At 34.3% G+C, this 72,089-nt stretch overlaps 1 protein-coding gene across 2 annotated transcripts; it reads left to right on the top strand.

Moving 5' to 3' along the window:
- The first annotated feature begins 26,736 nt into the window (after window positions 1-26,736).
- LOC134277989 (probable G-protein coupled receptor No18) lies at window positions 26,737-54,359 on the top strand. Of its 2 annotated transcripts, none has more exons than XM_062760293.1 (2): window positions 26,737-27,135; window positions 52,792-54,359. In XM_062760293.1, the coding sequence occupies exon 2, from the start codon at window positions 52,812-52,814 to the stop codon at window positions 54,057-54,059; it is 1,248 nt and encodes a 415-aa protein (XP_062616277.1). In that variant the 5' UTR covers window positions 26,737-27,135; window positions 52,792-52,811; the 3' UTR covers window positions 54,060-54,359. The 2 variants fall into 2 exon arrangements, with proteins under 2 accessions (XP_062616277.1, XP_062616278.1); XM_062760294.1 differs by lacking the exon at window positions 26,737-27,135 and adding an exon at window positions 41,275-41,384.
- Window positions 54,360-72,089: the final 17,730 nt, after the last annotated feature.

Below are 72,089 nucleotides of genomic sequence, written 5' to 3'. Positions count from 1 at the left end.
AAAATTAGGTAATTGGAAAGGCTACTATAGCAAACAACTCAAAAAGAAAAAAATGATAAGTCAAATTCTTAAATAGATTTATGGATTTGAAGAAGCTGCAGATCTGTAGCTGTGTGGTCTGAGAAAAACGGGTGGAAGGGCAGAGACTTTGCAAATAAATAAATTTCAGAACTGTCAGGGGTCCGATTTTCTGAATATATATCGATCACTGCTCATTCTGTATTTTGATACAGATACTGATTATACCCCACGCAACTAGTTGCGGGAGATATAATGTTTTTGACCCGTCCGTCAGTCAGTCAGTCAGTCAGTCCTCTTTTTTTGTCAGCGCAACTCCTCATAAACCGCTGCACAGAATTTCGTCAAACTTTACAGGTATTTAGGACACAATGTGTAGATGTGCATATTACCAGGAAATTCCGATTCCATTATTTTTTCCGGGAATTTCAGCACTTTTTAACTTAGGCATTTGGCCATACCTTGAATACAGAGATGAACAGTTTGTCAGCGCAACTTCTCATAAACCGCTGCACAGAATTTCGTCAAACTTTGCAGGTATTTAGGACACAATGTGTAAATATGCATATTACCAGGAAATTCCGATTCCATTATTTTTTCCGGGACTTTCTGCACTTTTTAACTTAGGCAATTTGGCCATACCTTGAATATAGAGATGAACAGTTTGTCAGCGTAACTCCTCATAAACCGCTACACAGAATTTCGTCAAACTTTGAAGGTATTTAGGACACAATATGTAGATATGCATATTACCAAGAAATTCTGATTCCATTACTTTTTCCGGGACTTTCCGCACTTTTTAACTTAGGCATTTGGCCATACCTTTTTTATAGATATGAACGGTTTGTCAGCGCAACTCCTCATAAACCGCTACACAGAATTTCGTCAAACTTTGCAGATATTTAGGACACAATATGTAGATGTGCATATTCCCAGGAAATTCCGATTCCGTTATTTTTTCCGGGACTTTCCGCACTAAATACTTAGGTTTTTGGCCATACCTTGAATATAGAGACGAACAGTTTGTCAGCGCAACTCCTCATAAACTGCTGCACAGAATTTCATTAAACTTTGCAGATATTTAGGACACAATATGTAGATGTGCATATTACCAGGAAATTCCGATTCCTTGATTTTTTCTGGGACTTTTTGCACTAAAAATTTAGGTTTTTGGTCATACCTTTTACATAGAGATGAAAAGTTTGTCAGCGCAACTCCTCATAAACCGCTGCACAGAATTTCGTTAAACTTTGCAGATATTTAGGACACAATATGTAGATATGCATATTACCAGGAAATTCCGATTCCTTTATTTTTTCCGGGACTTCCCGCACTAAAAACTTAGGTTTTTAACCATACCTTTTACATAGAGATGAACAGTTTGTCAGCGCAACTCCTCATAAACCACTGCACAGAATTTCGTTAAACTTTGCAGATATTTAGGACACAATATATAGATGTGCATATTACCAGGAAATTCCGATTCCCTTATTTTTCCGGGAATTTCCACACTTTCCAGCTTCGACTTTTTGGCCATATTTTGAATATACAGATGAACAGTTTGTCAGCACCACTCCTCTTAAACTGTTGTACATAGTTTCGTCAACCTATGCAGATATTTAGGACATATTCCATTATTTTATCCCAAAGAGTTTTGCTTATTATTCAAGAAAATTTCTCACCCCCCCCCACCCCCAACCACTTCAAATTAATGTTTGGATTTGTATAATGCCAAGAAATTTTGATTCCATTATTTATCTAGAAACTTATTCCACATTTAAATGTCCTCATATGCAAGACATTTTGATGTGAAGATTTTTTTGCAATTATTGCCTTTTTTGATCTATACTATGTATTTAAAGTGCAATAGCTGTGCCTTTCATTATGTGTTTCACCGTCAAGTTTTGGGGGAGCGTGGGGTATGTGAGCTAGCTCACTTTTTCTTTCATTACTTCCGTTTATTAATATTATGAACTACTACTTTCACGTGGCACACAAGTAAACAAGATAATCAAGTTTTATGAAATGTACATTATTGACTTTTCAAACAAGTAAATGTTCGAATAAGTATAAGTGATCATTTATGATCGTTGTAATAAATTATCAAAGACTGAATACAGAAGGTACCCTTGGGAGCAGAGCTTTTAATTAGAGAGAGAAAAAAGAAAAGAAAACACGTTTCATTATGCAGTTGTTATGAAAGTTATCCTATTGTTTCCATAAAAATGTTACAAAAAACTTTACAACTTTCAGATATATTCTTTTGAAAAAGCTTTTTATGTATCAGTTAACTTAATAAAAGGTATGCCTGAATCATCTTAATAGTACTAGTTTGGCAGGGAAAATCAAACTCTATCGGGAGATTCGCCGATGTTTTGCAGTCGGTAATTACCCTTAAACCCCTTTAGTCAACAATGAACCCGTCCGTCTTTAACCATCTATACTGTATAATTAGGTCAAATATTTATTTTCATGAGGGGTGCTGTATATTATAATTAATGCAAATCTTTCAACTTTCAAAATAAACTAACAGCTGCTATAAATGGAGAACGCAGGATTTACCGAATTCATAATGGCATGAAAAGGGACCAAATTCCTAGTTCTTTAAAGTTAGAATTTGTTTTAAATATTGTCAGTACTTTGTTAAAATTGTCGATAGGTAGCGCCTTATGGAAGTTTCCGGTGTCGAAAAAATTGCGTAATCTCGTCGGATACATGCCATAAAGCGATTAGCGGAAACGCTAACCGCTTAAAAATGGCAGTGTCAATGTTTCGCTCTGGAAAACCCAAAGTATGTGTCCGATCAAAAAGTAAAATAGGAGGTGCACAATGGCGTTATGTAGTAAAGAATCTGTGAAAGTTTCATCAAATTTCATTCAGTGGTATAAGAGGAGTTGGGGATAAGAGATGGGTACCCCAAAGCGTAACAGACGGACGGACGGACATACCGATTACCATATACCCTCCCGCTTTTCATGCGGGTGGTATAACAATTTCATGCATTAAATACGTTATTGATTGATTAATTGTATATTGTTTAACGTCCCTCTCCAGATTTTTTCACTCATATGGAGACGCCACCCCTTGCCGGTGGAGAGCTGCAAATTTTGTCTTATACTCGGCACTGAGGGCCATTGAGCAGGGAGGGATCCTTTTCGTGCCAGCATTTTTTAAGGTACATTTGCAACATAACATTAATTAATATATAATAATTAATATTAGAATATTAATTATGTTTCCCTTCAATTAACATGTTACATTTCTTAATATTAAAAATTCATCTAAAAAGTCTAGGTATTTTATATACTCAGTATACAAACCATCTGGAACAATCTCTGACCCACAGCTGTAATCATATTTATCCAGAATTCTGTGCACTGCTCTCATATCTCGGAGGGAGAGTTTACTCTTGGCGTATTTGCATCGAGGCTTATGGCATTCATAACACCTCTTGATGAGCCTGAGGTTCTGTGCAGCCAACACTGAATTCCTGATACTCTATAAAACCAAAATTCAATAAAAGAATAGATATTAAAATGCATTATTTTTTTTATAAATTCTCTGCACAAATTCTGTTTATTCACTCTATAAACTGTATCCTTTAATACATATTTGATTTACGTGTTTTATGATATTAAATGTTCAATAAAATCACCTGAATTAGTTCAGCAACAGCTGTAGCCTTGCAATTAAAAGCTGATGGCTTGTGCTTTTCTGATGTATCCTTACCAACTAGGTCTTCAAAATCTTGATAATGGTCTCTGTCATTTTCTTTGACCTCTGGATCTGGAATATCGAATATTTAACAGCCTGATCTGAAGTAGCTGAATGTACTTGAAAAGGTTGTCCTTTTTAGCATCAGCCATAAAAATGTGTCAAAACGTTACATATCAAGAAAGATTTTTGAAATCTAATGCAGGTATGTGTAAATGATTTTAAAATGATGTATAAAAATGTATTAATGTGGGGAGGTACATGTAACTCCCGAGTCAAATAGAATATTTATTTCATCATCGGGTAATGGGTCTGCCTCTTGTGGCTTGTTTCCCTTCCCTTTTTGTTTGGCTTTCAAAGCCTCAAAGCCTGTTTTGTTGCAGGCCTGCCTATCCTATTTATTGCGGAGGTGTAATCTGAATGCTCAGTTTGGTGGAATTCCAGGGACAAAGGTGTAATTCTTTACATCTACCTATTTTAATGTCTTGGAGCGAGTCTAAAAAAGCTTGTCTTGTACATTATACAATAAAAGCAGTAAAATGTATAGTTTCATATCATTTATTATCAATTCATGCTCACATAATTGATAATTATCAGTACTTTACCCCATTGACATACAGTACCAACCAGACCCAACCTGACACCCAAGCAGTCCGAGAAAGGGGACTGCATCAGGACCGCTATGGGACTGCTCTGGAACCGCTCTGGAACTGCTTTGTGTTAAGCTGGGTCTGGTTGGTATTGTATTATTGAAGATGCCAGGGAATCAGAGGGATTCTGAAGGGACAGACAGTGCAGAGTGTAAAATTCTAATCCACAGCATTAGAAAAATTTATTGCTTGAGGGATCTGTAGCAAGATCCTTTAATGTGATCGAGGTTTTTGTTTGTCTGTCTACAGATTCGGTAGATTTCAAGACCAGCAAATTTTCAAGGGTATCATCTCGATGGGAGGACCTCTGATCTTTTTATTTTTCCTTACACATGAAAATACTCTTTCACAGCGTGCACTGCTGTGGGGAATTGTTAAAATGCCTTGCATGAACTCTGACAATTCTTTAAACATTGTTGTCCCTTCAGAATCTCTCAGTTCCCCAATCTTTGTCCATGTCAAATCTACTCTATCAGCTTTACATTTAGTAATATCTGTTGACTGATACTCTGAAAACTGTTCAAAAATAAAATTCTTGGTGGATGTTACAAGACAGGGATATCTGTCCATAAAGAAATATACATCAGCAACTCTGGAGGACACTTGGAGGTCAACATCAGCAACTTCTGCTGCTAACAGTAGAGGATCATTCAGAGGAAGTTTTGCAATTAAATAATCACATAAAGTTTGAAAATACATCACAACATTATGATAAAACTCCTGTAATTTCTCAGATCGCAAATAGTTATTATCTTTTGCAGCTATAAAATTGAGGGCTTGTTCACCAATCTGACACCAGATCTGTCATTTTTTATGTTGTAACTCAGCTTATAGTTGACCTCTTCAACACTTTTTGAAATCATTGCAGATGGTTTAACAAACCTTTTAAATATATTTCTTATCAATTTGTGCAGCATTCTTCTGAGAAGATAAACTTTGGGCTCCTCAGTCTGAAGACCAAGAAGTATTTCATCAAATAGCTGAACAGTGTACGACAAGAAGAGTACATAAAGTTTATTAGTAGGTGACGAGACAAAACTGTATATGGCATTTATTTTCTTCTCTGCATATGAAGGTTCTTCTTTAGTTCCACTAGACCTCAGGTCTTTGGTTCCACTAGACTTCTGGTCTTGGGTTTCACTAGACTGTTGTTTCTTTTCTTGTGCTGGGGTTCCCAATGTTTTTGTATCTTTGGCTGATTTCTTCTCCTGTGGTTTTAGGGCTTGTTTTTGTTCTTTAAAATAGCTTTTAAGTATATCCCAGTTGTGCAAAAGTCTCTCAATACATCTTCCAATACTAAGCCACCTGGTGCAGACATGCTTCAAAAAAATTTTCTGGTCTACACAGCACATGTCTTGAAGGTCCTTAAAGGATAACTGTCTTTTTTCACTTTTGTTGACATCATCCACAGAAGGCAGCACTTTTGCAGCTCTCTTTGCTCCTATATGCACCAGATGAAGTGTACACCCTGCTAGATATATATGAGGCTGTTTTTCTTTAACAAAAGCAAATACCCCTTTTTTGTGTCCTGTCATAACGCTAGCATTATCACATCCAAGAGATAAACAGTTAGACCATGATAAGTTTCTCCTGGACAGTTCTTCATCCAACAAATTGAAGATATTTTCACTTGTGGCAGATCCTTTACATATTGTAACACTTAATAATTCTGAGTTGACCATGCCAGACCTTTGGCAATAAGTCCTTACAACAATTAAGCATTGAATTTATATTTTTGGATGTCTTCGGCCCTATAACACACCTGGCCGTGCCGACAAATTGAATAATGGAAAAGTCCTTCCTGGGGAGTAACGCAACTCACGGTCTGGCCTCTGTGTTTCAGGACACCTCCAACATAAGTTAAACCTGTGGCCTCAGAAGCTCCAATACTAATTTCTGTCGTTGGGGTCATATATATACTGAATTCTCAGAGGTTGCTGCTATCTGAATAATATCAGATGTCCGAGCTGAAAGAAAAGTAAAGCCAGACATTAAAGAAAGACAGAAACGTTATACTAAGTTCTGGAATATCAATTTATAAATGAAATGACTTCAATAGTACCTTACTCTAAGTAAATGATAAGTAACAAGTACATTAGCATATACAATGAACTTACCCAGACCAGTAGTTTCCAGTCAAAAATAATTTCACTACCATCCTTTGGAAAAGATATTGGAGTGAGATCGATGTCCTCAAGATCTAAATCTTCTTCAATGCCAATCTTTGACTGGTATGTATCACCTACAGACACAATGACACGTGTATGCAACAGAATATGGTACTAATTACAAATTAACATCATTGTATGTACCTTCTAATACAGACTGCGTGGAGTTTTTCATTGCCCTCAGAGACTTGAGTTCCAGTCGTCGCCTTTTGGAAGTAAATAAACTCTGACGAAGGCGCTGATTTTTCAATCTTTTCTCCATCTTTTGAGCATGCTTCAGCGTAAATTGTCCAGGGGATACAGAGCATTTCTTGTTCAACTGAATATAAAATGAAATCAAAATAAGTTTCACCAAAAAAATGATAGATACTCTAGTAATTTTACATCATGTTAAAATTTAGTTTTATTGGTAAAGATACATAAAAACAGAGTTTTTACTTGAGAAAATAAATTTATGAATCAGAATCAAAGTGACAGGCAATAAGTACACTGGAACTGAAAGGTAACAAAAATCAATAAAATGAAATGCAATAAAATTTATTAAGATAAGATAAAACACTGAGATAAATGTCATCATTCCTTTTTATGATTGTTATACAAAATGGAAATTTACTTAAAATTTTGTCCTGCAAGATTTCTTAACATGTATAATTGTCATTAACACTTCAATTTGAAAATATTATATTATTTTTAAAGTGATTTTTCATTTGTCAAATTCAACAAAAGGTTGATGAACATTGAAAGGCTTACAGTGTTTAATTACAAAAAAAAAAAAAACGGTTTTGTAAAGTCAACTGTAACTTGTCAACAAAATCAAATGACACTTTTCAACACTGCAACTTTAAATCACCTCTGCAATGCAGACCTGTTTACTCTTACGATTTCGCCGTATTTTACACGGATTTTTAGTACAAAATACGTCTCACGTTCTGATGTTATGAAAATACGGAAATACATTTGTTCTGAATTTCGCAGTAAAAGTGTTCGTTAATTTCGTTTTAATAATAAAATTGATTGATTGTACGTTGTTTAACGTTCATCTCGAGAATCTTTCACTCATATGGAGACGCCACCACTTCCCGGTGGAGTACTGCAAATGTTTCCTCTTCTTCATTGAGCGGGGAGGGATCTTTTTCGTGCCAGCACCTACTGTGTCCTTACTTCGCGACTCTAAAGCAGACGCTCTAACCACTCTGCCATGCCGGCGACTCAGTAATCAGAAAAACATATATATCTTAATTCAATAAACAAAAAAAAAGGAAATCTCACTGGTAAATGCCAAATCTCACGGAAAAATTTCATCAAAACTACTGAGAAACAACGATATGGGTAAACAGGTCTGGCAATGTAGTTATGACCATCATTTTTCTGACAACCGGTAGCTGAAAGTCTAGTCTTTAGACTTTCTGAGCCTCCATAAAACCTGTTATGATTTGCAATTTCCTGATCATGTTGAGTATACATAATTTCTAGTGTACAGATTTCTTATTAGCAGCACCACTTTATACTTTAAATTATTCAAAAAATCTCCAACATAAAATTTGACTTACAGTCGTTTTGGAGCTTTTGACGACACCATGTGATTAAAGTTTTCGTTGACCTGTGTTGAACCAAGAGATGCAAGCTCATCTGCCTGTGCAGCATATTTTAGGAATAGATTTTCTAAGGCATGTCTAAAATTTGGACAATTCAATGGTTTCCCAAAAGGTAAATTTCTTGGTTTGTAGTCCTTTTTTTCATTCTTGCACCATAAGCCACAACCATCATGTTCTCTTAAACAATAAAACACTTTAACATACTGAGACATTCAATAAATAAATTTCAGTTTTAAAATCATTATACAAATATACTGTACACAAATGCACATAATTTTTCCTTACCGTACAAGTGAGGGACTATATTCTGCAATCCATCAGCTATTTCTTTTGGCTTGCCCTCGTTTTGACTTACGCAATATATGAAACATTTCTCTATATGGTTGCGAACTTTCGTGTTCTTCAGGATCTTGTGATTGTTGCTCAGCTTAAACAATGCACTTGTGAACCCTTTTTTGGTGTGGTTTTTATCAGCCTGCTTGGATATGGTATTGTCAACTGTAGCTTTAAGCCGAGAAATAGTAGTGGAATCATTATCCATTACAAGCGTATCTACCTAAAACAATTTTTGAACATATTTTATGTCAGATTAATATCTTAAGAATCTTGTGGTAGCTTTATCTATAGCAACTTATATATATATATATATATATATATATATATATATATATATATATATATATATATATATATATATATATATATATATATATATATATATATATATATATATATATATATATGCAGTGCATAAATATATATGTACCTTTCCTCCATGATCTGTAATCATTTCAGCAAATAATTCACCCGGATACCACTCAAAAGTTCGTCACCCCGACGCAACTTTTGAACCGTTTCTAAGTACCTTTAAATTCATGCAAACTTTGTATCGTAAAATCACAAGAAAAAACAGAAAATGCGAGATTAAATAAAATTAGTCTTAATGGAAAAAATATCTATGAAAACTATGGTCATTTCCTATACATATAAACAGGAACCTATATACTCTAGGCGATCCCTGATATGAAAGTACAAATTTGATTCTGTAACCAGGATTTCCTCTGAATTCTGAAGTATTGTAGAATAACCCGAAGTTCTAATGTGATAAAAAAAATGTTTATTGTTTAACTGATAACTATGAAAAATATGTATAATTTTGTTTATGAACGTGATACTTTTTGGTTAATTTTTTTTCAGCGAGTAGACAGTTGGACTTGGGAAATGCTAGGATCATTCCATATCATGATTATGGTACCCACCGGTAGTAGCAGATGTCTGGGATATTAAACTTTACATTCAACTTGTCCAGGAAGCATGGATAATTTAGGATGAATATATACAATTATTAATTGATACCGAAAAGTTGATATCATGTATTTTAAAGATCTCTATAAATTTAAAATATAGTTGTGAATTTACTGTAGTAAATTCCTTTTTTTTCTTCCAATCTTTGCCAGTTTCATAATATTTCTTCTTTGCCATGTACAGACAGAACTCTGACTTTCAGAGACCATATTTGATAAGATCACTATTTTTTTTTTAATCTTTTATAAGTAATAAATTGTAAAGAATTGATAAAATTTCATTATTTATTCCTAGCTTACATGATTTTGAAAACATTTTATTAATAAGACTGTGTCGGCCATTTTGACTAGTGGTGGCCATATTGGATATTTTGCCGCCATGTTAGATATTTTTAAGCTGGCGTGGAAACAGAAATTTAGGGCTTGCATAGACCTTTCCGAAAATATATAGTTTGTCATACTTCCAAATAAAATTAGACTCTATCCTTAAAAAAATTACCTAGATTTAATGGATTTTTCTTAAATTCCTTTCATGTGCCATCATTTAGTAATCTTATATAGTTAAATTTTCTTACATAAAACAGCAGTACTCACAACTTGATAATTTCATAACTTCAGTTCTACTTGGAATTTTTTCACCAAGTAAAGTTTTTTATATTTCTTAATGTGTCAATGTTTGTGCTAGAATATATTTATTTGAATATATCTCATCGAAAATGTATACCTGAACCCCCTAGCGATTGTATAATGCTTGTTTCGTAGCGGTGTCGTCGGAGAGCTCCGACTTCTCAATGAAGTTGGCTCAAATTCACCCCCCCCCCTTTTCCGAACGCATAATATGAAATTTGCCACATACACATCCAATTCAGTAGGAGGAATTTTGAAGAATTTACGCTTTTCATTTTTTGAAAGAAGGAAAGTCTTGAACAAAATGATATCATAGAGTGTTTTTCTCAGCGTGTTTTTGCTTTCTTTATCTTGAATAAATTTTTCAATCTCTGCATTATCGTAGTGAACAAACCTTGTAACGTTTTCGGGAGCATTTGCCAAATTTTCCAAACCTTGTAACGTTTTCGGGAGCATTTGCCAAATTTTCCTTTGAAATGTCCTCATTGTTTTCCATTACCTCCTCTTCAAATAACGCGTTTATAACTTCTTACTGCTCACTTTCTGAAACTTCCGTAACCGGCACCGTGATTGATTTTGCGTTTTGCATGTTTTGATCACCTTCAAAATGTTCATTAGCATCTTTTTCTTCCTTACTACCATTTTCAAGGTCATGAATTTAGGTGAAATCTTTGCAATCAACGAAAAATATGCCGTATTTCTTTTCTTCTGTCCTTTTACCAAATTAGGCACCAAAGACTTCCATGCAGAAGATTACTACGTCATTATTTTACATCGCGATAACGAACGGGATTTAAATTTAAATATTTATAATGCATAATTTTATGTATTCATTTATTAAAATTTAACGTGTTTTTTAATTTACTTATTCCTAATATTGAACGTAACAAATATTGATTTCTTAAAATTTGCATAGAAATACATAGGAAAAATCTTGAAGAATCTTCTTCTCCAGAACCACTGGGCCAGGAAAGATGAAACTCGTGTGAAAGCATCCTCAAGTAGTGTAGATTCAAGTTTCTTCAAATCATGACCCCCTGGGGTAGGGTGGGGCCACAGTGGCTGATCAAAGTTTACCTAGGAATATATAGGAATTTAAAAAAAAAAATCTTCTCCTGAACCATTAGATCAGGAAAAATGAAACTCATGTGAAAGCATCATCATGTAGTGTAGATTGAAGTTTGTTCACATCATGACCCCCGGGGGTAGGGCGGGGCTACAATGGCTGATCAAAGTTTTACATAGAATTATATAGGAAAAATCTTGAAAAATCTTCTTCTCCAGAACCATTGGGCCAGGAAAAATAAAACTCATGTGGAAGCATCCTCAAGTAGTGTAAATTCAAGTTTGTTCACTTCATGACCCCCGGGGGTAGGGTGGGGCCAAAATGGCGGATCAAAGTTTTACATAGAAATATAAATAGGAAAAATCTTGAAAAATTTTCTTCTCCAGAACCATTGGGCCAGGAAAGATGAAACTCGTGTGGAAGTATCCTCAGGTAGTGTAGATTAAGGTTTGTCCAAATCATGACCCCCGGGGGTAGGGCGGAACCACAATAGCCGATCAAAGTTTTACATAGGAATACATAGGAAAAATCATTTTCAAATCATCTTCTAAAGATCAGCAAACCTATGATTGGTGATATTAATATGGAAACATCCTCAGTTAGAGTTAATTTAAGTTTGTTTATATCATGACCCCTAGGGGTAAGGTGTGGCCATAATGGGCAATCAAATCTTTACATAGAAATATATAGGAAAAATCCTTGAAACTCTTCTTCTCAAGTATGGCAAAATTAAACATGTATGTTTTATTGATAAAGTGACATTCTCAAGTAAAAAAAAATCAAATCCCTTCTCCTCCGACAAGTAAACTTTTCAATACTGAGCTGATTTATGTTTTTTAACTAGCCCATGTGCTCAGGTGAGCGGTGTGGCCCATGGGTCTCTTGTTATGTGAATATGAGCATGGAGTTTGTAGATAATAGTGTATTATTTATTGCTTAATTAGATAAAGGGGGTAGATTTTATTTGTACATTATGGTCTCAGAATATGCCGTGAATCATGTAATTGTTTGTTGTTTTTTGTTCTTGTTTATAGATTTACCATTGTGTTGGTCCACATTTTTTCTGTTATATGCGTATGTATTTTGATTATTATTTACCTGACAAGGTTATGTTCTTAAATTGTTTAATATTTCTTGTGAATTAATATAAGAATTTACTTACAGGAGTTTCAGTGATGTTATTAAGTAATCCACTCAGTATTTATTGACATGACATCTACTGTAAGTGCATGTAGGCCGCCATTGTATGACATCATCAAATAGTTTACTTGGCGCAATAATTTGTAGTTGTGATAATGTAAAGCTAGTACAAACAGTTTCCTATTTAATTATAGTTGAATTATATTTTTTATAACTTGAAGTATATACCGGCATTTTAAAGATACCTGTAGGTTTAAATTTGATTCCTCTATTTATGATTGTTGTCATTTGGCACTATTTATTTTTGCTCAAGAATATTACTTAATCACTGACGTCTTCTATAGTTACACCACGAGATAGTTTTTTTGTATCATATTGTTTCATCATTGATTTATATAGTAAGTAATGCATTCATTCTATTGTACATAGAAAATACTGTAAATGTATCATATTTAGCGTGTACGATATTTAGCGGAAAATGATTTTAAACAAGTTAGCGTAAATCTGATTTAGCGCATTTCTTGATATTCTTTTTCATGTATCATTGTTTAAGATATTTAGCGATGTACTTGAATTAGCGGAAGTATCTTTCCGCCAAAATCGTTAAAAAGAATACACCACCAAATGTAATACGTTTACAGTATATAGTTAATAGGATAATTTGGTAATATATAATTGCTTTTAATTGTTAAAATCATAATAATTTATGCCTGTCAGGATTGTCAGGAAATTGAAGCATTTTGATTGGTTAGTTTCTAGATGCTGAAGCTCTATAAGAAAGCCAACTTCTCAGTTTTGTCAGATAGTTGATTGGTTAGTTTGTAGATGCTGAAGCTCTATCAGAAAGCCAACTTCTCAGTTTTGTCAGATAGCGCCACTGAGCACTTGCCCATTTCTCAACTTATTGGGTATGATGAATTCTGCATACCAAGATAATAATTTTTATAAAGACAAGTTCTAATTATTATTGAGCATTAATATTGTTTTCATAACTTGGCAACCCAGAATCCTGACATTTTATAAATTCCTGACATTTCCTAACACTCAGAATTCCTGACATCCAGAATTCCTGACACTCAGATTTCCCGACACTCATAGTTCCTGACAAGTGAAATACTGACGATCTCTTATAATGTACATTATTGTTTATCTCCACATTTTTTACACCTGATACAGCACTCTTTGTTATATGAGTTATTTAAGAAATAAGGTATCATTTTTAAACATCTATGGGGATATAAATACGGGTTGGTCACGAGATCAAATTCCATCAAGCCCGAATGGGTATTTTACGGAAAATTTGACTAACTAAGTGCATATCCCCATGATGAGTTTAAAAATGATACCTTATTACTTATATTTACATTTGTGATCGACAATAGCTGTCGATCACTAAGCTGAATTTTTAATTGCAACACGTTTCCATACATTTTACGTACAAAGTTCCATCAAATCTAAAACGTTTTAATGATAATGAAGCTCAAGTACAAGCGTATCAACAAAGAAATTAAAATTTACTGAAGAGTTTATAACTATTAAACTGTTTTATGCCCCAAACGGCGATTTGGAAGAAACTGTTAAAACGTATGCGAATTGGGGTGCGCAATGTTACAGTTGTTATGCGCCCTTTCACTTTTGAAAATTAAACACGCAGTTGTTGAAGACGGATTTCGAAAGATATTCTGTGGACATTACTGAGTTAAGGGAAGACGGAGGTGAAAGGAACATGTAGACCAGAGCTAGGGACGACAGGATTAGGCAAGTCATTCACTGACACAACACAAGAAGCAGATGAATATCCTGCGGACATCGCAGAGGATGTAGCGGTAGAATTACAGGAGGGTAAGGGACAATTTTGACTGGGATTTTGACCGAGATTTGTAATTGTCGACAAACATGAGCTCACTAGACGCTTCTGTTGATTTGATAAATTCCTGTTGTAGGTTTTCAAGGACACCTCGCTCCGATGCCCCGACATAAACATATTTGGCGTGCTTGGAAAACGGCATCACTCATGGCTGTGATGGCTGTGGCACGGAGGCAGTGTGGTGTGTAGGTCCTCAAGCATTTTGATGATTTACATATATCGGCCATTTATCCTGTGAATGACCTTTTGCTAAAGGTTTAGCAGTGTACCACACATCTTTCTGTCCAGGAAGAGAGAGAGAGAGAGCATCCTTTTAGCAAGTATTGAAGAAGTATGTAGCATTTTTATCTGTTTTGCTCATCAGCAGTTGAAGCATTTTAATTGGACACAATTCATTCTCTGGAATCTCATACATTCTTTTGTCAGAAGGAGCATCACGACTTCCAATGCCTCCCTGGAAATTTTTGTTGTTGTGTTTCGTGTCTGATGGTAGCATATTCCAGGCAATTTTCATCTTTTGCGAAATGGAATGAGTCCTTGAGGATCTCGTGAAATTCTAAGCCACGGGAAATGAAATGAATGGAGAGATTGTACCACACACATTGTCGGAGAACAACAGGGGAGGATGGAGCACATTTGAAATAGGTAGAGATTCTCTGTAAATCCTCAGTGTGGATTACTTCTTTGTGGTTTGTGACCCTTGATGCCCCAGTTTTTGTCATGCATTTCATCATCCTATCAAGAGTGTGATTGGCAGCTTTAAATTCTTTATCTCTTACAAAATCAGTTGACCTACCCAAATCCTGCAGGTGCCTATTTACCGCAGATCGAAGGCTTTTCAAAGAATTTTTGTGGGAAGTTTCCGCTTGTGTGTCAGTAAGTTCTACGGACTTTTTTTTATTCTTTGGGATTTGCCTCGCAATAAAACTTTCTTAATCTGTTTGCTAGGAACTCTGCAGTGACTGTCAAGAAGTCAAGATGTTCGCCAAAGGCTTCCAAGTGCCAATCTAAAAATTAATTGGAACTATTTCTTGCAGTGTTTGAATTTTTTTTATTACATATATAAATATTTCTATATGCTTTCATTTATTTGTTTTTCTTAAAGAATTTTCCTCAAATTTTTGCATGCTGTTTGACTGAGATTTTATAATAATTTTAACTTTTTTTTCTGCATACCCCCAAGCTGATATATCTTTTATTTTGGACACAGACGCCAGTCATTGTGCAGTGGGTGCAGTCCTGTCTCAGAAAATTGATGACAAAGAACATGTGATAGTCTGTATGAACAAAGCCCTGAACAAACATGAAATGTCATATTGTGTGACCAGAAAAGAGTTGTTAGCTGTAGTAAAAGGATTAAAGAATTTTCATTCATATCTCTTTGGACAAGAAGTGATCCTCAGGACAATGCAGCTGTTAGCTGGATGAAGTGCTTAAAGAACCCAACAGGCCAGGTCCCAAGATTGTTGCAGGTTTTAGAAACTTACAATTTGAAGATAACTTATCGACTGGGTTATCAAGACAGAAATCCATGTAAACCATGCAAGAGACAAGAAGAAAATAAGCAGAAATGCGATGACTCAGGTGAGGAACAAACACATCCTAATAGTTCAAAGGATGAGGAAAATCCCATTTGTGGCTCTCCACACCTAAACTTATAAAAAGGTGTCACTAGACAGCACCTTCAATCAACAGAAGGGTTCCGAGATAATCAGCTGACATTCCTTGAGTAATCCTTGGATGAAATACGAATTCAGCAGCTCGCGGATCCTGATATTTGCCTACTGCTCTCGAAACTGGAAGAAGGTTAAGCAAGACCAGCTTGGAAAAAAGTATCACCAGGTAACTCTCATTTAAAGACCTTTTTGTCTCAGTGGAATCGCCTACGTATTCTTGGCGGAGTGTTGTATAGGACATGGGAGAAAGACGATGTTTATGATCAATGTATGCAGCTTATAGTACCAAGAGCTGAGAGAAAACCTTTTGAAATACATTCATGATCTTCCTTCCCCTGCACACTTAGGGATTGACAGGACATTTGAAAGATTAAAAAATGGATTCTACTGGCCTTGAATGAAAGAGTATGTTAAGAATTTCTGCAAGTCATGCCATCAATGTTCAGCAAAGAAGCCATCCAAGAAGCGGAATCAAGCACCAATGGGAACTTACATTGTAGGAGAACCTTTTGAGAGAATAGAGATTGACATTTTTGGGCCACTTCCGACCTCCAACTCTGGTAATAGATACATTCTTACACTGTGTGACTGTTTCACAAAGTGGACGGAGGCCCTCCTAATACCTGACCAGACGGCAGCCACAATTTGGATGTCCTTTCCAAATACACTCAGACAGAGGAAGCAACTTTGAATCTGAAGTATTTCAAAATGTATGTAAACTCTTTCACATAGATAAGACGAGAACTACTGCCCTCCGTCCTCAATCCAATGGAAATATTGAAAGGTTCCACAGAACACTTGCATCTATGTTAACCATGTATTGTGAGAAAGACCAAAGGAGATGGGATGATTATTTACCCTTAGTTATGATGTCCTTGGGTCCTCGGTACATGCCAGCACCACTCAAACTCCAAATAAAATGACACTCGGTAGAGAAGCAGTGATGCATTTACAAGCAGCCATTTGAAAACCATATACAAATGAATGTTGGGAGAATGAAGAAGGCTATATACAGAACCTTAAGAGCAAAATGCAGTCAACCCATGAACTGGCAAGAAAACATTTAAAGCAAAGATCTCAGTACCAGAAGAGAACGTACGATCTCCATGCAAAGAAGCGTAAACTCAAGGTGGAACAAAATGTTTGGATCCATGAGCCGACCAGAACCAAGGGGGTTTGTAGTAAACTGACTTCACCTTGGAGGGATCCATTTGTTGTGACCAAATCTATAGATGATCTTACATACAAGGTTAAAAGAAGTCGGTCTCAAACACCCAAGGTGTACCATATTGATCGTCTGGCCTTATATCATGGCAGAAATGTACCAGGGTGGATGGGGCAGATTTGTAGACAGCACGGATGTTCTGCAGACACAACAAGCAGCTGTTTATAGAATGTGAGAAGTACTGAAGAGGAGACTTAAATAACTAGAAGAAATCTAAGCGCTTAGTGATGATGATGATGATGATGTACAGTGTAGTTGGGAAGACTGGCCTTATCACCCAGGGTTTCTAAATGTGAATTCCTTATTATAATTTTTTTCTGCTTCATCGTATTGTCGATGCAGTTAGATAGGAAAGTTCCTGATGTAGGAAGGGGATGTCCTACGATGAGTTAACCAGATGTCAAGTGTTGAAAATTGTTGTGTTTGTTGCTACATACTATGGTGATGCCCCCCCCTCCCTTCTGCCATTGAGTATACATGTACTTAGATCCATCATGTCCATAGTTATCCCCCTTCATGAAAATTCATATTATACTCTGACTGAAGACGCTAACCCGACAGACACAGATTCCTGGTTGCCAAGTAAAGACTTATCCATGTGGCATAATTTACCAATTCAAATTCCAGAATGGTTTTCCAGCTAAGAATATCCTGTTGGAAATGTAACGAGGTTTTCGCCACCCTGAGGAGTAGAAAGAACCACCTGTCTAGCAAGAACACGGATGCATGCGCGTGGTGTGTCCCTTCTGCCCAAAGGAAAGGTTGTTCAAAAGATCTACGCCAGAGCATAGGGATAATGCCGACGAACTAAAAGATAATTTCTTCTCGGAGAATAATGGGTTTTGGCTTTCTATTTATCGAAGAGATTACCGCAGACTATAACTCCAAATCTTGCCAGAGCACCATCAGCCATTAAAACCAGAGAGTTAGAAAAATGGATTCGGATGTAAGAGGTCGAGGTATACTTAGAGCGTGATGTTAACCGTACGTAGTTCTTACTTGTAGGAGTAGGGAAATCTGTATACATGTATAGAGTATTTATTTTTAACATCACATTTTTATAGAATTTAATCCGTTCGATAGGGCTTGAAATGATGCCCTGTGTCAAGGATTACAATCCCCCTTGGCACGTTTGAATTCATGCAAAGAATAATTTCTCAGGATATCGAAAATGAGTAAGCTCTCTAGGGGTCGCCAGAGAAACCAACTGCCTTTCAAACACCGATCAAAGAAACTTAAGATATCAATCCCTAATAGCAACAGCTTCTATGAAATTGAATACATAACAAATGTGAAGGTGTTGAATACTCGGTATATATAGGAGTGGGAAGTGTCCTAATTTATGACCTGTAATTTTGGTAAGAGTTACTGTAAACGTGGTTATATTGACGAGTTGAAAAATTGACGATTTTTTGTTTACGAAAACTTGACTAGTGTTAATTTTGACCAAGAGTTATAAATTTTGGTAAGAGTTATTTTAATTTATGTCATCAAATGCTGCTATTTCTAATTAAAAAAAATCTGGTCATTTAAAAAATACTTTATACAAAATATGTTTTTGAAATTACGTAAAATATGTGTCTGATCCCCTAAAAGTTTTTTGACTATTTAATCAAGAGTTATAAATCTTTGAAGTCATTCAAAGGCAGCGTTGATCATTGCTGACAAACTAGGTCAAGCACGGCGTGATAATTGCTCTAGTTTTAAGTTACGCATGCAGCATATGATACACTAGTTTAGATTCAATGGTTTTTAAAGATGTGATTATATATCACTATGTTTTCATATCTAATTACAAAAGAAATTAACAGTAACTTTGATCTAGATCGATTTAATAGGGGAAAGCCGAGAAATTTAAGCGGTAAAGTTGTACAATGGTCAATGTCTGTTGTGACGCTAAATACATGATGTGAAGGTTGACGAGTGTAAATTTTGACGAGAAAAGGAAAATCGTCAATATAGTCAAAATTAGCACAGCGTCAAAATTTCCACGTTTACAGTATTTCCCGCTATTTCTAATAAATAAAAAAAAGTCAATTGAAAAAAAAAATCTGGTTAAAAAATGTTTTCGATTGTCGTCCTTTTTCTTATATTTATTTGCATCGTTCCACCACATTATTTAATGATATTCCTTTTATTTGAATTTTTATTTAAAAAACAAAAAACTCTTCCCCAAAGACTTCAATGCAATCTTTGTTAATTAACTACTGATTAGTTAATGAAATTGTTTAATCTTTCTAGCGGGCAGTCATTTTCTTCTATAAAATGCTTTCATTTGATATCAGAGCATTATGAACTTGAGCGACATTTAAGGGTTGAGAATTTGGTCCTATTAGGGGGGAAATCCTTAATCTAAACCGCCGAAATATGGCTAAAATATTGCCGACTTGGAGGAAAAAATAAACAATTTTCTATGAAAAATGATGCACTACGAAGCGGCCCATGGACCATATTTATCAACTGAGTACCACGAGTTTCTGACGGTGTGCTCCAAACCGAAACTGCAACTCTGCATGGAATTTATAATTATGAATAAAGTTAACAGCTTAATAAGGTCTGTATTAACAATACATGTATTTTATGTTAATATTCTTAACTGAAGTGACAGCGGATATTTCCGTTTGACCAATCATGACAGGAGCACACGTTGGAATGACCCGGCCACAGGAGATGCTAAATCTTCCAAGGCACCTGAAATTGGGTTTCAGGGAATATGGATAACATTGCATTATTTAAAAAAAATAGTGATAACTTACATTGATGAATTTAATTTGTTTTCTGCCTTTTGTTGGTACAATACAAAATAAAGAATGTTTGACAGGAGAAACAAACAAGGTAATCTATCGTCTGGTTCTTTGTCAAGATTTACAGTTAAGTGAGTAGCGAGTTACCCCTCGTGTCAGTGATAAATAAATGAGTTGTGGCGATCAAACATACACAATCGAGAGGACTAATGACAACAAGAGAACGCGGGATGACAGTTAGAATCGTGCTGATATAAAATCAATCTCCTGCCCAATACCGCCAGGTTGACAACGCATCGATCTCCCATAATCCGGTCTTTTCAAAGAATAAAAAAGACGCTTACTCTCTGTTGTCCTTTGAAATTCGATATCGGAGAAACGCAAGGAAAAAGAGAAATTGTGGCTTTGTATGTGTAAATATTAGTACAGATTCTTATATCAAACACTTAATAAATCTTGGATTTAATTGTTTTCCAACAATCAAGCTTTCATCTTTTCTGTCTCAGTGGTATCTTTTTCTCATCCCTTAGTTTTCCTTCTTGTTCATATTTAGAGATTCTCCTTATAAGCCCTTAAATGACGAATTCTATCATAAAAAAAATATATGCACATATATATTAATCCATAATAAAACTGCAGATTTTGTTTTTGCGTTCAATTTTCTTCCTTTTTTTGTCTTTCTTTCCATCACCCGAATAAACCTAAACAAACGTCTCTTATAAGATTCAGTTTAAAAGAAAACCCAATAACAAATAGAAATCAAAGTACTCAGAAGTACAGAGAGCCGGGCTCATTTACAGAGTAGAATGGATTTCTTACATAAATCACGTTTATATTCTGATGAAATTTTTTTTTAAAACTAACAATATAAATGATAAGACACTGACAGTGAGTTTTTCAATCCTAATACCACGGTCCGATTTTGTCAGAATCAGAATTAATCTGGTACCGCAGCTGAATGTAAACAACAAACAGGCCAGTTTGGTTCCCTCTCCTGCTTTACCTCGTATGTGTAGAGAACTACGGTAACACTGATTATCAAAAATCCTTACGCTAATGAACTATGTTCTTTGACTTATGAAGTTTTCAAAGTCATTACTACTAATGTTTACTTTATATAGATAAAACTTCGTTTTATTTTTGTTGCTTTATTTAGCGTTTGTATTATCTCAAAAGCGGTTGAGAGTAAGAACTATATTTTTGCACGTAACTTTTAAATGGCGACTATGTGGTCAACATCCTGCCTTGAACAGGATCACATAAGCCGGCAATTGCTCTTTGAGCAATAAGCCCGGCTAAAAACTGAAATGACGTGGCTATATTTGATCTTTTTTATTTGGTTGGTTTGTTTTCTTTTTCCCCGAAAATGTGAATCTACTTTAGATCAATTTCATAAAAACGATTGACAATAAATATGCTGTACAATATTTTATGTTTATGAAACTCTTTTTTTCAGTGCAAAGGACTATATGCGCTATATTGCATAACTTTGCTTCCACAAGAGTCATATTTTGAAAATTTCTTGAAATGTGCTGAATTGTAAATATTTAATGAGAAAGCTAAATATACAACAAGTATAGTTTCAAAGCAGGATATTGACAATTTTTGTTTTTATGACGTCACAAACTATTCAGATTTTGTGTTATTTTTCAGGAAGAGGAAATCATGGACAAAATTTGCCCATTTTTAGAGGGTAGGTCTGCTCCAGAAAGATCTATTTAATATTTTCTTGATATTATCATTCTACACATTATATCAAAATTTGAGCTGGAGCAGACCTGCGCTCGGTGACTTTTACTCTTTTGAAATTCGACGTAATAAACACCTTCTGTACATGTAGAAATCATGAAAATTATAAATTTACCTTTTATTAATTAAACGTCATGGCTTTTGAAAATATTCTTTGAAGTCTGGAGATATCCCCCTGTTTTTGAACATAATTATATATTTCTCCGTCTAAGTTTGATTTTGGGGGCAAATGTTGGTCATTAGTAAATATAATCCTTTCCATGATGTGTTGTATGAAATGATATTTTTTTTACTTTATTAAAAAAAGTTATAGTCTATTTATAAAGTCTCTTCCATCCTTCTCTCCGTGTCCCTGGGGATACGTATCAATCTCTTCCGCAACTCCTTACCCATTATATAAAATTTATTGAGGCTTTCAAAGAATCTTCATGTCATAATGCGATAGTGCATTTTCTTTTATTTGGACTAAAATTTTGGATTTCCTTTAGAATATATAAAATAAACATTGCTAGTTTTCCTACACATATTGTTATGGGTCAGAATAACCCTAAATGACAGCAAAGATCAATAACAAAATTTAAACTTAACAATAATTTATTTACAGTAATATATAATAAGTATATGAAACATAAAGTACAAACTTAGCGAGAATCTAAAAATACATACATCAGAGTGTCCGTTGCTGCACACAATGTCCCAGTGAAAATATATATCCCAGTTATATCTCAATAGTGCTTATACGACAAAGTATATCTATGCATCGAATTGAAAGGGTATTTATACAGTAATATAAATCTAGAATATTCTAGAAATTGTTAAAACATGATATTACTGGAACAATCTGGACATACACAAAATTTAAGAATGTTCTAGATAAAATGACCAAACATGTTGACCACTCTGGAATGTTCAAGAAACTTAATGTTACTAATTATATACATAATGAAACAATACACATCTCACAACAATATAACGTAAGGGGTACCCTTCTTTTTTCCGCATTTTTTTTCGATTTCTACCATTGAAAAAATTTTATGAGATTTCCCAACAATCCTATTGCGTAGGCAATTGGTGAACCTTTTTTTATTTTTCAACAACCAACCAGTATGATAAACGTGATGATTTAACTTTTCAATCGTCAACTTCCCTTACTTAGGCAGCAATATACCTTTATCACCTGCATACGGGTTTTTATATTTCAGTTGATTTGATACGCAAGAGCATGCTCTATGTATGAACAATTTCTAAAGCGAAGTAAATTATTGACAAACAAGTTGATGAAACAAGAATTTCAGCAGTCTCGATTAAAGTCATCATTTCGTAAGCTCTATGGTCGATACAATTACTCTGTCATCAAATACAGTTATCATCGAGTCGAATGCTGACTGACGTTTTTCATACTAATTGTCAGTCCATTATTTGAACACTTAATTGGCGACGGATTTTTCCGTTATTTCCCAATCATGACAAGGAGCACACGGTGGGTGTGATCGAGCAGCAGGGGATGCTCACTCATCCATGGCGTCTGATCCCACCTCTGATGTTTTGGAGGTGTATGTTTGCTCTGCTCCTATTTTGTATTGTTTTATGGATTTTTTATCTTTAATGTTCGTTAACTCTGAATATGTTTCATTTGATTGAAAAGATATACTGAGTATGGGCTTTCCCATAAAAAAAACTCTGGACTTTCTCGTTAAACTCTGTTTTTTATCCGCAGAACGAGGACTTGTGTCATAAAAGAAAAACGTGTATAAAACTACTTGGTCTACGATTTAAAAAGCATATTAGAGATTTTAGCTTTTATTTTTATATCATAAAACCCTCAATTTTTTCTGAAATACCGCCCTGGAAGTTGATTAAACCAAGTGTTGATATATCTCTAACTGAATTTAAGAAATCAGAAACAAATCCTCTTATTTTTAAACAAAAATTAGCCGAAATAAAACATTCTAATGGTCCTACAGTCGAGATCTATACAGATGGTTCGAAAGACAAGGATACGGTTGCTTCAGCTGCAGTAATTGATTATAGTATATTCTCAACACGTCTTCCAAATGAAGCAACAATATTTACTGCGGAAGCGAAAGCCATACAACTTGCATTTGAATATATAAAATCTTCCAGTGACAACATATTTACTATATTTTCGGGCTCTCTTTCTTGCTTACAATCCATTAAAAACAAAAAGAATCTTGATCAGTCTTATATTTTAGATATATTAATACAGTATAATCATTTCACTCAACAGGGTAAAACACTTAATTTTTGTTGGATTCCGAGCCACATCGACATCCCTGGAAACACTAAGGCTGACAGTGCAGCAAAAACAGCACTTCAACATGAAATTACTTTATTTAAAATTCCTTACACCGATTTGAAATACCTCGTTAAAATTTATGTCGATTCTCTTTGGCAAATTTATTGGAATTTTTGTGATGAAAGTAAGCTTTATGCTATTGAAAACAAAGTTAACAAATCATGTGACTTCGGTCTGATACGTCAAGACGAAGTAATTATATCAAGAATACGTATTGGTCACTCTAAAATTACACATGAATGCTTACTAAATCGGAAATTTCAACCGAAATGTATATCCTGTGACTGTCCGATAACTATAAATCATATTTTATTAGAATGTTCTGATTTTTCGCCAATTCGAAGTAGACTTTTTGGTAATGCAAAAACGATACATGACCTTTTTACAAATGTTAATGTACATGCAATTTTGGAATATTTATATGAAACTGATTTTTACAATAAAATATAGAAATGATTAGAGCAATTTTATGAGATATATTTAGATGATTTTATTTTTAACAGTTTACATATTTTTAAATTTTAAGTTCGTCGGATGGGACTTTAAATCTGAAGGATAACAACCACCTTGGCACGCAAATTTTCTCTGGAGTTCGATAAAGAGTAGGCTCATTGGGGGCCGCCAGAGAAACCAAAAACTTTCAAAAACCGGTTAATACTTGCCCGCCGAAACATGGCTGAAATATTGCCGACTTGGCGTTAAACAATGTAAAATCAATCAATCAATCAAATGAGAGTGGAATATATCTTTTTTATGAGGTTAGTGGTTCGCATGTATAATTAAGGGTATCATTGTGATGCTGGTATAATTTTATGTTTTTATTTTTATGATGTAAAGTGACATTCAAGAAAGAGTCACGAAATTAGAAAAAAGTTTTATCGTGTTATAAAATGGAGTTGTAATATGAAACCAGTATTGTTTGTGACAGACGAAATGATGACATGGTGAATATCTGGTAGCAATTCGTTGAATTACAGGGAACAGTTCGTATATTACATGTGCTTAAAGTTACACAATAATTGATTAATAGAAAACAATACCTTTGCGTCCTATTTGGCACTTAAACCAGTGATTTTCTGATATTTCCAATGGTTTATTACGATATATTTCTCGTTCTATTTCAGGTAGTTGTTAGGCTCCTTGTTAATTTCCTAATGCTTTTATTCAAGGACTGTACAATGTGGTGTATTATGCAATTTTTAGCTGTACAAGTATCCTAGAAACACAAAAGAGGCTTGCATAATATTGATGAGAGTCCACATATTAATTCATTATTCCATCTAGTGCTTTCGGGCTTTAACGGTTATTGTTGAAGCTTTGTTAGCAGAGTAATTACAGAGAATCGTTATCTAAGTACATATATCAATGAACAAAAGGTGAAATTTACTCGATTATAGTAACTGTAGTCTTTGTAAATGACGGGGATATTGAGAAAAAAACAATTTTTTAAAAATAAATTTTAGATTAACCTCTTTCTTAGATTGACAGGTAGTTTTTCTTTATTTTTACTCGTTTATTAAGCTTGTCCTTCTTTCTGAAGTAATATCTTTTTATGTGTAAGTATCTGTTTGAATTTCATTAAGCATGAAATATTAAATAACAAGAATATAATTTAAGGACGCCCTAAAAAACATTTATCTTTTATTATAGCTTCTAAATCAACTTTGCTTTGTAACGAATTATAGTGAAAATATGTAAATTATTTTTTGTTTCAAATTATTCGGCAATTTTTTAAATATAATTAAAAACAACTGAATTTCTCATTTAAAAATCATTCCTTTACATGCATATATACCAGGAACTAAAGAAAATTCATTGAGCCTCCTTGAGTTAACAGTTTTCCAGAAAGCTGACACATTCCATATCAAAAAAAATCTTCAACAAGTTTGAGAGTAGATTTTATTTGATAAAATGAAATTTGTGGGTAAAGACAACATGAATACTCTCTCTTAGAAAAAACAATCAAATATTTGTTTTCATGCAGATTTTAGAAAATTCCTTCGTTTTGTCAAATTCCTCTTCGGGTTTTTAATTTGACGAAGATACCACCAACGATTTTCTCTGATGCTTTTCCTTTTTAACGTTAAATATTTTATCTCTGTTAATATCATAGAAAACTATACCGGCTTTTACTGTTATCATTTCAAAAGACCTGTACTTGAGATCTAATTCACATTTAGAATAAATATGCGTATCCAGTTTGTCTGATGTCGAGTGCTTTTGAGATGATATTAGACGTCAGTAGAAGATTAACTTAATATCTTGTTCGCATTAAGTGAAATTAATATCAAAATCCAAGTTTATAGGAAGACTCAAATGCAAAAAGCTTCTTGTGTATTTGTTGGAAGAGAGTCTATTTTTTTAAAGATTCATTTAATGTGAAATCTATTCATATAGCATGTAAATTAATTTCTCCTTTAAACTTGGTGTTAATTTTTCCAACAGTGGTTAATTTGATTTGTCCATATACATATATATATATATAAAATAACGTCTTTTACTTATATTTATTCGCTATTAACAACGAATACATTCCACGACATATACGTGTTTAATTTTATAGAAATTGACCGAGAAAAATATTAATAAGAATTAAGTAGGTGTTAATCCTTGTGGGTTGAGATTTCTATGTACGTTTCAAAATCGTCATCAGATTCTTCATTCAATTCCTCATAAGCAATTCGTCAATAACACAATAAAACTTTGCATATTAAATACGCTCTGTTTGCAATTGTTTCTAATTTATTTGAAATCGATTTACATGTAAAAGTGGAGTACAACTGCAGTATCTTCCTGCTATCGACCATAGGGCGGTACTTAAATAGCGCTCAGCGGCCGTTCTTCTACAATAGGGTGACAAGTGCCACCACCCTCCGTGCCGTTATTGTTAATTTGTGAGGAAGCAAACTTAGAGAAAAACACTGAAGAAGGATCAGTGGGATAGCTAAGCGAACATTTGATTTATGTTGGAAAGGTTTCCAGAAATTTTGTCATACGTTCAATTTATCCCGTTTATACTCGTGGACGGAGACGTGAACTTCTGCAGGGAGTTAATGTCGATAGATGTATCGAGTAGTTAGTGAGATGTGTGTTTCTTATCCGATCTAATGACCACCACATTATCATATTGCTGGCACGGCGTACAGGGTGATATACACTTTGTCTAGTCAGATGCAGTGTTTGAACAACATTCTCAAGATTTTATCATTCACAAGTACTTCATCATAGGCCCTCCATCATACAAGTTTACTGAAGACATCTGCTACTTTCAACAGGTAAGTTAACGTGATTTCACTATTTTTAATTATAAGGGTTGCAACAATACATCCGAAATTTCTTTAGAAAATATATTTCACTGTCATCATTACAAACCGATTTAAATCTATTAAGCTGTTAGTTGTATTTTGCAATTTTTTTCTCTAACGTTTTATTCAGGTAGGAGATAATTAATTTCAATCTGGTAGGTTTGTGTAAATGCCTCTTCAAATATTTCTATTTATCACATTTTATAACTACAAATTCAGGACGTTATATGGAATATACTTTGTTTTTTTTTATATATGTAATGAAATTCATATTACGTTCCTTTAATACCGTTATATAAGTTCATGATAGTATTAGATAAATGTGAGTGAGAATATATTAATTGAAGAAAGTTAAATATCGAAAGGAGTGGAAAAGGGTCGTCAATCAAAACAAACAGTGCATTGCTTGTAGGCAGGGTTAATATCCACATAATAAACCAATAATCAGCATCGATCAAAAGAACTTTGTAATTATCACGAAGTACTTTACCAATAATGTTTCCTGTCACCAAAGTCCACATTCAAAGCCCCCATGTCTAAATTTCAAATAATAAAAAGATATGCGCTCCAAGCAAGGTATAGGAAACGCTTTGAACAGTGGAACTATCTCATAATGTTGGAATATGAAAAATTTCCGTAGTTCAGTTGTGTGTAAAAAAAAAAAAAAACGAACAAAACAGGGATTTACCTAGGAAACGATGTGCTTAGTGAACGGGATAAGCAATAGGTTTGAGGTAAATCTTACAAAAAGTTTACTTTGTGGTGATTTAAATCAAGCAAATCTTATTTTACAAATGATAAAAGCCTCCTTACTATCATTGTCTAATTACATGTACTTTGGTGCGTTCAAGAATTAGCGGATATGAAGCATCAAAAGCTTCAATGTACACGCACAATCTTAAATGATATGGATTCATAACCCCGATTTATGATATTCACACGGATCGTACAAATAAAAAAATAACTTAAGAATCCATACGTCATCAAAAAGGATAATTACATACCAATGTCGTGTCCATTTGGTATGTCTTATTGGTCTCACCTTCCTACTTTCTAATACATACACTTAAAAAAAAGATAAACACAGGAAAATACGCTTTTAGCGAATATTAATAATACAAAGAGATTTACAGAGATAGATCTGCATTCCCCGCGATTTTAACGCATTGTAAACCACGGATAGAACAATTTAGGTTTAACTGTTCGTCCTTGGCACTTTGCTATAAGCGTGTTTTACTTTGTGTTAATTCCGATGAAGAGCGCTAGCAGGCCAGGGCTAACTTTAAACAGAGCTAAGAATACCAGCTGTGTTGCACGTCCTAAATGGCTCATATATTGCTCCTGATCAATTTTTCATTAATGGTCACTTCGGTGTAACAAAGGAGAAGTAAAGAAAAACATACAATACGTATCACTTCCTCCACTTTCTTAAAAACATTCAGAGCTTTTGCCCTTACGCAAAAAAATCGGGAATGTTTCATTAACCCTCGTTAAGCTACTTTAAGCTATTATTAGTAGAGTTTGTTCGTTTCTCCTACGAAAATTTTGGATAGTATTCAATAAGTGTACATCCGTCTATACTGCTGATGTATGACTGAATTCCAGATACAAGAGAACAGCTTATGTAATAGAGTAAAAGGGGCTCTGGCTCACACCAGACAAAAGCTCTGTTCAGTGCGACTGCCTTGTCGTAAGTTAACCACTTCACAAAACAATTGCAAAACATCGAATCGATCACCAAAGTGTTTAATTCTTTTAAATACCCTCTCCCCCCAATAAAAAGCCCCAAAAAGGAAAAGAAAAAAATTTGAAACTAAATACATAACATGTACTTTTTTTTCCATTTCTTTGTATTGTTAAAATACCTTTTTGTGCATTCTTAATACTTTAATTTTCAGTGTGATTGATTAAAATAAATTCTTAAGGGAAAAAGGCATTTCGCTAGTATCATCATTAAATTATTTTTTAAGACTTAAGCAAAAAATATGTCCAAATAACTAATAATGAAAATCTGAATGCTGACAAAAAAGACTTTCAAATTGCACGTGCTGATTTCATGGATCTTTGTCAAGTGATAATGCTGATGATGTAACCAAAAAAATGTAAAGTGCAAAAAAAGTGACATTTGCAGATGTGATTTATTCAAAACAAAGTTCACTTACCCTTAAAACCTTTGGCATTTAATTTTTTTTTTTTTTTTAGATATTGTAACCCGGAAACTGAATACGTTTTGTTTTTATGTCCTTTGCGCATCCATCGTCTGGAGAAGTTGGTGCAAATTCAAATAAAATCATAATTTAATGAATGTGTGAGAAAGAAAAAAAAAACAAACAAAAAGAAACAAACTGAAAGCAAATAACAACTAATAAATCTAAGTATTAAGCGATTTCTACAATTGTTTTTTCTTCAGTTTCATCTTTTTTTATGAATAAAGATCCATTGCAGCAATGACAAAATTATAACGTCTCAATCCCCATAATCAACTTCTATAATAACAGTATTTTATCAGAAATACTTAACAGTAGTACTTCAAGATACATGATTTAGAAAGTAAAGATAATTAAGAATACATGAACAATAATGGCTTAATTTATGAAAAAACCGTTAAACTGTGTATTTGGTTGTGCAAAAATCGAATGGATTAAGTCGTCTTTAGCTTTGCAATGTTAACACTAATAAAAGATTTTTGATCAAGTTTAATAAACATATGTTTAAAAAGAAGGAATTTAGCATTTCATTGACCACATGACTTAGCAATATATTTAAAATAATGTGATAATCAAGTGATCATGAAGCACGAAAAGGCAAGAAAAATAAAAATAACAAAAAAAAAAAAAAAAATGAAGTCCATAAGTTCATTATACAAATTTTAAAATCTCTAGGCATGGAATTAGGTGTCATGGGAAAGTAAATATCCCCTGTCGACCGGACGTCGTACCCGCTGCGTGCTCCTTGTCATGATCGGACAAAAGAAAAATTCGGTTAATATTTAAGTTTGAAAAAACATGATATTTCAATATTTAAGTGTATACACTTACTACTTTGAAATAAACTAGTTTCACAATTTGGTTTGACATGAATTTTTAAGACCGTCTGCAAAGAAATAATTTTACATCTACATCTTCCCCTAAAACACAGAAATTCTTAATACAATCAGATGTTGTTTACATGTAAATATTGCTTTACCTCGTTAATATATGCACTACCTACAGTGCTATCAAGAGACAACGACGACTTTGTAGACATGGCGAAGATGACATATAAAGTGGAATTTTTAAAAAGCAACCTTTTCAACAAATTTTGGGCTGGCTCTTTCAAAATGCAACTTGTATATTACCGCAAAAATATATGTAAGTAGAAGATATCTTGAAAATCTATTCAGTCACAAAATATAGCTGAAGATAATCTACATTATTAGACCCAATGTATATAATCAGAAGTCATCTCCGCGCACTGTTTGATAGAAAGCCGTAGTCAGCTGGAAAAAAACGAGACATCATTAAGTATTTAGCGGAGAAATTAAAGCCCTGGAAAGTAATTACTTGAGATTGGAGGATATGCTGTGACTTAGTTAGAGACGACAACGCCAAAACTCTGAGAAAGCTCAAACTGAGTGGCATCTGATTTCCAGGTAAATTAGAGAGAAGTCCTACGAAGACTGATTAAAGTGCTTTAATACAATTTGTCCCCCCTTTTTTAATATCGGAAATATCCAAGCGAATGACAAATAAAGATGTAAACCTCGGCATTGCTATATTGGAGTTTTTTTTTTATCCGGGATCCGTAATTCTGCTGAAAACTTTCCGGTTCTTTGTAATCTAGAGGTTCAACAAGTTAATCTTTCATGGAAGTAAATCCCCAGCAGTATTTAGCTATAGATATCGGAATTATGCTCATTGAATTCGGTTTCATACAAATAAAATATCGAAAGCAATTGGATCAGAAGTTTTGCATTAAATTATTCTATTAAATCTCAGTTCGTGTAAAATATGAATTAGAAAATCACGGATTCTTCTGTAAATCAATTTAGAATTAGCTTATATAAACATCATTGTTTCTTTCTGGTGTACATCAAAGGAAATATATTATAATGACAGATGACAATACTTTCCCCATTACTAAATAAATGTTGCAAACCAAGGATATTTTATTAAATATAACAAAGATAGCACAGCAGTAAGCGAATTAACCAATACAACTAAAGCACACTCCACAAAGAGCCAAGGTAACTGATGATGATTGATTTATAACCAAGTATAAGAGAATAAACATAGATTATATTATTAGATAGAGTATAAAATCAATCCATGCTGGTTCCTCGGTATCTTGTTTCATGGATAACCGAACTGGAAAATTGAAGTAAATTCTATATACATCGCAATGAAACGTCGAGCGTTTTACCTTAAAGTTCATTGGCGCAACAGTACAAAACAAGTATTGTCTCAAAGTATATCTTCTTGTAATATCAGTCGTCATGGAAACAGACTTAAACACACTTTGCTAGCTTTTTTCTGTTTTTATTTTATTTGTTTACTGATTGGGGAATGTCTTTAGCAGACATCGCGTTCATTTAAGTCGTCTTATGGACACTTTCAATCCTAAGATATAACGTGATTTAGATGCTCGCATTCTGTTATCTGAAATGAAATCAATTCTAATCACAAAAGTCTTAATCTGCTCAAATGCCACTCGAAAGCTGATCACGATAAACAAAACACGCTATGTCCTTTGAGTTTCATCTGTTTTTGTACTCATTGGTAAGATTTTACGACATACTTTTCCAATTCTTTTTTCCAATATTTTTAAGACAGATGGCTACTGCTGCCTCAACCTGGATACAATTAATAGGTAGTCAAATATTCTTGTCTCGGAATTGGCTTAAAATACTGGGAGTATATAAAAATACTGATTTTTAAAGTAAAAGAATTTTGCAATACTTGATGTCCGAGATGCATATCTACCCGCGTCTTAACAATTCAGGTACATGCATTTATTGGAATATCGAGTCCTAGCTATTCTTTTGCCGATAAAATGACATAGTATGTGAAGTTAAAGCAAATATGTAATCATTTCAACCAACAGTTCTGTTGAAACGGGGTTATCATTGAAAGGGGTAAAAACCAAAACAATCATATTGCATTAAAAATCTAAGGTCGCCTTTCGGAAAAAAAATACGAAGGCATGCGCTTGTCAAAGATATTTTTTCTCATCTATTAATATCAATTTGAGGCTCGACGCGTAACAGATTCGAGCAACTTGTAAAAACTCAATATTTACTGTACATATTAATTTACAAATCCTCTGTCTTGCTGTATTGGATTTCAGACACTTGGAGAAGTGTCGCCAGCTATTTCCTTCACGCCTGGAACTGTATGAAATGTGTCCTCCTCCGGGAAATTAGGAATTTACTACGGTGTCCACATTCTACAGGCAAACATTTTCTTCTATAGTATAGGCATATTTTGACAAAAAGGACAATAATTTGGTGGTAGGGCAAACCAGTCCATGTCAGATCATTTAAGCTCTACTGGTCAATGACTGGAAGAGCTTATGCGATAGTTAGGTGTCCGTCTGTAAACAATTTTTCAAAATGCTACTCCTCCTACAGTTTCAATCTGATTTCAATATTACTTGGCGCACATGTTGACTATACAAGATACATAATATTCTGTATGTCGGTGTTTGATTTCTATGAACGGTGTTGCCATGGTTACTAAAAATCATAAATTCCTTTTAAATATTTTCAAATGCTACTCCGGACTACAGTTTTAAACTGATTTCAATATAACTTGGCACACAAGTAGATTACACTAAGCTACAAAATTTTTTATATCGGTTTTATATTTCGATGAATGATGTTGCCATGGTTACTACAAATAGAAATCACATTAAAATATTTTTAAAAAGCTACTCCTCCTACAATTTTGATCTGATTTAAGGAATCACTGTCTAGTTAGTAGAGTATGCCAGGACATCAACGATAGTTGTGAACGTGGGATAATTTTTAAATATCAGGCGACAGTTGTAAACGTGGGATACTTTATTTGTATTTCTGAATAAGGGTTGGGATTTGAGTGTCTCTTGATCACTTGTATAGTGCATAAGAATCCCCCCCCCCTCCCCCGGCAAATAAGCCTCTCAATATGCGTGAAAATTTCTCGGAAAGGGCATTAATCTCCATGATTGGAAGGAAAAGAGAAAGTGAGTGATATTACATGTAAGAGTTTCAACTTAAGATTGAGTTGTAAATTGCAGTTTACTTATTAAGAGTCATTTTATATGGTGCGTCAGTCTCTTACTATCCCTCCTCCGTGATGTCTTCACCTTGACCACGCATTAACAGTTAAAGCACTAATGTTGTCACGAAAGAGTTTAATGAATCAATCCATGTTATTTCTCCAGGATATCGATATATAATGGTATTCTCTTTAAGTTCATGAACTTAATTAATTTTACAGCAGGCAACTTTTACTCATAGTTCCATTTCTAATATGGACATTCTTTAAAACCATACAGCTGACTGACGTTTTTCATACTAATTGTTGGTCCATTATTTACACACGGATTTGACGACTGATTTTTAGCTCTACTGGTGAGAGACCAGAAGAGCTTAGGCGATAAATTCACAATTTTGGTCCGTCTGTCTGTCTGTCTGTCTGTAAACAATTTTTCAAAATGCTACTCCTCCTACAGTTTTGGTTTATTTCAATATAACTTGGCACACAAGTAGACTACACTAAGATACATAATTTTGTGCATCGGTTTTTGATTTCGATGAACGGTGTTGCCATGGTTACTAAAATTAGAAATTTCTTTGAAATTGTTTCAAAATGCTACTCCTCCTACAGTTTTGGTCTGATTTCAATATAACTTGGCACAAAAGTAGACTACACTAAGATACATAATTCTGTGCATCGGTTTTTGATTTCGATGAACGGTGTTGCCATGGTTACTAAAAATAGAAATTTCTTTGAAATTCTTTCAAAATGCTACTCCTCCTACAGTTTTGGTCCAATTTCAATATTACTTGGCACACAAGTAGACTACACTAAAATACATAATTCTGTGCTTCGGTTTTTGATTTCGATGAACGGTGTTGCCGTGGTTACTAAAAATAGAAATTTCTTTGAAATTGTTTCAAAATGCTACTCCTCCTACAGATTTGGTCCAGATTTCAGTATAACTTGGCACACAAAACAGACTACACTAAGTACATAATTCTGTGCATCGGTTTTTGATTTCGATAAACGGTGTTGCCGTGGTTTTTAAAAATAGAAATTTCTGTGAAATTCTTTCAAAATGCTACTCCTCCTACAGTTTTGGTCTGATTTTGATATAACTTGGCAAACAAGTAGACTACACTAAGATACATATTTTTGATTTCAATGAACGGTGTTGCCATTGTTACTAAAAATAGAAATTTTGCTGAAATTCTTTCAAAATGACATAGTTTTGTGATTTCAGTTAAAGCACACAATGTAATCATTTCAACCAACATAATTCTGTGCATTGGTTTTTATTTTGAAAGTGGTAAGGACCATTTTTCATTTATTGCTTGATTTAAAATCTCAAGGTCCCAACTGCTACTTTTCTCTTCCTTTGTTTTAAAAAATAGAGCTACAGTCTCGACAGAGACTTCTGGTTCTTTCTTTTTTTTGATCATGACAAGAAGCACACGGCGGGTGTGACCGGTCCGGCAGGGATCATGACAAGGAGCTCAAAGCGGGTGTGACTGGTCGGTAGAGGATTCTCACTTCTCCATGGCACCTGATCCCACCTTTGTTTTTGAGGTCCGTCTTTGCTCTGGTCCTTTTGTACTGTTTTATGGACTTGATCTTGTGTTGCCATACTTGATTTTTAATCTATATATAACAAGACTAAAAAAAAACCAGAAGTCTCTGTCGAGACTGTAGCTCTACTGGTTTGTTCTTATAATAAAGAAAGAGAAAAGTAGCAGTTGGGACATAAAACTTTACAATATCAATAAACAGAATAAAGACAAAAACCGATACACAGAATTATGTATCTTATTGTAGTCTACTTGTGTGCCAAAAGTTATATTGAAATCAGACCAAAAATGTAGGAGGAATAGCATTTTGAATGATTTTCAGAGAAATATCTATTTTTAGTAACCACGGCAACACTGTTCATGAAAACCAGAAGTCTCTGTCGAGACTGAAGCTCTACTGGTTTGTACTTATAATAAAGAAAGAGAAAAGTAGCAGTTGGGATATAAAACTTTACAAAAGCAATAAATAGAATAATGACAAATAACGATACACAGAATTATGTATCTCGGTGTAGTCTAGTTGTGTGCCAAGTTATTTTGAAATCAGACCAAAACTGTACGAGGAGTAGCATTTTGAATGTTTTTCACAGATATAACTTTTAGCACACAACACCGTTCTTTAAAATCAAAAACCAATAAAAAAAATTTTTTATATCGTGTTTATATTGTGTGCCAAGTTATATTGAAATCAAACCAAAACTGTAGGAAATCACATTAAAATTTTCACAAAAAATCTATTTTTAGTAATAACCGCAACATCCTCCTAAATCAAAAACAGATATATAAAATTATGTATCTTTGTGTAGTCTACTTGTATGCCAAGGTATATTGAAATCAGATTAAAATTGTAGGAGGAGTAGCATTTTGAATGATTTTCACAAATTTTTCCTATTTTTAGTAACAACGGCAACACCGTTCATCAAAATCAAAAACTGATACACAGAATTATGCACCTTAATGTAGTCTACTTGTGTGCCAAGTTATATTTAAATCTGACCAAAACTGTGCGAGGAGTAGCATTTTGAATTGTTTAAGCCTCTCACAGATGCGTGAAAATTTCTATCGCATAAGGGCATTAATCTCCACGATTGGAGCTAATCAAAAACCAATATATAGAATTATGTATCTTAGTGTAGTCTACTTGGCACACAAGTTATATTGAAATCAGACCAAAACTGCACGAGGAGTAGCATTTTGAATGTTATTTACAGAAATTTCTATTTTCAGTAAGAACTGCAACACCCTTTATTGAAATCAAAAACCGATCCACAGAATTATGTACCTTAGTGTAGTCTACTTGTGTGCCAAGTTATATTGAAATCAGACCAAAACTGTAGGAGGAGTAGCATTTTCAATGCTTTTCACAAAAAATTCTATTTTTAGTTACCACAGCCGTTCATTGAAATCAAAAACCGATAAACAGAATTATATATAATGGTTCTCTTGTTCATGAAGTTATATTGAAATTTGTAGGAGGAGTAGCATTTTGAATGACTTTCAGAGAAATTTCTATTTTTAGTAACAAGTGCAACACCCTTCATTGAAATCAAAAACCGATAAATAGAATTATGTATCTTAGTGTAGTCTACTTGTGTGCCATTATATTGAAATCACGGAAACTGTAAGAGGAGTAGCATTTTTCAAAGAAATTTCTATTTTAAGTAACCATGGCAACACCGTTCATCGAAATCAAAAACCGATACACAGAATTATGTATCTTAGTGTAATCTACTTGTGTGCCAAGTTATATTGAAATCAGACCAAAACTGCAAGAGGAGTAGCATTTTGAATGTCTTTTACAGAAATTTCTATTTTTAGAAACAACAGCAACACCGTTCATCAAAATCAAAAACCGATACAAAGAGTTATGTATCTTTGTGTTGTCTACTTGTGTGCCAAGTTATATTGAAATCAGACCAAAACTGTAGGACGAGTAGCGTTTTGAAAAATTGTTTACAGACGGACAGACAGACAGACGGACGGACGACGGACGCATCACTATCGTATAAGCTCTTCTGGTCTCTGACCAGTAGAGCTAAAACAAGCGCATTTTAGTCAATTATGCGTTACGTCGCCTCTTTCTTTACTCCTGAAAGAAATTATGATAGCAGTGAAAAGGTTCTGTATAACATTGATGTTATTCAGATATGAATACTTTAAAACTCTAAGGAACTTGAAAAATTCAAATGTCCACATGACGGAAAAATCAATAGCATCACACTGTGTGACTTTTTAACACTGTATACTTCAATTCCTCATGAAAATTCAATTCCTCATGAAAAATTAAAGTCTTCTTTTAGACATAAAAACTGCTTTTTCATTAAATGTAGTATTATAGATTTACATAGCTTGTCATTTGCTTTTGTTAAAAAATCATTCTGATTCTACACACAATATCTATTTTTTAAAAACGTGTCTAACATGCTTGACATGAAATTTTAAAAAGCCCGATATATAAATTTTAAGGCATTAAGTTTCGTAGTCAACATGTCAAAAAATTATTTTTACAAGCTTATATGTGTAGTATAATATCAAAACATTTACAGTTTATAAACATATCATTGATTAATAGATAGAAAGTATCACTTGATAACAAATATTTTAAAAAAGATATTTATTGAGAAAAATTGTATTAGAAAATGTGCATATTTATAGAAAAATGCACCTGCTTAATTCTGTTCTTTTTGTGAAAACAAACATTGTAGAAATAATATATGTTTATCATTGAAGGGCAAGTTGGACTTGTGTGCTCAAGGCTGTTATTAAAAGCATGACATGTATAAAGACGACCCCTAGTAGCATTCCATTTGCAATGTACTTTCACAAAAAATTCATTTTTAGTAAACAGCAAAACAACTTTCCATATCCAAATCAAAAACCCTTCGTTGATAAACATATTTTGTTTCTGCAATGATGGTTTTCATTGAAATCACTGAATTAATTAGGTGTATTTTTTTGAAAATATATGCATTTTCAAGAGAAATTTTCTCTATTTTTAGTTTTTTATCAAGTGATACTTTCATCTCTTGAAATCAAAAATTTATAAACTGTTAAAGTATTAACTTTATACATCATATAGTTTTGGGGCTATTGTAAAAATAAATTTTAGAACATGTTGACCTTTGACGAAACCTTAAAGACAAACGAGCAATAATTCTTAACACGATAATCTTTTCTATCGCCTACTTCCTTTATCTATAAACGTGGAGCAATGTATCACAATCAACCTGCATATGTAGTTTATGTCTCTGAGCTTCTTATTAAAGCAAGGCAAACATTTCAAAAATCAGTTGATGACAGAAGGACGTCATCAGACTTGTTTGTGGCTGAGATTTCACAAAATTCTATTGGTCACACAAAGCATCCGTTACCGAATGCGATCAATCATTAAGGTAAAAGTGGTATTTTAACACAACTTGGTAGGTTCCTTTTATCACGCTGAATTGTCTACAGATTTTTGCTTAATCTAACCATGACAAATTCAACACGGTATGTATAACCGGTCGTAAGGAGATGCTTTCTCAATGGCACTTGATTCCACCTTGTATTTTGTAACGATCCTTTTTTGCTCTGCTTACGATTTACACTTGGAATGGACTTTTGAGCTTGATATACTAGTAAACATATTCTGTTTTCATATTTCATCAATAGCACTTGAATACACACTGTGTGAAGAGCTTTTTAACACTCCGTCCGTCTGTCTGTCTGTTTGTCTGTCTGTAAACAATTTTTCAAAATGCTACTCCTCCTACAGTTTTGATCTGATTTCAATATAACTTGGCATTAAGTAGACTACACTAAGATACATAATTCTGTGTATCGGATTTTGATTTCGACGAACGGTGTTGGCGTTGTTACTAAAAATAGAAATTTCTGTGAAATTTGTTCAAAAAAAAGTTTTGGTCCGATTTCAATATAACTTGGCACACAAGTAGACTACACTAAGATACATAATTCTGTGTATCGGTTTTTGATTTCGAAGAACGGTGTTGGCGTTGTTACAAAAAAATTTTCTGTGAAAGTCATTGAAGCCTCCTACAGTTTTGGTCTGATTTCAATATAACTTTACACAAGTATTAAAGATACATAATTCTGTGTATCAATGATTCTTAACACGGTGTTCTTGTTACTAAAAATAGACATTTCTGTGAAAGTCTTTCAAAATGCTACTCCTCCTACAGTTTTGGTCTGATTTCAATATAACTTGGCACACAAGTAGACTACACTAAGATACATAATTCTGTGTATCGGTTTTTGATTAAAGCAAGGTGTTGGCATTTCAAAAATCAAATTTCTGTGAAAGTCATTCAAAATGCTACTCCTTCTACAGTTTTGGTCTGATTTCAATATAACTTGGCACACAAGTAGACTACACTAAGATACATAATTCTGTATATCGGTTTTTGATTTCGACGAATGGTGTTGGCGTTGTTACTAAAAATAGAAATTTCTGTGAAAGTCTTTCAAAATGCTACTCCTCCTACAGTTTTGGTCTGATTTCAATATAACTTGGCACACAAGTAGACTACACTAAGGTACATAATTCTTTTTATCCGTTTTTGACTTCAATGAACATTATTACCTTGGTTAATAAAGTAAATTTTTTTACTCTCAAAATGCTACTTCAAATACAGTTTTAGTCTGATTATAATATAATGTGGCATGCAAGTAGACTACACTAAGAACATAAAGAAACTTATTCAAGGATCATTATTCTCTTTTTTGCTAGTGTAAAGTTTCAATTCCCAACTGCTTAAGTACTTTCCTTTTCCTTTGCTATAAGTACAAACCAGTAGAGCTTCGGTCTCGACAGAGACTTCTGGTTGCATTTGTGGCGCAGTACTTAGAGCGTCTGCTTTTGAGTCGCGAAGTAAGAAGTCAAATCTAACGGCGCGCATTCGAATTCCACCGTGGGACGTGGAGACCGGTCCTTCGGATGAAACCGTGTAAACTGAGGTCGCAGTAGGTGCTGGCACGAAAAAGATCCCTCACTGCTCAATGGTCCTGACTGCCGAGTATAGGACAAAATTTGTAGCTCTCCACCGGCAAGTTGCGGCGTTCCGTTTGAGTGAAAAAGTCGAGAGAGGAACGTTAAACAACATGCAATCAACTGATCTTTTGCATTTGAAACGATTATCGTGCTAAAATAAGTAGCTAACCATTACTTTACCGATGACCCAAGTTTATTTTCGATTGAGGAAACTTTTATTTCATATTGAACCAGTATAAAAATATATTCATTTGAACGGTAATATAACGCGGACATTAACAATACATTCATTATTTGTATATTTTTTCTGTTGTAAATTTTATTTTACTTAATTGCATGTACTCCTGCTTTAATTTGAAGTTTCTTAGTTTGAAAATTATCAATATAATTTTTTAACGAAGGAAAGGTCTGACAAATAATTGAAAAGAATTGCAAGAAACCCCTTTTTAGCTTTACACATGTTCTACGATCGTGTGTAATGAATTCGTTTGAAATTACAACCTTTTGTTGGGTTTTATTTGTCTGTAGTTTAATACCATTTGTTAGATTTCTTTTGTACTATATATTACAATTGACTAAGGAGTACTCTGTCTGATCAATACCTAGGGCTAACGGCGGGTGGCCCTAATAGCCGGGTGTAATTTTTTTCAAGGCACCCGATCCCAACTTTGATATTTTCTTAGGTCCATGGATTTTCCCTTTGCATGTTTCGTTAAATGTTTATTGGATTTATGAGATTGATAAATGTTGTTATTTACCATTTAACAACGTCAAAGCCATTAATGAGTTTCAATATGCTGTATGAAAACACGTCACGCTTTCATAGTTTCTGAAAAAATAGCTTGTGATTATGCGCATTTATAGTATTAAGTGTATTCTAATCCAAATAAATTGTATGTTGTTGTCACATAATAAAGAAATACATATTGCCAAAGTTTTTAGCTCAAACAAACCTTGGGCAAAATGTAATTTAGCAAAAGTGTCTTTTTAAGAATATCACTAAATGGTATTTTCCTTTCCTAATTGAACTAAATGAAACAGTTCCATTAGTTAATTAAACAATGGATCGCATGGACGCCATATTGTCGATATGTTGGACTAGGATATTGACATGCTTGTATATCAAAATTCCGATATTCAATTTGAGAAAAGGAACCTAGAACGGTAAAATGTAAAGGAACGTGATACTGGGAGAGTTGCTTGTATTAAGAAGAGAAACAATATTGGTAAATCCATTCTGTCTCAAATGATACCAGAGACTTCGATGAGTGCATATGGAACAAAATCTCGATCATCCTTTTCTACCTGACATTGACTGAGTATGATTTTGAGAAATGACTTCGCGTTTATGTGAAGTTCTTTCTACGTTGTTGAATTATTAATTTCATTCTTGGATCTTGAGGCATGCTGAATGTAAATGACTGTATAATATCTCCCCAGGTAAGAAAAACAGCCGCTAAATCATACAATCCAGAAATCAAACCATTTATTCATAAAAAAAATCGTTTCTTCGTCCTGTTCACGGATATAATATTGTTTTTGTAGCTGATAAACGTTTCATACTTCTTAAGAAATAACATATTTTAACAGGAGGACTTAATTAAAGACCATATGCATATTGCCAGCAAATTGTTGTGGGGAATTATGTAATCAAATAAGATTATTGGTGCAATTCTTTCCAAATTCTGTTACATTTCATACTTGATATCAATCTTCATTTATCTGCTTTATTCCATTTTCATTGATATTGAATACTTTATTGTACAGGAGAGCTAGTTATTCGTGGCAATTGCATGAATTTTTTTAGTTTGGTTATATAGATTGGTTCGATTAATGAATTTTCTTAAATAGTGTATATATTAAATAATTTCAATAATTAACAATGCGGCAAACTTAAAACTCATTTGACAAGGTGACCATTCTGCATTTTTGGTCAGTGTTTTGATTAATTACAAATGTGCATTTTATGTAGTCATATAGACATTACCCCTTCTCATCCTTTTATTATTGAGGTAGGGTTTATCCTTTAATGTTGTGGATTCTTAGAAAAATGTTGATTACTTGATCCTGGTAATGTACAATAAAGGTCAAATAGTGATTTCAGTCAGAGTTTTTCGACAATTTTTTTTTAGTGTGAAAACTTGTAAAAATCATATGCTTCAATCACGCTGATGCGACGACAATCGTAGTTTGTGTAAATTCAATATCATTTTAATTCAATGTCCTTGGGGCTATAATGTGAGGCTGAATCAGGACGAGAGTTTTAAGCGAGGATATACTACCATTAATCAATTTAAATAATATGAAGGAGATAAAGAGGTCACCTTTATCATACATGTACATGTATTTCAATCCAAACGTCCTACTTCAGTGTATTGTAGAGTTGTGATGAGTTGTTAGGTAAAGAATTCATGCTTACGTCGCCGTTTCAAATCCCACGACGGGATATTACCTTCATCATCCTTCGATTAGACTGAATTAATCGAGGTCTCATGTCGCACAAGATATAGATTCCTTACTGTTGAATTGCATTAAGTGCTGAATGCAGATTTTAAGCTGCCACCTACATGTACAAATGTGAAAGATTCTAGATCTTGAATAAATAATTTATATAATACTTATACTTTTTGTGTTTCAGAATCTGTGTTACGTTTTTTTTTCTTTCAGATTTGACTCCTGTCCCCTATACATTCAGCATTTGTTTTAAACGTTGCCTATGCCTTTTGATTGGATAGAGCTACATGTCTGACTTTCATATTTCACATCTGTTCTTCTTTGGGCACCATGGGGATCCGGGTTAGAATAGGTCCTCAGTACCCCCTTGCTTGTCGTAAAAGGCGACTAAATGGGGCGGTCCTTCGGATGAGGCCGTATAAACCGAGGCCCCGTGTCACAGCAGGTGTGGCACGATAAAGATCCCTCCCTGCTCAAAGGCCGTAAGTGCCGAGCATAGGCCTAAATTTGCAGCCCTTCACCGGCAATGGTGACGTCTCCATATCAGTGAAATATTCTGGAGAGGGACGTTAAACAGTATACAATCAATCAATCTTTGGGCACCACTATATTTCACCTTTTGACATTGACGGTTTCCCCACTTTCGCACAAATTTACTAAATATTTATCTTTGTCATGATTTTTCACAATTGGTGTTATTGTTTTCATATTTCACATTTGTATTCATTGCGACAAGACCTTTCACGAGTATAGATATTTTTGACATGATCTTGGATTACCCATCCTTGGCCTCGATTTTGAACAAATGGTACTACGGCTTTAATATCACAGAAGTGTTTTCCATGTTAATTGTCTTTCCAAGATATGTCAACATCGCCTCCGTGTTGCTGTATGCGTCTGCTGTACTTGTAAGATCGAGTTGATCCTTGCTTCGCGGGTTCGAATCTACTGCGAGGCGTGGAGACAATTTCTTTTGTTAAACTGTATAAATAGATACGTGTTTGTATGAAAAAGATCCCAATGGCGGAATGGCTTTGAGTGCCGAGCATAGTGGTGGCGTCTCCTTATGAGTGCTTATTTCTCGAAAGAGAATAAACAACAAAGATAAATACCAAGAATTTTAACCTTGGAGCGTGATCTACTTGTGAAAAAATTTGATCTTGGTAACGGTTATTACTTTTGAACAGACAGTGCTAAAACTATTATTTCACATGCGTATTTCTTATGACAAAATTTTCCCCAGTATATCATTAACCTTGACCTTGGTTTGCCTCCTTTTAAAATATTTTAACGCTGGTCATAACTTTTGAATAATTGGTGTCTTAGCTTTCATTCTCACAGGTTTATTCATCAATACATATACTTCCTTCGGGTAACAACATATATGATCCCTTGGAGTTAGACTTGCAACTGAGAAACTTGAATTTTTGCTATAAGCTGCAAGTGTTTCAAGAACACAATCCTCATGCATGAAAAGTTTTTTTTCTCGCGATAAATTTTATCCAAGTTATTTAAATAATGTCATGTTTGTTATGAACTGCTTAATAAGTTTCCTTTTCCTTTTTTAGGTCACCTGAGTCACTCAGGTGACCTATTGCTATCCGTTTTCGTCTGTCGTCGTGCGTTGTGTGTCGTGCGCCGTGTGTTAACATTTGAACATTTTCAGCTTCTTCTCTGAAACCACTGAAACAATTTCAACCAAATTTGGTATTAGGACGGGGCTGTATTGATTATATGGTGAAAATGCATTAATTCTTTGAAAATCTACTTCTCTGCTCCTACGTATTAAATAAACTAACTTAGTATATAGTTATGATGAGCAATAGTGCCTTTTCCAAATTTGTGAATTTCATGGCCCCTGTGTTCGGGGGTTTTGCCATTTGGTGCAAGGGGGGGGGGGCTCTATTGATTATATAGTGAAAATACATTAATTCTTTGAAAATCTTATCCTTTGCTCCTGGGTTTTATGCTAATTATCCAAGTATATATATTTATGATGAAAAAGGTGCATCTAGCAAAATGGTTAATTTCATGCCCCCTGAGTCAGGGGTATCGGGGGATGGGGAGGTAAAATTTTGAAATGTGTGGCCCCATTGTCAGTGGTTCCTTTGGGGTGGGATGCACAGCTGGTTATAAAGTGGAAGTGATTTTCTCTTTGTTACTCTGCTCTACTTCTGGGTGTTTAGTAAATAGAGTAAGCATGCTAAGTTCATAATTATGATAAGCAATGGTGCCTCTTTCAATATTGTGAATTTCATGGCCTCTGGTTTAAAACACGAACCAAATTCAATTGTTGGAAAGTTCTGTCCTAATTCTCACGATTCATGCGATGCCTGAGAGAAAATCAGGGTTCTAATTTGCTTGCAATGCGGCTGGTGTTGTGTTTCCAAGGCTGAAAAAAGATTGACACAGGGGATATATATATATATATATATATATATATATATATATATATATATATATATATATATATATATATATATATATATATATCATACTGTTCATTATTATCCCAGATCTAGAAATTAAATTAAAGAGAACTAAGTACATGAAAAAATGTATAACCTCTATAAACATCCGTTTAGAGTGTGCACACGTATAAATGAAAACCACTCTTTGATTACCTTTCAAACAGAGAACTACTTTACCAAAATCGAAATCAGAAGATGATGTGCTGTTGTTTACAGAGACTATCCTTTTACCCAGAAACTTCTGAGATAAAATACAAATACACTTAAATGTCAACAATATAAATAAAACATGATTTTTTCAAGTGTAAATTCCCTAGAAAATTAACAAAATACATACATAAAATAAAAATGAAATAAATGTTATAATTTACAAGTAACACTCAAAGAAAAAATACTTTGATATCAATAGTAAAATTTTCATTAACTTTAAGAAAATATCTTGTACTCTATATAAATTAGTATTGTAAACTATTAAACATAATAATAAAAACCATAAGAAAGATGCAAAGAGAGAAGAAAAAAATAAAGAGCAAAGATTGAAAAAAATGTGAAACTCGAACTCACGATCACCATGTCTACAATCCAGCTGTCATACATGTACCACTACGCCCCGAATTCATTGAAATCAACGGATACATTTAAGACAGATTGATGAATCTTAAAATAATATGAGAAGAAAAATTAAATACGTATTTTCAACATTTTCAATATGAAGACCACCTTTAACCAGAATTATCGAAATGTAATGGAGTTCAGTCATATCCAAATGAAATTATTCAGAGTGGTACACACAGTTTGTCATTGTTCAGGGGGATGCTTCAATATTTAATATATATTCCATATAATCGGAATGATTTTTATATCTTTCATGTGAGAGCTCTATATTTAATATCATTTTTGTGTGATTAGGTTTAAGGCATAATATTAACTAACACTGTATGAAAAATTTTGGTTAAACAATGTATTTAAAAATTCACTTCTAGAGTAGGCGAAAATGTCTATCAAATGCGCTATGGCTCTTTGCCTGATCTAAAAAAAAAATGGTTACACATGAAAAGATTTATTCTTTTATTTACACTCAGATGGTTTATACTGGTCTAAAATGGGAGAGTTTATACACGAGTGTCTGTCTTTCTCTCTGTTATTTTCAAACTATTTCTACCACCACAGTTTTGATTCCCTTTAAAATAAAACAAAACATACTCTGATGGATGTTTGGTTATCAGATTTTGAAATCGATATACATTTTCCGTTATTTGAACTAAAAAAAAATTGAAAACACTCCTAAGTTTTAAAAAAATATTTCTGTCAATGTTGCACCATTAAATAAATGTTCCAAGTCTGGATGTACTTTTTCAAGATTTACAGCAGAAAATCGATTTGAAAGCGCTATTTTATAAATACATGTAGCATAATTACACACGTATCATGTTATTATGTTCCCCAAACGAAGTTGGGGAACATATTGTTTTTACTCTGTTTCTTCTTATTATTATTATTATTATTTTTCTTCTTCTTCTTCTTCCTGGAACTTTTTTGTCCGGGAATGATCTTGTAAACTGTTCGTCCGATGTATATTTTTATTAGTACATGTTATGTAGATTTGTGGATCAAGGTCATTTTCCGCAGCTTGCAAGAGCGTGCACGTGCAACACGTGAAATGACCAATATAGTAGATATAGCCACAACTGTTCTATTTTTAGATGAAATGCTTTGAAACTCATAATGTGAGGATATATTAGTAGTATAGACATGACGACATGGTGAAAATACAAGATCTCACGCGCATGCACGTGCACTTCGCTCTGATTGGCTGCAACTTTTATTCCTTTGAAACTTTGAACATAGCCATGCATTAGGATATCCTACAACATGAAATAAAGCAATATCATAAAACACTGCATGCACGTGCGCTGCAATCTGATTGGCTGAAACTTTAAACAGCTATTTCAACCAAACAGGATGGGATTTGGAACATAATATATAATGGACTTCTACAAGTAGGTATGGTCACCATGCACATGCATACACATGCGTGTACATGTGCTGCAATCTGATTGGCTGAAAGTTTAAACAGCTATAACTCCCTTAGTTTTCAAAACGGGGTGGAATTTAGAACATAGATAGATGTAATGGACTTCTACAACATATGGTCACCATGCTCATGTATACACGTGCGTGCACGTGAAATTAAAATCAAACATACACTTGAATGAGCGTATTTTTAAAATAATTTTGGATTAAATACAATATTCAGTGTATTAAAAATATATAAAGATGATATGGTCATGACAAATGCATTTACATGTGCACGCGTGCAATGCTAAAGTTTAAATGATTTTTGTACAATTCTTTTTAAATGTTGTTAAAATCTCCATAGAGTTTGTCTTATTTAATGAAGCTTACCCCCAAAAGGTAGTTGGTTATCACTAGTTTCAGTTGATTTGAACGAAAGCTAAGATATATTAACTGCTCATCGCAGATGGCAATGTCCGTTAATTTCGAACCTAGACAAATACAAAATCGAATCGAAGTACAGTAGTTGAACTGAACATTTCAAAACTGCTACCGTAACAAACCTAAGTAATCATTTAAATATGTGATTTTATTATATGTTAAAACTGTCAAAATCCTGTGATAGGACAGTAATAAGGCTACATTCAAAAATGTATATATATATATATATATATATATATATATATATATATATATATATATATATATATATATATATATATATAACAATACTTTATACCATAATTCATCATACAAAATTTACTAAATCTGCCAGAACTTTATTATATATTATAATTTACAATATACTTATTTATATAAATTATGAGCCATTTCATATAAAATTTACTTAATTTGCCCGAACGCAAAATGTTGTAGTTATATAATATAATAAAAATTATTTCAGAAAGAAGATGGGCGTATTTGGCAAGTGATCTGCATGAATTATTTGTACGAAACACTTATGGTTTGAATGTCCATGATTTGGTTGGCTGAACATAGCTGGTCAGATTTTACGAACACAACCATAGAATTTTTTAATTTAGTTTGAAAGACTGTCAGATTGTAAACATTTATGACCGTTTTCCCTAGGATGTACAATAACAAAGTAATGTTTCCCAGAAAAAAAAATCTATAAAGATTAAAGACATGGATGATAAGTGTACATTTACATCATAGAATAGAAGATTGGAATTCAGAACCAAATGGTTTGAGAACCAAATTGAACCAAAATTTAATCTGATTAAAATTTTCATTTTTAAATGAAACTGACAACATAAATGGTTGTTTGCATGAAAAAAAATTAACGCCCCATGCGAGGCTCGAACCAAAAACTTTTCACTCCAAGTGCACTGAATACAGGTAGCCCATATTACTGAGCTATCACCGCTACACACTTTGGTTGATTTTTAAAGGAAACCACACTTAAACAGTTGGAATTTTTTGGGAAAAGTTCATATTTATGGTCTCTGGGTCTTCTCTCCACTTTTTACAAATGTATATTTGTTTCTTTAAATTAAAATGCACACAAATATCGTTTCAAAAGTATGGAGAGAAGATCCAGACATAGAAAATTTTTAGAAAAACGTGTTTAAAAATGTCCCTTTTTGTACCTAATGTCTGATCTAGCCAATTTTCACGTTATTTTTTAGCAAATCAAAATTCACTTTCGGGAAAATATTTTCGTTTTCTATTGCACAGGAACCCGATAAATAAAAAAATGTTAAAATTTCATGTGACATCACATGTGGATAGAATTGTCCCTTTTTAAGTACGCCCAGATTTCTGCCGAATTCCAATCAAAAGCGCCCTTGTTCTTTATAATACAAGATACATCTTGAAAGTATCTCGAGAAAAAACAGTCATAAACTATTAGAATTCATTGGATTTTACTCGGCACTTAGGGCCGTTAAGCCTGAGGGATCTAAATCATGCCAACGCCTGCCGTGCCACGGGAATTCGGTTTTTAAATCTCGTCCGAAGGACCCGCTACTTTCACTTCCAAGTGCCGAGCGCATGGCATAGGGACTGTTGCCATCCATTTTTTTTAATCGACTTAGGTCAGTCGCGATCGAGATTCGAACTCCCGATCGCTCCACTATCTGAGCTACCGTGATCAGTGCGACTGTGTGGTTAAGTATGGCTCAAATTCTTTTTAAACCCCCCAGCCCAATATTTTGGGGGAAAATTAAATATGATCGTAAACAGAGAGAAAAAAGGAAAAACATGTCAATACCTCTAGAATAAGTAAAGCACAAACCTAAAGATTTTTTGCGAGCTAGATTGATACTGTTCGTGTCTCAGCAAATATGCGAAAAATTATTCAAGCATCTGAAGTTCGTAATGATTGAACATATTTTTAAATGTATGTATACAACAGTCATTTCCAGGCAAATATAACTTCTAGCCCCCGTGTGTATCTTCTACTAACGAAAAGCACTTATCAGTAAGTTCATATTGATATCTAAAGTTTAGATAATGGAGAATCCATGAAAAAAAATCGATTCTTAATTTTCACTGCCGATATGCAAGGGAAGGGAAAGCTTTGAAAAGTCTTCAAAAGTAATTTCCTTATTGAATTACTTTGCATTCAGATAAACTCAATATTTTACAATAACAACATCAAAACGGATGTATTTAATACTCGAAAGTAATGAATCTAATGAATAGACATGAAAACTTTTCGAGAAAGCCTAATCTCGCTGTGAGTGACAGGCATGATCAAGACAAACGGCAATGACAACGAAAAAACAAGTATGAAGAGATGATTAAAAATAGTTGACAGGTAGAGAAAAGTTCTTGTAAGGAACGACATAAAATGGAAAATAAATAATCTCATTACAACTGAGATGTCTAATCAGAGGTGTTGTAAAAAATAAATGTCTGATGCCCTTAATTATACTTTCCCCAGTCCAAGGAAAGAACACAATCGTCAAATCGATATCATTCTAAAGAGCTAATTAGGTGGTGTTATAGTGGACACCAGACATGGAGGAAACTAACAAAGCTTTTAGGCATTTTGTGAATTTTAATCTGGAGGGTAAAGTACATGTAACAAATGAAATTAAGAAAAACAATACTTTTTTAAACGCAAATAAAAGAGAATGTTCAAGGAAAAGCTGATGAGAAGCATATAAATGGGCATCAATTTAATATGAAAAATTAGGAGACTACTCTTTTTTAAAATCTGTTCACATAATTCAACAAGAAAAAATGTGTTACGCAGTGGTAAGCATGTTTGCTCTAGATGGAAATTGTAAATAATTCCTATGTCGCGCGTTCGAATCGTACTGCAAGACGTTGAAACGAGACTGTACATTGTATAAATCAAGGTTCTGTGTCAAAATTCCAACTCGGCAAGTGGTGGCGTCTCAGCATGAGTTAAAAACTCTTAAATGAACATTAAAAAAAATTCCTTAACCAGAGAAATACAGTTCAGAAATGTAGTTCTTCCTAAACAGTAGATCACCAGCAAATTATACCTCATCCCGCCAACAATGTTTGTTTAACGTTCCTATCTTCAGGTTTAAGGGCCATTGAACAGTAAGGGATTTTTTAGGAGCCAGCACCTAATACGACACAAGACCTCAGCTTACAGAGTCCATAAGCGTCGGAACCGGGGGGGGGGCATAGGCGTCGGAACCGGGGGGGGGGGGGGGGGGGCTAGGGGGGCTTAGCCCCCCACTTGCAAATATATACATAATATAGGCATTGAAAATTGGGGTTGACCTTTTTTGTTAGTTTAGTCCCCACCCCCTTTCAATTTGCTTCCGACGCCTATGGAGTTTCAATGTCCCGCTGTTGATTTGAATCCGCAATTTGAGGATCAGCTTCTTACATGTAGTCCGCGACTCTAGAGCAGACGCTCTAACCACTGCGCCACCTGGGCGACCGTCTACAATAATAAATAGTAAAAGTGAGATTAATAAGAAATGACACTGCTGCATGCCCCATATCTCGACCAGTCCAACATTCACAGAGCGGTCAAATATTTATTTCTTGTCCATAAATTGAAATTTCGGAAAAATCAAATTTTTTTTGTGAAGATTTATATACATTGGCGTCAGAGGCAAATTGAAAGGGGGGGGAGTAAGTGTGAGAATTTTTTTTAGACCTTCTAACAAAAAAAAAAAAAAAAAAAAAAAAAAAAAATTGACAAGCAAAAAAAGAAGTGAAAGGGGGGGGGGGGGTTAACTTCTTTCAGTACTAAATTCTTTTTCCAAACGCTACCACTTTTCCCATTTTTAGCTCACATGAGCCGAAGGCACAAGTGAGCTTTTCTGATCAAAATTTTTCTGTCGTCGTTGGCGTTGTCGTTGTTGTTGTCGTTGTAAACTTTTTACATTTTCATCTTCTCAAAAACTACTAGGCCTTATTCAACCAAACTTGCCACAAAGTATCCTTAGGTGAAGGGGAGTCAATTTTGTTCAAATGAAGGGCCACGCCCTTATTCAAGGGGAGATAATTCAGAAATAGTGAAAATTTGGTGGTATATTTTAAAAATCTTCTCAAGAACCAATGTGCCAGGAAACTTGAAACTTATAGGGAAGCATCCTCAGGTAGCGTAGATTTAAGTTTGTTCAAATCATGAATGATCATATTTATAGGGAAGCATCCTCAGGTAGTATAGATTCAAGTTTGTTAAAATCATGACCCCCGGGGGTAGGGCGGGGCCACAATGGCCGATCAAAGTTTTACATAGAAATTTATTGGGAAATACTTTAGATCTTCTTCTCAAGATTAGCAAAGGCATGAATTATCATATTCATCTGGAAGCATCCTCAGGTAGCGTAGATTCGGGTTTGTTCAAATCATGACCCCTTGGGGTAGGGCGGGGCCACAACATGGAATCCAAGTTTTCCATAGAAATATGTAGGAAAATTATAAAAATCTTCTTTTCAAGAATGCCAAAGCCATGATTAGTCATATTCATATGGAAGCATTCTCAGGTAGTGTATATTCAATTTTGTACAAGTCATGACCCCTTCAGGATAGGGCGCGGCCACAATGTGAGTTCAAATGTAAAGGGCAATAAAGCCACAGGTAGTCAAAGAAATATGCAAGCATCCTTAGTTAGTGTAGAATCAAGTTTGTTCAAATCATACCCTCTCCCCCTTAAGGATTGGTTAGGAACACTTTTGGGTTTACACTTTTCAATAACAAATTTCCAAGCTACAGTGCTCAGGTGAGCGATGTGGTCCATGGGCCTCTTGTAAACCCATACTGGGACATGTTTGTGAAAATGGGGGGGGGGGCTAAACCTACGGAGCAATGTTCAAGGCCTATACTAAGTCTATCTTTGGAAAAGATAGCCCCCCCCCCCCCCCGGTTCTAACGCCTATTATATAGAAAATGTTTTTAAGTGTTTAACGAAATACATTACTCAAGACTAAACAATGAATTATCAATCATCTAGCATAGTAGCTCAGTCGATAGAGCGTCAGCTCCGTTTTCGCAAGGTTCGAATCTCGGCCGCGACTAACCTTAGTCTATAAATAATAGGTAGCAACTTTTCCTTCGGCATGCGCTCGGCTTGAAGTGAAATCTGCGGGTCCTTCGGATGAATCTGAAAAACGGAGGCGATGTGTCAATGTAGATGTTAGCACAAAAAAGATTCTCTACTCAAACTGAAAGGCCTTAAGTGCCGAGAATAGGTCAAGATTTAAGCCCGTTACCGATATATCGTGGCGTCTCTGTAGGGTCAATCAAATTTTTTAAATACATCCTAGAAAAACAGAACCAGAAAATTGGTTTAATGAAAATCTAACTAAACTATTTCTAATGAAGAAATATTTCCGTTGAATGTATTCGTCAAATTATGAAAACACTTTTACTCTGTGAAAAACGTAGGTACCTGTAAATAACCCCTCTTTCTATTCTGAGTAATTATCGTCTAATTATAATTTCAGGAGCTGGTATTTTATGAAAAATGAACAGCACGGACTGTCACACAGAACAGATTGACTGCAGTGCTGACGAGGGTTTACCGGGATGTCCACTGAAGACTTCCGATCTCATCGTTATAGGCATGCTGGCCGTATTCAGCGTCATAGGCATCATAGGAAATGGAATTGTCATTTTTGTGTACACGAAGAAAAAGGATAAACTCACCTCGTCGGTTTTCATTCTTGGGCTGGCAGTGTATGACTTTTTGACCTGTTCTATTATAATACCGTATACTGCATGTATGATATACCTCAGGTTTATGATTCTGTACGACGCTCTGTGTAAAATTTACATGTTTCTCCTGACCTTCAGCGTGCCCCTGTCTGCGTTTTTAATGGTGGCCATTGCTGTAGACCGTTATCTCTGCATCTGTCATCCATTCTTGCATCTCTTAAATAAAACTCGGGCCAGGGCTGTTATTGGTCTGTTGACAGTGTTCGCCTGTGTTCTGGGTATACTTAGCTGTATATCGTATTCTGTGTACATGTATGCAGATTCATCCCCTGGGGAATTTTCAAACTGCACTGATGCGACACACAGTAAAGATGGTATCATTCACCAAACTATTTCAACACCGTATCAACAGGAAGAATACACTGGTCAATGTAATTATCCAGGAACAATTGTGGGCATGGCTTACTTAATAACGTGGCAGAAAATTTATTCTTCATTTTATTTGATATCCCTGATAATTGTGCTGTTGCTGTATACTATGATTTATTATTCCGTCACCCGACGAAGGTCCAACAGAAGAAAACAAAAAGCTATGAATAACATTAGTCTTAAGGCCTCTCTCAAAGAGCCGCCAAAACAAAATACCTCATCCCCGACTTCGTCTTTTACTGTTCTGTCTGCTAACGACAACAACGAAAACGCCAAAGAACAAAAGATTTTGCAGGTGGAAATAGGTGACAATGGCGTCTCCTCTCGACCAGTAGAAAATGCAGATGAGACGTCGCCTCTACAGCAGCAGCAGGCCCATAAAAATCATCACCACCACCATATCAAAGATCACGATACAATAGCAAACATAAAGACAGCATTAATGCTATTTATTGTTGCTGTTGTCTTTATCATTGCCTTTTTCCCTGCTTGGTTGATGGCACTTGGTGCCGTTAACCACAATAACATTGTTTTTTATATGTACTTTGCGTATAATGTTACTAATCCTATAATTTATGCCTTTATGAACCCAACTTTTAGAAGTGATGTTAAAAAGATATGTCATTAGAGCCTAAAATTTGGACGTATTTTTGGTGATGATATACATGTAGTATTTTTGTGATCTCTTGCTGTGTGATGTCCTTGGAAGGTTGATATGAACTGGTCCCATATCTATTAACCTTCAAAAGACTAATGTCAATTGTATTTTTGAAACATCTGTTGTCAGTATTATTTTGTGTGTAGAGAGACCTGTTTAGAGATGTAGTTGGGTATGTATTTTTTGTTGTTAATCAATTGAAACAAAATTATAGTACAATAAATTCATGACAAGCACGATAGACATAGTTTTCCTCTGATATATGAATAACTAGATGCTGTCATGAGACAGTAATACCCGCACTAAGGTGTTTGCCTCTAAATACACCCTCTTACATATTGGGCTTTCCAAGGAAAAAGTCAAAATAATTCTATAATTTACACAGATCATGTATTCGTCAAATTGAGTATGAAATTCTCAGACCCTGTAACCATGTGACCTATGACTCAGAACCTCTTATACTTTTATTATATGCTTAATTCATTACCAGTCTGAGAAAACAGAATTTAATTAATGATGTAAATTAGATTTTGATAAATGTTTTGCTCACAATAGGAACTTTTTAAATTTACTAATACCCCCCCCACACACACACACACCACAAACACACGGCACATACGTTTTTTTTAAATAGGCTAGATGGAAAAGTTATGTTAAAACATCGTTTGTTATGAATTAATTTAAAATTTGTTCTTTTACTAAACACCTTTTGGAAAATTTCTACATCACATTGGGTTGCGTCACCCATTATAGGCACCACTCGGCATTCCCACTTCATCTGATAAGGCAATTGAATCAGCCAAGGTTTGCCGAATGGGATTGCATTTGATGCAGTTTGGTGTGCATTGAAATAATTCATTTTGTGTTTTAATTGGATTATATTTCATGAAGTTGACAGGACCTATGACAGTCGGTAAGTACATGTTTAAGTATAGATTGGAATAAATTAACCGTGCATATGATTAGGTTAAAGTTCAAAAAGGGTCAAAGATCATCACATGCCACAGTATACGAATTTCACATTGTGAAGTTATCGCCAGTTGTTGATGTGACATTCAGTTACTGGTGTAGATCCAGATTTTTTCGGGAGGGGGGAGGGGTGTTCACACCTCAGTAAAAAAAATCCAGCCCAGAATTTCCTGACAAGCAAAGAAAAAAAACTGAAAACAAAGCAACAAAATAAAAAAGAATGATAGTGGGGTCGTGGTGTCAATGTTTTTTAAGGGGGACAATGTCCAAAGTCATTTTTTATTTGTTTCAGTATACATTCTTATTCAAATAAAGCAAATTCCAAGGGGGGATCCAATCTCCCTAGCCACTCCCTGTCCCTGAAATTGCAATCGATCTTGTGACTCCAAAATAGTAGATTTTTTTTCCATTTGACTATATACATATTTTGTTTCTTGTGTTTATATTATGTCTGACTGTTTGTCCGCAGAAACGTTAACCTTGCCCATAAGTTTTAAGTGGGATGGGCTATACACATGGCTTCCACATTTCATTTCCTTGTGACAAGACCTTTTATTTGGGTACCACCAATTTTGACCTCTTGATCTCTTGACCTTGGATTTTTACCCATTTTTACAAGAAAAATACCAAACTTTAAACTTAGCCTAAATTTTAATCAGTAGGTGCTAGGGCTTTCAATCATCCGTCTGTAAACAATTTTTCAAAATGCAACTCCTCCTACAGTTTTGGTCTGATTTATGTATAACTTTGCACACAAGTAGACTACACTAAGATACATAATTCTGTGTATGTTGCCGTTGTTACTAAAAATAGAAATTTTTGTGAAAATCATTCAAAATGCTACTCCTCCTACAGTTTTGATCTGATTTCAATATAATTTGGCACACAAGTAGACTACACTAAGATACATAATTCTGTGTATCGGTTTTTGATTTCGATGAACGGTGTTGCCGTTGTTACTAAAAATAGAAATTTTTGTGAAAACCATTCAAAATGCTACTCCTCCTACAGTTTTGATCTGATTTCAATATAACTTGGCACACAGATAGACTACACTAAGATATATAATTCTTTGTATCAGTTTTTGATTTCGGTGAATGGTGTTGCCGTTGTTACTAAAAATAGAAAAAATTGTGAAAATCATTCAAAATGCTACATCTCCTACAGTTTTGGTCTGATTTAAATATAACTTGGCACACAAGTAGATTACACATAGATACATAATTCTATATAGCAGTTTTTGATTTCAATGAACGGTGTTGCCGTTGTTACTAAAAATAGAATTTAAAAAAAAACTTTCAAAATGCTACTCCTCCTGCAGTTTTGGTCTGATTTTATTATAACTTGGCACACAAGTGGACTAAACAGAATGGGTTTTTTATTTCAAAGTACGGTGTTGCCGTTTTACTAAAAATTGAAATTTCTGTGAAAAACATTCAAAATGCTACTGTCCTACAGTTTTGGTCTGATTTCAGTATAACTTGGCACACAAGTAGACTACACTAAGATACATAATTCTGTATATAGGATTTTGTTTCAATGAACGGTGTTGCTGTTGTTACTTAAAAAAGAAATTTCTTTGAAATACATTTAAAATGCTACTCCTCCTTCAGTTTTGGTCTGATTTCAATATAACTTACACAAGTAGACTTCAGCAAGATACATAATTCTGTGTATCAGTTTTTGTCATTATTCTATTTATTGCTTTTGTAAAGTTTTATATCCCAACTGTTACTTTTCTCTTTCTTTATTATAAGTACAAACCAGTAGAGCTTCAGTCTCGACAGAGACTTCTGGTTACAAGAAAAATACCAAACTTTAAACTTAGCCTAAATTTTTATCAGTAGGTGCTAGGGCTTTCATGTTAAACATGTGTATTCATTGTGAACTTCCAACAGGTATAAGTATTTTCAATCATACTGTTTATTGAAATTGCATGAAAAAAAGCTTTTCAAATACTGTAACCATGGTAACCCTTTCGAAATACTCATTTGAACTTTTCTTGTTTCCAATTCACATTACGTCTGTCGTCCATCTGTTTGTCTGGAAAGTTTTTACATTTTTAACTTCTTCTCTAGAACCACTGGGCCAATTTTAACCAGTTCACATAGAAATATGTACATTTGTATGTCAGTCTGTCCATCTGTCTCAATAAATTTAACCTTGGTCATCCCGGTCATATCTATTGAGTGAGAAGAGACAAGGCATTCATATTAAACATATGTATTTGTTTTTACGTGTGACGTGTGACGTAAATTACATGTTTTAAATGCATCATTTTGAAAGAGAAAAGTTAGGGCATTCATATTATATATGCATGTATATTATTACCTGTGATAAGACCTTTCCAAATAAATCATGACTTTTGACTCTGTGACCTTGACCTTGAAGCTTAACCTCCTTTTGTGAGTTTTCAAAAATGTAGCATTTGCTTATTATACCCCACACAACTAGTTGCGGGAGGTATAATGTTTTTGACCCGTCCGTCAGTCAGTCAGTCAGTCAGTCAATCATTCTTTTTTTTTGTCAGTGCAACTCCTCATAAACCGCTGCACAGAATTTCGTCAAACTTTGCAGGTATTTAGGACACAATGTGTAGATGTGCATATTACCAGGAAATTCCGATTCCTTTATTTTTTCCGGGAATTTCCGCACTTTTTAACTTAGGCATTTGGCCATAAATGAATATAGAGATGAACAGTTTGTCAGCGCAACTCCTCATAAACCGCTGCACAGAATTTTGTCAAACTTTGCAGGTATTTAGGACACAATGTGTAGATGTGCATATTACCAGGAAATTCCGATTCCTTTATTTTTCCGGGAATTTCCTCACTTTTTAACTTACGCATTTGACCATGCCTTGAATATAGAGATGAACAGTTTGTCAGCGCAACTCCTCATAAACCGCTGCACAGAATTTCGTCAAACTTTGCAGGTATTTAGGACACAATGTGTAGATGTGCATATTACCAGGAAATTCCGATTCCTTTATTTTTTCCGGGAATTTCCGCACTTTTTAACTTAGGCATTTGGCCATACCTTGAATATAGAGATGAACAGTTTGTCAGCGCAACTCCTCATAAATCGCTGCACAGAATTTCGTCAAACTTTGCAGGTATTTAGGACACAATGTGTAGATGTGCATATTACCAGGAAATTCCGATTCCATTATTTTTTCCGGGAATTTCCGCACTTTTTAACTTAGGCATTTGGCCATACCTTGAATATAGAGATGAACAGTTTGTCAGCGCAACTCCTCATAAACTGCTGCACAGAATTTCGTCAAACTTTGCAGGTTTTTAGGACACAATGTGTAGATGTGCATATTACCAGGAAATTCCGATTCCATTATTTTTTCCGGGAATTTCCGCACTTTTTAACTTAGGCATTTGGCCATACCTTGAATATAGAGATGAACAGTTTGTCAGCGCAACTCCTCATAAACCGCTGCACAGAATTTCATCAAAATTTGTAGATATTTAGGACACAATATGTAGATGTGCATATTACCAGGAAATTCCGATTCCTTTATTTTTCCGGGAATTTCCACACTTTCCAACTTAGACTTTTTGGCCATATTTAGAATATAGAGATGAACAGTTTGTTAGCACCACTCCTCTTAAACTGTTGTACATAGTTTCTTTTATCCCAAAGAGTTTTGCCTATTATTCAAGAAAATTTCTCCCCCCCCCCCCACCACTTCAAATTAATGTTTGGATTTGTATAATGCCAAGAAATTTTGATTCCATTATTTATCTAGAAACTTCATTCCACATTTAAATGTCCTCATATGTAAGACATTTTGATGTGAAGATTTTTTTGCAATTATTGCCCTTTTTGATCTATACTATGTATTTAAAGTGCACTGTGCCTTTCATTATGTGTTTCACCGTCAAGTTTTGGGGGAGCGTGGGGTATGTGAGCTAGCTCACTTTTTCTTTCATTACTTTTGATTAAGAAGAAATATGACTTTTACATTTGACATGTGCATTAATTACTCATAGGAATTCAAGATGTTTCCCAGCATGCAATGATTTTTTACCCCTTGACGTTGATGTTTTACCTAATTTTCAAAATATTTAACTCTCCTAATTGATGATTAGGCTACTGTGTAAAATGTAGGAGGAGTTCAGGGAAAACGGGGCTTTTTGCATAAAAAAACGTCATTTTTCGACCCCCATTTGACCCCCCGGGGCAAAATCAAAATTATAAACCATTACTGCACATCTACATGACACCACCAACCATCTCCCAGAAGATGATTAGGCTACTGTGTAAAATGTAGGAGGAGTTCAGGGAAAACGGGGCATTTTGCATAAAAAACGTCATTTTTCGACCCCCATTTGACCCCCCGGGGGCAAAATCAAAATTCTAAAGCCTTACTGCACATCTACATGGCACCACCAACCACCTCCAAAAAGATGAGTAGGCTACTGTGTAAAATATAGGAGGAGTTCAGGGAAGAAAAATGTGACAGACGAACGGACGGACATGAGTATCAACAATATACCCGAACTTTTTTTAGAAAGTGCGGGTATAAATACAATTAATTTTATTATAATGACTAATGTAGATAGAACTTTCCAAATTTTCCTCTATAAAACAGTGTTTAACAAACAGAAGTTTTTATTTTTATATTAAAGCAAATCATAAAATATATATCACATGGTATTGTGAAACATAATGTTATATTACACCCTGACTCAGTTTCCGCTCATCTGCATTTTTTAAAAAATTCTCTCGTGCCTTAAAGATACTCCAATAATGGTGAAATAAGATTTTAGTTGTAGTACTGAAAATATTATTTGTACTTTGTTCAAACGGTATTTCCACTTGTTAAGTATACGGGGTACTCCCTACTTATTTTTACCACAAGGTATCTAACTCATTTTCAAGCACCCCCACTTCAAACTCGTATTTCGTTAATAAATCAATCATTTACCTACTTCAAATTTACATCGTTCGCTTCAAGAGATTTTACTTGTCAATAAAAACGTTTTAGACGTCTCTGGTCGAGCCTCTTTATTATAAACTACTCATTTATTCTTAGAATAGATTTCACGACTTTTCTTGGGATACAAGTAGTTCCGGTTGAAGTTACAAATTAAGATTAAACCAGAAATTGAATACTTTAAATTAAAATTGAAGAGGAATGGAGTACTCGGAAGCCTCTGATTTTATCGTACCCCCAACCGGAAGTTGTATCCTAAAGGTTTTAAAATGTATCGAGGTAATATTCGATGAATAAATGAGTGGTTAACAATATGTCTGAAACGATTAAATTGACGAGAAAAAAGTATCTTGAAGCGAAAAGTGTCATTTTAAGGTAGGATTTTATTTGATATATTAACAGAATACGAGCTTGAAGTGGGGGTGCCTGAAAATGAGTTAGGTACCTTGTGGTAGAAATAAGTAGGGGGTACTCCGTATACGAAACAAGTGCTTATGGGTGGCACAATGAGGACACGTAATTTTTCTTTTTTATAATACCATGAAAAACGAAAATTATCCCTTAAAAACGACATATTACCTCGTGAAAACGACTTATCTCGTCAAAAATCATCTCTCGTGAAAAACGAGAATATGCCCATTGAAAACGACTTATTTTCTTTATTATTTCTTATTAGCATTTTCATGAGAGAACAAGAGGCCCATGGGCCTTATAGGTCACCTGAGCATCATGCACAACTATCTAACAATTGAATTTGGATCATGTTTTAAACTAGACATCATGGCATACACAATTTTGAAAATGGCACCATTGCTCATCATAACTATACACATAGCATGTTTAGTTTGGTTACTTAATACCCACAGACAGAGTAGGGGAACAAAAAAATGCATTTCAACTAATCAGTAATATTCAGCAATAATCAGTAGTGCCACTATCATACATGAACCCCTGACTCTTGGTCCACACGTTTCACAATTCAGGAAGAATGGTCCTTGCTCATCATAGCTATATAGGTAGTTCATCCGCTAAATACCAAGGAGCAGAGAAGAAAATTTTCAAAGATGTAACGTATTTTCACTATATAACAATAGAGCACCGCCCTAACACCAGAATCTTTGACCCTGGGGCCATAAAATTCACAATTTTGGAAGAGGCATTCTTTCTCATCATAACTATATACTTATTTAGTTTATTTATTACCCAGGAGCAGGGTAGAAGATTTTCAAAGAATTTCTGCATTTTCTCTATATAATCAATAGAGCCCCACCACAACACTAAAACCCCTGACACTGGGGCCATAAAATTCACATTTCTGAAGTGGCATTCTTCCTCATCATAACTATATACTTAGTTTGTTTAATACCCAGGAGCAGAGAAAAAGATTTTCAAAGAATTAATGTATTTTCTCTATATTGAATCAATAGAGCCCTGCCTTAACACCAGAACTCCTGACCCTGGGGCCTTGAAATTCACAATTTTGGAAGAAGCATTCTTCCCCATCGTTACTATATACTTAGTTGGTTTATTTAATAACCAGAAGCAGAGAAGAAGATTTTCAAAGAATTAATGTATTTTCACTATACAATCAATAGAGCCCCACCCTAAGACCAGAACCCCTGACCCTGGGGCCATAAAATTCAAAATTCTGGAAAAGGCATTCTTCCCCATCATAACTATGTACTTACTTAGTTTATTTAATACCCAGGAGCAGAGAAGACTTTCAAAGAATTAATGTATTTTCACTATATAATCAATAGAGCCCTGCCCTAACACCAGAACCCCTGACCCTGGGACCTTAAAATTCACAATTTTGGAAGGAGCATTCTTTCTCATCATAACTATATACTTAGTTTGTATAATACCCAGGAGCAGAGAAGAAGATTTTCAAAGAATTTCTGCATTTTCTTTACATAATCAATAGAGCCCCGCCCTAGCACTAGAACCCCTGACCCTTGGGCGATGAATTTCACAATCTTGGTAGAAGACTCAATGGTCATCACATTCATGCTAACAGTTTGACTGCTTGATTTCAAGGAGTAAAGAAGATTTTTAAAGATAGCATTAATTTTAGTAGTTTTGGCCCCACCCCTCAGGCCCCAGGGGGGGGGGGGGGCAGGGACCATGAAATTCATTACTTTTGTTTCCCTTAACCCATAGATGCTTTATGCTAAATTTGCTGGAAATTGGTTGAGTGGTTGCAGAGAAGAAGCTAAAAATGTTCAAAAGTTTACGACCGATTGACGACAGACGACGAACGAAAACAGATAGCAATAGGTCACCTGAGCGACTCACGTGACCTAAGAAGTCATGTTCACGAGATAATATGTCGTTTTAACGAGATAAAGTTTTCGTGGTATTAAAAAAAATACGTGTCCAAATTGTACCTCAGTAAAACGGGATTTTCTTCAAAATTCATTTTTGCATGCATCATTTCGAAAGTTGAAAAGTTTGCTAACCCGACTTGACCTCATTATTGACGTACCAACACTAAAACATTTATATTAAAGAATTTCAAAGTCAAAGAAAGTTGCTTTAAAAACACTTGTAATTGCAGACCTGCCTACCCTTCCGCTTTTCTGGCGTATAAATTCTTCCGCTTTTTACCACTAAATTACGGTATTACGCCACTTATATTAATTTTATGCTTTTGATATTTTGGTTTAAAATCCTTTATGAACGACTAAATTTAGAGTTAAAGTACGACCTGTTGAAATGAAATGAAGTTCTAATAAAAGTAATTCATAGAGCACCGGTTCGATAACGTGTACTACGTAATATACCAAGTAGTTACATGTAAACTGGTATGGCGAAGATTCGAAAGAAGACTTTGGCACTACATACATTAATAACTATTAAATGATACTGCAATAAGTACAGCCATTTTCTATGCTCAATTTAGTTTACTTGCAAAATTGCTTAGAACAAGCTAGAGAAATGTGAGTGTTAAAAAGATAAAGTACAGTGTTATAATATACGATTTGTAAACATGCAAACGCAAGCCTTCAATTAAGTGATCTGATACAAATTGACCAAATGCTTCATTAAGGATGTACGGTTGAATTCACTTTGATATAGGATACTGGTATTTTACAACACTTTCTTGCCAATACATGATTCGAAAAAGACAATGTTATGCCAGCTGTGTTTAGTAATGCACAATTTCGGTTGTTTTGAAAGAAAAGTATTATACATGTAGTAAAAACAACAAAATAGTTAAACATGATTGATTAGGCTTTTACCTCTGAAATTCCACCAAAAATGTACTGAAATTACACCCTCGCAATAAAAAGGGTAGGCAGGTCTGTAAATGATGGGAGCCGAAAGATCAACAATTGATAGGATGTGGAATGTGCGTGAAGGATTAGGCCTTTCACGATATTTTCTCTTAAATCTGCCACTGCTCTCAATGCGAAATAAATATGCAAATGTTTGGAAAAACGACGTATTCTCATGAAATAGCTCAAAATGAGACGCATCAGTTGGGCGTGTACATGAATTGAAACAAAGAATTGAATGATAAATACACATGGATTGACAAAGACACAATATAAGGGCATCAGTTTATTTTATTTTTTTCGTAGATGAAAAGAGATCTAACGTTTATTTTAAGATTTGGATAGTATTGCATATATATTAATGAAGTCAAACTAGATTTTGGAGGTACATGAATTAGTGCATGTATTAAACAAAGATGGATAATTTCTAAAATAGACAATGGAATTTGGAAATAATAAACAGTACTCAAGTCATAAGAAATTTACGACTTAGACCAAAAGCTTTTTTGCTTGTAAAATTTTGTAAAATGATGATTCTGTTTGAATTCCCCTGATTACCAATTGCGCCCCGTTATTCCCTAACAAAAAATACTATAGTTTACTATAGTGAACTATAGTTAACTATAGTTATAACTTTGACACTTTGAAAACTTTGATTTACTACAGTGATAACTTTGACACTTTGAAAAACTTTATCGAAATCTTTGACACTTTGAAAAACTTTGGCGAAAACTTTGATACTTTGAAAAACTTTGGCGAAAACTTTGACACTTTGAAAAACTTTGGCGAAAACTCTGACACTTTGAAAAACTTTGGTGAAAACTTTGACACTTTGAAAAGCTTTGGCGAAAACTTTGACACTTTGAAAAACTTCGGCGAAAAATTTGACACTTTGAAAAACTTGGCGAAAACTTTGACACTTTAAAAAACTTTGGCGAAAACTATGACACTTTGATTTACTATAGTTAACTATAGTAAACTATAGTTAACTATAGTTTTTTTTTGTTAGGGTTAGCAGACTTTTTTTTGAAATTCAAATATATGAAGCAGATTTTTTTTCAAAAGCTATTCGTGAGAAGAATAAAACACTTGCTGTCGCTTTAATCTCGAAATTTAGATATATCGACGACATATTGTCAGTTTACAATAGTTATTACCATTCTTATGTCGACACGATTTTATCCCAATGAGCATAAAATACGATATCAGAGTCACATCTGTTTCATATTTGTTTTCTTAAACTAGAAAAAGGGGCGTAATTGGTTATCTAACATCTAAGCTTTATGAATAACGCGATGATTTTAACTTTTCAATCGTCAACTTCCCTTACTTATGCTGCAATAGAACTTTATCACCTGCACACGGGGTTTATATCTCTCAATTTCTAAAAGAAGTTATTGACAAACAGATTGATGGTGCAAGGATATCAGCAATGTTGTTTAAAGTCATTAGATTATTTGGTGAAGTTCTATAGTTGATACAATAACCTTGGCAGAAGCTACAAATTATCATTAAGTAAAATGCTGACAAACGTTTTTTCACAATAATTGCTAGTACATTAACTCACTGAATTGTCGACTGATTGTTCCGTTATTTCCTGATCATGACAAGAAGCACACGGTGGATATGACCGGTCGGCAGGGGATGCTTACTCCTCCATTGCACTTGAGGCCGTCTCTGATGTTTTGGAGGTCCATGTTTGCAATGCTACAATTTTGCATTGTTTAATGGACTTTTGAGCTTGAATACTGTTCGTTATCTCCATATTTTTCATAGATTGATTGATAGATTTCTGTTGATTATTGCCGAATCAGTAATATGATATTATAGGTAGTATGATCGATAAAAGCGTAGGTTGCACTTAAAATCACGGACAAGTCTGTCCCCTTTGCAAATCCAGTTCTTGATTATTCATAAATGATCTATTTTGTACATATTCAATCCACCACTATTAAAAACAAGTTGATTTTGTCATGCTCAGTCTCTTATTTACGAAAATCGCTAACATAACAGTCACCTAGAATCGAATTTGCCGAATCAGTAATATGATATTATAGGTAGTATGATCGATAAAAGCGTATGTTGCACTTAAAATCACGGACAAGTCTGTCCCCTTTGCAAATCCAGTTCTAGTTAGTTGAGTTTGATACTAGTATATATTCAAAGGTATGACTTGATCGAGTGTACCTGAGATATTGACGGGATTTCTGGATATGTTATTCCACGTCTATCACTTGTATACGTATTCACAGGTGTTTTGAATTGCTCGTATCTTCAAATCCGACATTGATACAAACACGTAATTTTCAGGTCAGGTATAAGTCTATTGCAAGTTCGACTGCATTATCTTTTGTAATTCGTATACGCTAAATTTCCTTCTTGTAGGTTTCAAGTATTAATTGATATTTAATGAGTTGAATATTTTCTTTCTTCTTTTTTTATTTATTTTGATTTTCAGCTCTACTGGTCAGAGACCAGAAGAGCTTATGCGATAGTAATGCGTCCGTCGTCCGTCTGTCCGTCTGTAAACGATTTTTCAAAACGCTACTCTTTCTACAGTTTTAGTCTGATTTCAATATAACTTGGCACACAAGTAGACTACAGTAAGATACATAAGTCTGTGTATCGGTTTTTGATTTCGATGAACGCTGTTGCAGCTGTTACTAAAAATAGAAATTTCTGTAAAAAAGATTCAAAACGCTACTCCTCCTACAGATTTGGTCTGATTTCAATATAACTTGGCACACAAGTAGAGTACCCTAAGATACATAAGTCTGTATAACGGTTTTCGATTTCGATGAACGGTGTTGCCATGGATACTAAAAATAGAAATTTCTCTAGAAATCATTCAAAACGCTACTCCTCCTTCGTTTTTGGTCTGATTTCAATATTACTTGGCACACAAGTAGACTACAGTAAGATACATAATTCTGTGTATCGGTTTTTGGTTTCGATGAATGGTGTTCCAGTTGTTATTAAAAATAGAAATTTCTGTAAAAATCATTCAAAATTCTACTCCTCCTGCAGTTTTGTACTGATTTCAATATAATTTGACACACAGGTAAACTACATTAAGATACATAATTCTATATATCGGTTTTTGGTTTTGATGAATGGTGTTGCCGTGGTTACTAAAAAAAGAAATTTCTCTGAAAATCATTCAAAATGCTACTCCTCCTACATTTTTGGTCTGATTTCAATATAACTTGGCACACAAGTAGACTACACTAAGATACATAATTCTCTGTATCGGTTTTTGTCTTTATTCTATTTATTGCTTTTGTAAAGTTTTATGTCCCAACTGCTACTTCTCTCTTTCTTTATTGTAAGTACAAACCAGGAGAGCTACAGTCTCGACAGAGACTTCTGGTTGTTTTTATACCCCCCTCCCCCCGCAAAGAAGTTTGAGGGGTATATAGGAATCACCTTGTCCGTCTGTCCCTCTGTGCAAACGTGTCCGTTCCATATCTTTCTTACGGAGAACGTCATTAGAATCTACTACTTCACTTAAGGATTGCTCATGACCAAAGAGTGTGTCATGACCTTGACCCAAGGTCATTTGGGGAAGTTCAAGGTCACTTAAAAATTTCATAATTTGTGCCTGGTCCACATCTTTCTTACGGATAAACTTGGAGGGTTCCTGTTTTGCACAAAGATTGCTTATGATCTGAGGGTGTGTCATGTACTTGACCCAAGGTCATTTGGGGAAGTTCAAGGTCACTGAAAGAAAAAATTTCATAATTCATGTCTGGTCCAAATCTTTCCTATGGAGAAACTCGAATCTATTACTTCACACAAAGATTGCTTACGACCTGAGGGTGTGTTATGACCTTGAGTCAACATGACCTTGACCCAAGGTCATTTAGGGAAGTTCAAGGTCACTGAAAGAAAAATTTCATAATTCGTGTCCGGTCCATATCTTTCTTATGGATTAACTTGGTAAGTTCCCATTTGACACAAAGATTTCTCATGACCTAAGGGTGTGTCATGACCTTAACCCAAGGTAATCTGGGGAAGTTCAATGTCACTAAAAGAAAAATTTCATAATTCATGTCTGGCCCATATCTTTCCTGGATAAACTTGGTAAATTCATGTTTTACACAAAGATTGCTTATGTCTTGAGGGTGTGTTGACAATGACCCAAGGTCATTTGTGCAAGTTTAAGGTCACTGAAAGAAAAAAGTTTATAATTTGTGCCTGGTCCATATCCTTCTTATGGATAAACTTGGAGGGTTCCTGTTTTACGCTAAGATTGCTTATGACCTGAGGGTGTGTCATGACTCTGATGCAAGGTCATTTGTGCAAGTTCAAGGTCACTGATAGAAAAAAAAATCATGTCCGATCCATATCTTTCTTATGGCTAAATGTGGTTAGTTCCCATGTTACACAAGATTGCTTATGACCTGAGGGTGTATCATGACCTTTCACCAAGGTCATTAATGCAAGTTCAATGTCAATGACAGAAAAAGTTCATAATTCGTGTCTGGTCTGTATCTTTAGTATTTATTTCTTTAATAAGGCTGCATCTTCGTTTCATTCATAAAAATATAATGAACAATTGCTAGTATATTTGCACTAAAAGTTTTAGTATTTCTCTTAGATCCAAAAAATATTCATGACTTGGCACCTTCTCTAAAAAAAGCTGGGGGGTGGGAGGTATTTCGTCCCTTTTGGACAATTCTAGTTTTCAATTGGTGGCTTATTAAAAGTGAAACTTATTTATTTCAGTAGCCCAATTATTTAATAGAGCCCATGGCATATGAACAGGGCATGCTAATTACTCCTAGGCACCTGATCCCACCCAAAGGCCTGTGTTTTTTTCCTCCTTACATATTCATATTCCTTTAAAAGTTCGATCACTGTTCGTTTTCTTCACCTTTTCCTTAATTTTATTAATTGAATTTGTGATCTATGCCTTTATCCCCAGGTAATGAAAGGTTTTGAAATTTCGGTGCTAAAGATTTAAGGATTATTAAAGAACTATTTCGAAATGTATATATACTGTTCTTTGTCATAAATTGAAAATATTTGTGATCCTGTCTTTAGAGATTACAATCAATAGAAGTTTTGAGACAAAACTGTATTTTGATCACTTGAATGAATCAGGGCACCCTTTTTTTATCCGTCGTCGTATGAAATACGTCAACATTTTCACTTCTCTGGAACCACTGAACCTATTTTAATTTCAATCTGGTATACAGCATGAACGAGTGAAGAGAAACATAAAATGCGAGTTTCAGGTCCTCCATTCCCAGTGTCTCTAAGGGTGGGGCTAAATGCACTCTTTATTAAAAAGAATCGGTTTTCCTGGACAGCAATCGTTTGAATGCTAGTATGATTGTAACGAACATTCTAAGACCATTTTTTACCAGTATGGAACTCATAGCCAAAGATTAAGGTTCTGGTGTTAGGACTTGGCTTCGTAGACTGTATGGTGAAAATATCCAACAATTTATTTTTTTCCCTGAATATTTAACAAAGGACCTAAGTGTAAGTGATAGGGAGAAATTACATACGGCAAAACATCGCACGGAAACTCATCTTTACATACAGGAAAATTAACTCATGGGCAAGAACGATCAGACAAAAATCCAAATTCACATTTCCTGGCTTAACGAATGCAAGTACAGTTCCTTTAACCTAAGACTAATTTGGAAAAATAATGCTAAGCTTCGTTTGTCTGATAAATAATCGAGAATCTCGGGACCGTGAGGCTCCATGAATAATTTTAATTCGATTTACTTGTGAGATCCCAGTTTATAGGCTATTATTAGTTATGTAGACACTTACAGGGGTAATACGGAAATATATGGGGTCCTTGAAAAATGCATATTGGTCTCGGCGTAACTTAAAGGGGTAATACGGAAATATATGGGGTCCTTGAAAAAATGCATATTGGGCTCGGAAATATGTGGGGTCCTTGAAAAAAATGCATATTGGGCTCGGCTTACAACGAGCCGATGGTTCTCCGAAAAACGTAATATTTTTATTTTGATGCTTTAATTTATTATTTGCAACAGACAACAGAACTGGAAAACATAAACAATTTTCATTTTGATGCCACAGTTTTATTTTTTGATGTTTATAGTAATGTTTTTGGCATCCATTGAACATCCCGGTGGCTTGGAGGGGCTGCAATACTCTCTGGGTATTTGTTTCTGGCAGGTTATTATAATCACAAATGCTATCCCTCATGTATGGTTTGCAGAGCAAGGACTTCATCTGTAAGAAACGTTTTCTTTACTATTATTCTGAAATCTACGAGAGTTATCTCATTATCTCAATATACTTTTTTATAAATACAAACCATCAGACTTTTCCGCAATAGGAACAAGGTCAGAGCTAGAAGGTGGGGCCGATAAGGCTTGTGTGACTGGTACAGGAGGCAGGGATAGCTGTCTTACATGCAGGGCTTCATCTGTCAGTCAGCAATTGACTCAATGATAAATTGTATTTGCTGACAAGGTCATTGTATCGACAATAGAACTTACGAAATGATGACTTTAAACGAGACAGCTTAAATTCTTGCTTCATTAACTTGTTTGTCAATAATTTAATAAGTTTTAGAAATTGTTCGTACGTAGAGCATGCTCTTGAGTATCGAATCAACTGAGATATAAAAACTCTGTATGCAGGTAATGAAGGTATATTGCTGCATAAGTAATGGGAAGTTGACGATAGAAAAGTTAAAGTCATCACGTTTATCATAGAGCTTGGTGATTAGATTATCATTTACGTCTTTTTCAAGTAAAATATCCAAATATGAAACACATGTGTCAGACTCTGAGCAATCTTCTACCTCAAGCTCACCAGGATATATCGTATCGACATAAGAATGGAAATTACCATTGTTAATTGACAATACGTTGTTGATATATCTAAATATGGAGTTGAAGGCCACAGCAAGCTTGTTTTCTTCTTTTCACGCATACGATTTTGCATAAACTCTGCTTCATGTGAATACAAAAATAGGTCTGCTAATGATAGGGCGCAATTGGTACCCAATGGAATTCCAATAGATTGTTGGACCCAGATAACAGCACATCGTTGGCCCAATCTTACATTATGGTTGTATTATTGCTTTTGCATGGGTTACCTTTATTGGGCCAACATGGAATATTGATGGTAAGCGATGTATTATGGGGCCAATGTTCGGCTGTTGGTGTTATATCATAAAACTTTTGTTATCAGAGAGAATTTTTGTTGGAGGATTGGCATCGGCCCTAAGTTGACCCAATACCATGAATCTGGCTGAGCATCATGGGTAGACAACATCAGGGGTACTTATAAAATCCGTGCGATTTTTCATTTGACACGAGCGTTATTAGACCGATACAATGAATATCTCATTCTACATCCAGTTTTTAAGTATTTATAATAAGTTTGCTTCGACACAGCTTAATTAACGTTTAGTTTAAACGATGTCGTGTACAAATCTGTGTAAATCAGACACGGGGAAGTGCAGAAGCCAGGTGCTATAGGGTCAACACTGTCGAGCACATAGTCAAATATGTTGAAAATGTTGAAGTTACAACAAAATTTATTCAATTCTAAAACATAAATTAGGTGCTTTCATTAAAAAAATGTTTATTGCATCGACAATTTGTTTGTACATGTATGTATTTTACTTTGAATAGTGATTTATAAAGGGCGAGAATCTAAATCTGGGTGGGGGGTGAGTGGGTTGAAATTTGCAGATTTTTTAAATTAAGGATTTGTCTGTATTCCACTTTAAAAAAAATTATATGGTAATATATATATGTATATATATATATATATATATATATATATATATATATATATATATATATATATATATATATATATTATATATTACACTGTTAAAATAATTAATAAAACATAGTATATAATACTCCCCCACAGTTATATATGTATAACTGTTTCTCGGGCAATTAAACCCCCACCATAAATAGAATACATGTACATCCTTTATAGTTGCAATACAGTGTATAGCAAAATGGAGCAGATCCAAGTGCTCCATTTTTTTTAAATTTCAAAAATATAATATTTACACTCGTGGCTGAAAAAAATTCAAAATCAGCATATTTTATAAACATACTTTTATGAGCTTGTGTATAAAAAAAATATTACAATTTATACTTTTTTTTTTTAAATCGGTTTTTATCGCTTCAATTTTACATTCGAAACTCTCTGGAGACAATATTCATAGTAATTGATGGTAAATGCAGAAAACTGAATTATATCCCTTGTTTAATTTGCTACTATGACTGCTTTTCACTGTTGCTCAGTTGAGCGACATGGTTCCTATGCCAATTATTCAAATTACGTTCTGTTATTTTTAAATTAATTTATCACCCTATAATCCTATGAGAAGGCATTGCTAAAAGCTAAAATCAGCTGAACTGACATCATCCCTTGAAACTGATGAAGACGATGACCCAACCAAGAAAAAAAGGAGAAAGTAAATATCATTGTGTAAATATTACAGTATTCTCAGGTCATGATTTTTGTATAACCATTGTTCACAAGACAGACTAATCTTTTTAAAATCTTAGCAAAAGTTAGATTATCAGCGTTTATTAATAGTTTTTGTCGTGTCCGTCCATGTGTCTGTTAAGCTGTCTGTCTGTCTCTCTGTTTGTCCGCAAAAAACTTTAACCTTGCCTATAACTTTTGATTTAGTGGAGCTATGATTTTCATATTTCACATGTTTATTCCTTGTGACAAGACCTTTCTTCGGGTACCACCAAATTTGACCTTGACCTTGGAGTTTAATCCATTTTAACACAAAAATTTTGAACTTTTACTTTGACCATATCT

The sequence above is a fragment of the Saccostrea cucullata genome, unplaced genomic scaffold, assembly GCF_032062105.1.
Source record: "Saccostrea cucullata isolate Sc308-1 unplaced genomic scaffold, CSIRO_AGI_Scuc_v1 ctg735, whole genome shotgun sequence".
Taxonomy (NCBI): domain Eukaryota; kingdom Metazoa; phylum Mollusca; class Bivalvia; order Ostreida; family Ostreidae; genus Saccostrea; species Saccostrea cuccullata.
Note: the sequence above shows the minus strand (reverse complement) of the source record. Positions and strands in the feature narration are given on the sequence as shown.

Bases quoted from the DNA above. Each gene is read 5' to 3' on its own strand.
- LOC134277989 (XM_062760293.1), top strand. From the start codon at position 52,812: ATGAACAGCACGGACTGTCACACAGAACAGATTGACTGCAGTGCTGAC.